We start from the raw sequence: 62,584 nt of genomic DNA, 5'->3' as shown, positions 1-62,584 counted from the left end.
TGTGGTAGAAGTGATTTACATTATCTTAAAATTTAAATGAAAATGATAAGAATCAATTAAAGTGAAAACTATTAAAATGAAGCGCTTGGGTCTCTGGATCTGCACTCAACATGCACCATAGACTTAATATTCTTTATTAGTGCTAATTAAATCATAAGGGGGGGCTCTACTTCTCATGAATGACACTCTAATCAATATGATGCTAAGAGCTTATCGTGTCAAATAGTAATAACCTTGCACTAGGGAGACGGTTACCCAGTGCGATACCTAGGCAAGATTATTACTATCTATGAATGAAAAGTTAAAACATCCACATAAATCAGAGGGAAAGAGAAATAAATTTACCAAATTAAGTCCATAGAATATGTTGAGACTTTACCTTCAACTCAAGATTCAAAGAAAATTAGCTACTCATAATTGAAATAAGGATAAAATGAAAATTTATTAAAATATATAGAAAATACAAGATGGAGAAGGAATTGTAAAAAATAGATCTCAAAAATGAATTCAGGGGTGCCAAATTAGGAGAGGGAGCCCCCTATTTATAGATACAATGAGTAAATCATGACTATCGAATTAAAATAGTTTGGACGCTCAGGATTGCGCCACGTGGCAAGTTATGATTGGATAACACATCATCAGGGTTATCATTATGTGTAATGCATATATCGTACGCACGTTTTTCAGTCCACTAACATATTGTCACGTCACCGGTCAACTCAACATAATCATTTTAGTCGAATAGGATCGTGACACATCATCGGTCAACGCAACATAAGCAGTCAATGCCACATCATTCGTCTAATCGAATGCTGCCACATTGTTGTGCAAATTTTAATGTACTCGCAAGCGCACGAATCTATTGTAGTATAGACTAATGGTGACGAGTGTCGATCCCACGAGGAGGTGGATTTTAATTATATATAGAATTAATTTTGTAAATGGGTAGTTGGATTTATGGTGGAAATGATTTGAAATATGCTAATACTTAAATTAAAATGGCGAGAATAAATTTTAAAATTGGAATTGCAATGGAGAGAATAAATTGAAGAGAAAATCTATTAAATTGACGTACTTGGGTATTCGGATCCGTATCAACATGCATCATGGGCTAAATAGTCCGTATTAATGCCAATTAAATCATGAGGGGGGAATCCACACCTCATGAACCACGCTCTAATCAATATGGTGCTAAGGGCTTATCGTGCCAAATAATAATAACCTTATACTAGAGAGCCGGTGTAACCAAGGCGGTATCTAGACAAGACTATTATTATTTGTCGACGAGAAGTCAAAACATCCACAAAAATTAGAGGGGAAGAGAAAATAAATTTACCAAATTAAGCCCATGACACATGTTGAGACTTCACCTTCAATCCAAGCTTGAAAGAAAATTAGCCACTCATAGTTGAACTAGGGGCAAAATGAGAATTTATTAAAATACGAAGAAAATACAAGATGGAGAGGGAATTACAGAAAATGGATCCCAAAAATGGATTCAGAGATATCAAATTAGGGGGGAGAGGCCCCCTTTTTATAGATACATGGAGTAAATCATGGCCATCGGATTAAAAACAGTTTGGACGCTCAGGATTGCGCCACGTCATCAGTCAACAGTCCACGGTTTGACCACGTGGATGAACAGTAACACGGTTTGACCCGACTTTGAACAGTAACGCGGTTTGACCCGGATGAACAGTAACGCGGTTTGGTTGAAAATAATCCTGTGTGATGCATGCACCGTACGCGAGATTTTTCGTCCACTGATATGATGTGATTAGTGTCATTTTTCCTTTTATGCTCCTCCTAAGGTTTTTGACCGTCCTGAGTTCAAAAGTGATGTCCATTTTGCCGTCTGATTTCTCCTTTATTGTGAAATGACTATAATGCCCCTAAAATACATAAAATACTTAATTAAAATAAAACACATGTAATTAAATCACAAGAAGGTTAAATACATAAAAGTAAGGGTTGTTAGTAAGACTTGAAATGTAAAATGACGATTTTCTCCTTTATAAATATGTATTTTCTAACACTCAACACACATCATCGGTCATTGTCACGCCATCGGTCCGTATATGTAAATAGTGTCGTGAACAGTGTCGTGAACAGTATCCTATATGTGAACAGTGTCGTACACGTGAACAATGCCATACACGTGAACAATGTCGTTTACCTTTTTATTCTACTCCTAAGGTTTTCAACTATCATGAGTTCAAAATTGTTGTTCGTTTTGCTTTCAAAGTGAGGATGAATAAAAAGCTTGATATTTGAGTTGTTAATCAGTTTATTCGTAAACATTTGCATGAGTTGGCAAAGGATTATGAGGTTAAATTCCTTCAATCTCATCGATCAATTAAAGATTGTGACATGACTTAAGCTATTTCAATGAAAGCTATTGGTATTAAGACTAGTCAAATTATGGACCTTTTAGTCAACCAAGCTGCAATCATGATAATATGAGCTTCATACTAAAGGATTTGTATTAGATGTTGAAGTTGATCTATGATTCTTGAAATAGATTCAAAATTTGCACTTGCATACTTAAAAGTAAAGGCTCACATAAATATGAATTTCTTTTATGAATATATTACAGACGAGGTGAATATAATTACAAATTTGTTTTTGGCTAATTCTATTGCTCATTTAGATTATTGCCACTTCGGGGACGTATTAGCTTTTGATAATATGTACAGGACAAGTGAGTATAGTGTTGAGTATTAGAGAATGCATATTTTATAAAGGGTAAAAGTGTTATTTTGTGCTTCGAGTCTTACTAACATTTCTACTTTTGTGTTTAAATCTTCTAAACTTCATTTTGAGTGTTTTGTATAATTTTAGTATTTCAGGGGTATTTTGGTCATTTCACGATTAATTAGAAGTCGAATGGCAAAACAAATGACATTTTTTACTCGAAATGGATTAAAACCTTAGAAAGAACATGAAGGGGTATGCGATACTATTTACATATACGATACTATTCACATATACGGTATGATGATGTGGCATTGACAAATGATGTGACATTGACCGATGACATGACAATATCCGATTAGACCAATGATGTGATATTGATTTATTCTATGCCATTGACTAATCATGTGGCAGGAGTTTATTGGACAAAATGCTGATGAGGCGTTGATCGATGACATGACAACATATTTTTGGACTAAAATGCTGATGTGACATTAATTGATGATATTTTCCATCCAATCAAAGCTTACCAACTGGCGCAATCTTGAGCATTTGAATTATTTTCATCCAATAGTCATGATTTACATATTGTATCTATAAATAGGGGCTCCCCTTAATTTAGCACTTTTAAATCTATTTTTAAGCTCTATTTTTTTTTGTAATTTTCTCTCCAACTTATATTTTTTAAGAATTGAGAAAAAATAAAATTCCAATTTTAACCTTAATTAGAAAATGAGTAGCTAATTTAGTTTCAAACTTGAGTTGAAGGTGAAGCCTCAACATGATCCATGGGCTTAGTTGGTAAGTTTATTTTCTTTTTCTCATTGATTTATGTGGTTGTTTTAACTCATTATCAATAGACAATGTATTTTGTCTAGATTTTGTATGATATACTGCCACCCAAGTGAAAGATCGTTATTGTTTGGCACAATGAGTGATTTACACCCTATTTATAATAGAGAAGTTCTCCTCTAATATTTTGTAAGTCGTCTTGACTCAGTGTTAACAGAGAGTGCATCTAAGGTATTTAATGGATGGTATTGCTATGTTGTTGACAGAAAGATAATTATCATCTGGCACAACATGTTCTTGACACAAAACTTAGCAGAAGATCATTATCCTCTAGCACATTAAGCACTTGATACCATATTTATTAGAGTGAGAATTATGAAGAGTGGTGAAGAGTGGAAATACCTCCTCATAAATTAATTGAACTAAAAAAGAAATATTAAGCTCATAATGAAATATTAAGTGTGAATCTAGAGACTCAAGCACCTCATTTATATTGTTTCATTTATAATTCATTCTCGCAATTTTATTTTAAATTTTAAGATAAAAAAATTTGCTTTCAACCAACCCATATACACACTTAGAAAATTAACCATATACATAATTAAATCTATCTCCTCGTGGGATCGACAATTGTTGCGATAAATCTATTCTACAATAGAGTCTTGTGTAGTAAGTGTAATAAAATTTGCACAACATATGATAAGCCATTAGTCATGTTAGTGGAAAATAATTGATACATGCATGTTTTTTTGGATGTGGCTTACATGTGGATGAGACAATTGATACATCCATGTGGGTATTAGAAACATTTTTGTATGTTATGAATAATAAAAAGCTTATTTTTGTGATGACTGATCGAGATCGAGTAATGAGAAAATCGATTAAAAAAGTGATTCATAAAGCTCGACATCATTTGTGTGTTTAACATCTACAAAAGAATGCACAATCTAATGTACGTAATAAACTTAATTTCACAAAAGTATTGACAAAGTGTATTTTTGAATATGTTACACCTTAGAGTTTGATAAATTGTGGTAGAATATGATGGTGGCAGAAGTTTTCAAAATAATGATTAGGTCAACAAAATTTATAGACAATGAGATAAATGGGCAGAAACATTCTTAAAAGGTCATTTCTTTGTTGACATGCGTACTCCACAATGGTATGAAAGAATGAATGCGTAAATGAATAGATTTCTTCAACAGAAGTTAAAGCTGCAAGAATTTGTTTGACAACTTGATCGATCCTTGTCGCATAGAAGATACAAAGAATTACAACAGGTATTTAAAACAAAACATTCTAGTTCTTTGGTCAATACTTATCTTGAAAGCTTGGAAAAGCATGCTAAAAGCATTTACACTCAAAATTTATTTTCCATGGTTCGTGATCAGATTTGCAAGGAAGCTCAGTTCATGGTGTCAACTTGTGTGACTTTATGGAGGGGCAAGTGTACTTATTGACTAGGTTCCAACAAGCAGATAAGAGGTGGATTGTGGTGTACCATCTAAAGGGTCAAAATTGTAAATGTAAATGCATAGAGTTTCAATCATCTGACATTTCATGTTCTCATTTATTTTGTGACAAAGTCTTTACATTTTTCTAAAATACGTCATTTGTTGTTTAACAGAAGATGGAGACAAGATGCAAAAGTAGTTGAATGTCCGCTGAAGTCATTGAATGATCAATCTAGGGATATTATTAAAATGATGAGGTATGGGTCACTAAGTATCGAAATCAATGAGATTTGTTACAATGCCCTGATCATAGATGCTGGATGCGTGAAATTAAAGGGTCATATCACTCAAGTTAAGTTTGAGATGATAAATTTGAGTGAAAATTTTGAAGAGAAAAGAGGTAGATGGTCCACTGAGAAGAGAAATGCTACTATCATAAAAGTTCCATTAACTGTAACGATGAAATGTGCTGATAGTGTAAGAGTTAATAAAGGTGTGAACTTGAAAAAATGTGGGTGTTGTAAATTACCTGAATACAATAGACATAAATGTCTTAACACTTAATGAGATATTCTTTATATTAGCATAATTCTTACAAATGTTGAATATTTTAGTTGTTATCGGAATAATATTAAGAAGCGAATAACAATATGTCACTTTGTCATTACAACTTTTTCTCGATATCAATTATACAGTGACATTAACAGTAAATTAAAACAAATAAGAACATCAAAATACAAACATATCAAATATGATCATATTTAAATACTTCCATGCCTTATATCTACTTGTTCATGAAAAATCTATTGTAAAATATACCATTCTTCTTTTGAAAAAGAAGCTCCATGTTTGGATGAACCAAACTCTTTATTACGGAGGCCTTTTTTTTCTTTGGTAAAATTTTCATAAGGAGATTTTTTGCAGTGGGCTTTTAAGGATGATATTTTTACTCTCAATTATATTTAGTTTCACTGATGATACCAAATCCAAAAAATCAACCGATCAATGGTTTTATCCTACATACATAAGAAGATGGATTTTATTATTATTATTTTTAATGAAAGTACTAGTACAAATAATTTTTGAAAAAAATGAACAGTAGTAGTTTATTATTATACATTTTTAACAACATCATGGAAGATTTGGTTTTGTTTCATTTCTTACATGTGAATAAGTTTTCCAATGACAAGTTTTCACCACATGCATCTTCAATCTTCTCGATAACTTCTGCTTTCTTCACCCCCCAAAACTTATCTCATTTTCCCACGAAAATTTGACTACTTGATTCATTCTTGCTAATTTGAACATCTTTACCATAAGTGGTCATCTTGTCCTTCTATAGATGTAATTATGTATTAGATATGTTGTGTTTGAGTATTTTAACTACACTATACAAGGAAAAGAAAAGAATTGACTACAAAAGTGATAAGTAGGAAAATTGGGAAAATTAGCTCAAGAAAGTATCATCGTGTAGCTTAACACAATTACAAGGTGCTAAGAAGAGAAAATGAAGGCCAAAGGTTACAACTTGTTAAGTTTATGGAAAATGAAAAAAATGGACATTCATTAAAAAATTACATTTTAAAAGACACTTAAATGAAAGCAAATAAAATTACCACCAGACAATTGAGGTAGAATTTTACCATGTTTAGACAAATATTGTTTACATGTTGGTGAGATTTTCATAGATGGGATTTTGATTTCATGTAGATTATTCATAATTTTCTTCATTACTGATAATTACTATTTAACCTGAACATCAAGGAGAGAGCATTTCAATTAAAAGATACAAAAAATCCACAACTTAGTGCATAAAAGTGGAACATCAAATTACAAAACAATGATGTAAAGCAGCTTATGATAACATAGATAAGAATCAAGTTTAACTAGTGATAATGTACAAAAAGCTACAATATCATTAAGATTCTCATTTTCTATAAATTAGAACTTAAGAGTGGATAAGTAAATTGTGTAGGTTAAATGTTCAAAAGGACATGGGGAGGATATATACACATATCTATGGCACTTAATGGTATAACAATAAGAGCTTTAGTAGTAAGAAACGTAAATTTATATAGACCTAGACATATCAATTGAAGCATTCAAAAAAATGTAGTGGATTAATATATTTTAACAGAAATCTAACAACTCATATATCACCTTTCAACTTAGAATCTTCAAATTCTTAAATAAGAAAAACGAACTTGAAAATAAATATAGATAACAATCGGATTCATACCTCTAAACTAGGCATTCGTGTTGGAATCCCTTCTCCTTTACTAACTCCTTTGAGAAAGAAATAAAATCAATCTAAACAAACTTAAAAGTAACCAAACTATACATTTAACCAACAATAACATAAATAAGAAAAAAAATTCAAGCTCAAAAAATAAAGTTTACCAACATATTCTACTTCAATAATTGTTTACAACTTTCACCAGTGCCATAATCCACAAGAACCACATCAATGCCAAAATTGACTGGCTCCTCACCTTCTTTGACTGTTTCAATATGCAAAGCAAGGGGGTTCCCAATATCCAACTTCCTGTTGATCAAATTCACTGCAAAAGTCTTTTTTTTTCCTATTGCATAGCAAGTCTTTTTTTACTGGAACTTTTGTAACCACAAAAAACTAGTTCAATTAATAAATTAACATCACCATGAAATCAATAGAACATCCCACTAGCTATATTCATATTGGTATTAGTTCAAAAATAAAAATTAACAAAGTGACCCATATATGATTAAAAATAAATCAATAACAAATAATGCAAGAGTACAAACACACAATTTTATGTCATTCTAAGAAAATAAAGAGATAAAGATTTAGGGGGAATTATAGGTGGGCTTAGAAGATTGACTTTCGATGACTCTTCATCTGTCATTACAAAATATTTGCAACCGAATTATGTTTTTCACTTCAATTATTATTATTACAACTAATAATTAGGATTTCTTCATCAACATCGATCATTCACTCAAATTCAATAGCCGAAGTTGCAGGTGGGTTGTGCTTGGCTGATCAAAAGTAAGCAATATAAGTAGGGTTTAGCCTTAGATATAAGTTTAAGTATATGGAAAGTAATCATTGATAACGCCTTGCACACTCACCTTCTCCATTACGTTTTCTTTCACTTTTTAAAAAGTAATCCAATTTGACAATTGGACTCAAATTTACAAGGATTCACTATTAGATCGATTAAAATGACAACAATAATTTAGATTAGCAAAGAAGTATTATAGAAAAAAAACAATACTTGTGAAGAACCCAATTTCAAATACAAGAATTTTAGATATTGTATTTATCATATTTGATTTTACTTTTTTTTTTAAATTTAAAATTTAAAATATTTAAAATAACCCTTTTAACTGGTTTGTTAACTAGTTATATTATTTTAAAAATAATTATTTTTTTATTATAAATATAATGTGTGTCTTTGATTAAATCTAGTGGTTCATATTTCTTACAATATTGATACTGTAAAAAAATTACAGCATCATAAAGGGGACCCTTCAACTAAATATGATATTATTATTTTTAAGTAAATGTAAAATTATTTTATTTTAATAAATACAATTATATGATATTTAATATTTTATTTTAATAAATATAATTATGTTATTTTTAAAGGGAAAGATAAAAAAAGAATAAGTGGGAGTAGGTCTTATAGGAGTGGGAATTCCACTCCTCACTCCAAAAGTGGGTGGAATTCACAGAATTGATTCCCATTTCCATCCTAAAATAAGCATATAAATACTGAAATAGAAGAACTCTACACTTCCCATTCCCGCTCTAGTAAGTAAACACATCTTAAATCCTTTTCCAATTCTAAAGTCAATTTTCCTAATTTATGCCACCATTACTTGTCAACACCATAAACGTTTAACCCTCATGACTTTCTCGCCACTTCTAATTGCTTAGTATGGGCTCTCCTCAAAACTTTATGGAATTGACTTCCAATTTCAGTCTTCACATGCTTGCTGGCTATGGGTTATTCTAATTCTTGGCTTTATTTTCTTTTGTCTTCTAATTTATTTCCAATTTACTCTTCATTGCTTCCCAAATTGAACTTCGTCCTGCATTTTTTATCCATAAACTCCAATTGAATTGCTATTAAACAAAATAGATAAATTAATTTAAAATAACAAATAATAATTATATAATCAACGATAAAATAAGTATATATTATATACTTATCAGTGATTCAAATGTTGATGATGATGACAATGATGATGTTCATGTTGAAGTTGATGATAGGGGTGTTCGATTGTTCAAATCAAATGGATTTTGTTAAATCCAAGTCCAATCCATCATATATTAAATTTTATATTTTGCATCCAATCTGATCCAATTGTTAATTAAAATCGAATATAATCCAAACCAATAAAAAATTAAATCCAATTCAATCTAATCCAATTAATCCGGTCAATCCTATGAAAATAAAAATCATCATTTGGTCTCCAATGTTCCACTAACAATTGAGAAAAAAAAAACCAACTCCTTTAATACTTCATTATTTATGGAGTTTGTTATCATATGTATGCATCAATTCTCTATAAAAGAAAAAGAAAGTGGCTACTTTAAATTTTGAATATTGAAAGAAAATATTGGTAATGGCTTGCAATTTGCTATGTATTATTATCATATACTTATAATTATACAAAATTAAGTTTTTTAAGGAAAATTAGGTTTTATATTTTAGAAAGTTAAAAATAAAAGTGACTTACTAACATGAGCTTTCATAAAAAAAATTAATTAGTTGGATTTGTTTATATTGAATTTGAACACATAGATCCATAAATCAATCCAATAATATTAAATTTTCCATATTGCAAAACAATCCAATCTAATCAAAAGGTCGATCTAATAAAAATTGGATTGATTGGATTGGATCGATTTTTGAATACCCGTAGTTGGTGATAATGATGACAATGACAACGAAGATTAAAATTTAGGAATGCTTTTAGTGTTATAGTTTAGTGGGTATATTAACTTGGTTGGGATGTCACTAATTTATTTTAATGATGCAAATTACGCCAAATTTTATTTTATTCGTAATTTGCAGTTTTTCATTTCATGAAAATAAATTTTATTTTATTTATCTCTCAAGGCTAGAAAAGGAGAGCTCCAGTGGCTGTATTCAACGAAGTAATATTCTCGTTCCCTCTCCTATTTACTCATCAAAATAACAAATACATGAATTTATTTCTATGTTTTACAAGTTGTTCTTCAGCAGTAGTATCTTCGAGTACGCTGTTACAAATAAAACGACATTAAATCCTAGAATATTAGGCTGATTTCAATTCTCTTTCTGTACCTGGATATTATCTGAGAAGAGGTGGAATTTGTTCTTTAAGGACCACTATTAGAAAAATTGACTATCATGACAAAGAATATCTGTCATCCGAACTCATTTATGATAGAGATTCTATTTGTTATTGTAGCTGTTGTGTAAATTTTATTGAACTCGCAAGTACACGAATCTATTGTAGAATAGATCAATGGTGACGAGTGTCGATCCCACGAGGAGGTGGATTTTAATTGTGAGTAAAATTAAATTTTCTAAATGGATGTTTGGATTTGTAGTGAAAGTGACTTTAGATTATCTTAAAATTGGATTTTAAATGGCGAGAATAAATTGAATAGAAATTTATTGAAATGACGTACTTGGGTATCTAGATCCGTATCAACATGCACCATGGGCTAAATATTCCTTATTAATACCAATTAAATCATGAGGGGGGAATCCACACCTCATGAACCACACTCTAATCAATATGGTGCTAAAGGCTTATCGTGCCAAATAATAATAACCTTGTCCTAGGGAGCCGGTGAAACCAGGGCGGTATCTAGACAAGCTTATTATTATTTGTCGACGAGAAGTCAAAAAATCAACAAAAATTAGAGGGGAAGAGAAAATAAATTTACCAAATAAAGCCCATGACATATGTTGAGACTTCACCTTCAACCCAAGCTTGAAAGAAAATTAGCTATTTATAATTGAACTAGGGATAAAATGGAAATTTATTAAAATATGTGGAAATTAGAAGATGGAGAAGGAATTACAGAAAATGGAGTCCAAAAATGGATTCAGAGATATCAAATTAGGGGGGGAGAGCCCCTTTTTTATAGATACATTGAGTAAATCATGGCCATCGGATTAAAAACATTTCGGACGCTCAGGATTGCGCCACCTCATCAGTCAACAATATGTGGTTTGACCACACGGTTTGAACATTAACACGGTTTGACCCGGCTTGAACAGTGACGCGGTTTGGTTGAAAATAATCCTGTGTAATGCATGTACCGTACGCGAAATTTTTGGTCCACTGATATGCTGCCACGTCATCGATCAACAGTGCATAAAAATTTTAGTCCAACAGGATTGTGACACCTCATCAATCAATGCCACATCATCGATCCGTCTATGTGAACAGTGTCGTGAACAGTAACATAGACAGTACCGTACATGTGAATAGTACCGTACATGTGAACAGTGCCATTTTTCCTTTTATGCTCCTCCTAAGGTTTTCGACCGTCCTGAGTTCAAAAGTGATGTTCGTTTTGCCATCTGATCTCTCGTTCATTGTGAAATGACTATGATGCCCCTAAAATACATAAAATACTTAATTATAATACAACACACATAATTAAATGACAAGAAGTTTAAATACATAAAAGTAAGAGTGTTAGTAAAACTTGAAGTGTAAAATGACGATTTTCTCTTTTATAAATATATATTTTCTAACACTCAACAGTAGCCCTTGTAATAAATCCGTGACAATGTTTTATCTATCACATGATCCTATGACAACTTATATATATCACACATGTGTCACGAATCAAGCATCATTTTAGGTTAGTGTTAGGGCGGTTATTATTATTATTTTTAAATTAGTGGGTATTATGAATTCGGTTTTAAATTATGACAAGTCATATATATATATATATATATATATATTATTTTTAAATTAGAAATTATTTTAATATTTTATAAGTTCCATTGAAATTTGAAAGTTAAAATATGTATCAAATCAACACATCTTAAACAACAATATCATCAAAACATCATCTGAAATAACTATAATATTATCAAAGTATCATCTATGACCAATTATCACAACAACATCATCACCATATTATCATATGGATCACTATTAGTTAGTCTGATCATCATCTTAGTTTTGCAACAAAACAATATCATTTTCTAGCAACAAGAAATTTGAAATTCCATAAAAACTTTATTAAATTAAAATTATATTTTTATTTATTAAAATAATTTAAAATCAAAATTTTTAGTTACTATCTATAAAGGGTGTTATAGTTAAAAAAGAATTTTGATTTCTTTTATTATAAACTTAGAGATTCATTTAATTATTTTTTAAAACTTTGGAGTGTAAGTATTTTTTTTCCTTGTATCTTATTAAAGAGGGATGAAGATAAAACATTTTTTCTTGGATCAATGTAATAGCTTCTCCGAAAAAAAACAAAAATTTTATAGCTATTGACCTGGACTTTCACTACTATAAAACTATGGAAACTTCAATCATTATCTGGTTGATTATTGAATTTATAGCTTAATAGCAATGATGAAACATTGAAACTAACAGGACACCCACGAACAATAATATAATGGGCCACTATAAAAAGCAACAATCATAATAAACATGCGCATTTAATCATATTCGACCCTGAATCTGTGTATGGATAGATTTGTAAGAGCAACTTCAGGGGCGGACTCAGGAATTTGTATTATCCCGGGTTAAATTAAACAATTTATATTTTAAAGTAAGCATAAAAATTTATAAGTAGAAAAAATTGCATCAAATAAGGGGGGCACGAAAAATCTTATCGCTATAAGTTATAAACAAAAATAGTTATATAAAAAGAGTAGAAAACAAAAGTAATTAAAAAAATAAAACACTATTTTACAATTATGAAATCTGACTCTAATAAAATGTAATTATACAAGAATTATATCAGGATTAATATATTAATTAAGGATTTTAAGCTGAAATAAATGAATACATGTAATTACAATCAATTAAAAATTGAAGTAAAACTTTAATGTTTGAAGTCAAGTACTTAATTACCAGGTTTCAATAAATTAAACAATTCAAATTTATTCCTCTTTTTAAATTATAAAAATATTATTAGTCAAAAGTTTCAATTATAAACTAAATTCAACCTAACAAAAATGTATTTTGGTGTTATTGTTTCTTTGCCAAACGCTCTGACTCTCTTTAAAGAACCAGTTGTTGATGATTTTTCTATCAAATTAAAGCTCCTCAAAATATTCAAATTTTATCTTAGTTAATATAACTAATAAATAAAATCTCAAAATTTACATAAAAAGTTTATGAAAATGTTGATAATTGTTACTACATGTTTTTTTTAAGTAGTTTAATACTAGTGACAATTTTATATTAGATTGACATACTTTTTTTCAATTAGAATTTTTTTTAAATAAATTAAAGTAATAACATTTTACCCCCTAATGTTTTTTTATCTATATAGTAAATATATAATTTACTCATTTTATAAAATAAGTCACTAATTTCAATTGGAAAAAAATATAATTGAATTAAGGACATATTTAAAAATAAAATAAAACTCTATTATAGTATAAAATTAATGAAAATATTAGGATGATTATATTAGGGACATGTATGAAAACAAAATAAAATCTCTATTATTGTCTATAATTGATAGTAAAATAAGGGGTATAAATGATTTTTTACTAAGTTTGACCGGGCTACAGCCCGGTCTAGCCTTGCTGCAGGTCCGCCACTGAGCAACTTCATCCACCATCTTAGTTGTCTAGAAATAAAATTTTTGATTGACCACTTGTTGACTTAAAATATAGTCCCTCGGCAATGCTATTATTATTGTTCCTGTTTAGGCTCCAGCACTGATTTTCTTGTATGAATTCAAACTCTCAAAAGATAGTTATGCCATAATCATATCTATCTAAGACTTCGGAAGTTGCTATTATTGTTAATTATCAAAATATTAATGCTAAATTGAGATGTAAAGTTTGTATCTGTTACTAAGAGCTTGATTAAATAATTTTCAATTAGTTTTTTCTTTGGTTGTTTACCTTGTCTGGATCTTGAGGGAGGAGCTAAAAAATTTAATTTGCGTTTGGGCCATTGACTTTTTTTAATAAATAAAATATACAGGAATATACTAAGTTTGTATCTCAAATGATGAGTTATTAAATAATGACAACTGCTCACTATTGAGAAGTTCTTGGGTACTTATGGAGCATTGCTTCTCTATTATTCACTTCTTGTCATCTATACACTTCAACTAATCATGATAATATGTATGATCATGTGCTAAATAGTGAATGGATAAGAAGCATTATTCTAAGAGCACTCAAGGCTTTCTCCATATTTATTAATTAACCTTTTATTTTCTTATTAATGTGATATTATAGTTATAACATCGAACACATTGAGTGACACATCATTTATGATACAGATTTTATGCCGTAACTTTATAACACTGGACATATACCCTGAAAATGAGCCCTGCTTAAATGCCACGAAGGCCAACAAAAAATGTAAAAATAATGAAAAATAAAAAAAATAAATTACAGTTTGGTCAGGTTCAGTCGTAAAATACCTTAGCATCTTTATGAGTTGATCCAATAAATCATTATTTATTTATTTATCTAGCCAAACAGCAATCTAAATTCTTCCCCACCCAAACAAGCAGTTTCAAAGGAAAGTAAGAATAATGAGCTCTTTCTTCTATAAAAAAAAAAAGGAATAATGAGCTCTTATAAATGATTTAGTACCTATCACAAAAAGACAATATGCTTCGATTGGGTCTTGCAGGCAGACAGGCTAACAGATGAGTGGGTTGAAAAAAAGAAAAGAAAAGAAAAGATGCCAAGAAATTTACCGTTAATACTCTCAAAAGAAAGATAAGTAATAAAACTAATAGAAGGTCAGAACAGAAACTCACCTTCTTCCCCCTACAAATATCAGGAACAATGAGCACCACCAAGCCCTTAGTATTCATCAAAACTCCAAGTGCTAAGGCTGTGTTGGGTAGTACGAAAGGAGGGAAAGAGAGAGGAGAGGGAAAGAGAAAGAAAAAGAGAAAAATGGAGAGTTCAAATTTTTCTTTTTTTACTGCAATAATAAACAGTAATGCATGTAAGAATACGTGGGAAACGCATGTAAGAATATACACATACACGTACACATACATACATGTACACACACACACATATATATGTGTGTATTATTCTCAAAATTAATCAAATCCTTGACTTAGTTCTAACTTCCAAATATAGTCTTAAAAAAATTAAGAATTGCATACGGATGAAAATGTTCGTCCAAGTTTGTGGTGAATTATATACAGAGTCAGGCGGAGTTGTGAGGAATCAGTGGGACCAAGGCCTTCGTAAAATTTTTAACTTTTCACAGTAATTTTGTCCTCCAGGTTATGCATGAGTGATCGGAGGATGGATTAATAAAGGCTTGATGCTATTAAAACGGCCAATGAAGGAGTAAAATGGTAGATAAGGCACTAATTAATGGTCGTAATAATTAATAATTAAAAAGTAGTGACAGCCTCTCTATTAATTAATATTTTTTTCTTTTATACGTACGCTCTGCGTATCAATTTGATACTGACTTTTGCATGCTTTGCCCTTAGGCTTTTCTTCCTTGAGGGACACTTTGGACGCTCAATTGCTTATTGTGTACGTCTTTTGGGTAAACTTTATTTTCCTTCTACTTACAAAGACAACTTGTAATTTACTCCTCAACAGCATAAAAGATGGATTATCAGTAACATTAAGTCTTATTATGTGAATTCTAACTGCGTTAGAGCAGTTTCGCCTTCCAATTATAATGTTAGCGGGGGAAGAATACTAAAGCATTTGCACCGGGCATCGGTTCCACACTTCTTCAATACAAATTGTTCACAACTTCTCAGCAGGAGATGTTTTCAGGCTTGTAAATGCTTCTTTGATAATCAACTTTAATAATGCAAAGGATCATCATCTTAAACTCACATGTGCGACAATATTCTACGGTAACACCAAATCCGACTCTAAAAAATTGGATAGATTCTATCCCGTTCTTACTAACACATGCTTGATAAAAATGCAAGAAGCATTTATTCCAAGTCCAAATCATTGATGAGAGCGACAACAAGCATTTTACCGTGACAATGAATGCATATTGAAAAGCAACAAGTGTCTTAAAACTGTTGAAATATTAGTTTTTAAATATTCAATTATTCGTTTCTAAAATGTCCATTTGTGAACATATGGATGTGTAAGAGAGATTGTAACATCTTTCAAGTTTGTTTGGTTTGATATTCTGGACGAAAACGGGTTGCCGTTTATTGAGAAAACGGCTAACCGTTTAAGTCCAGAGAGCATGTTTTTTGTTCTGGAATAAACGGCTCACCGTTTATGGTGAAAACGGCTTACCGTTTAAGTCCAGAGAGCATGTTTTATGTCCTAGAATAAACGGCTCACCGTTTATTGAGAAAATGGCTAACCGTTTATTTCCAGAAAGTTGTCAATTGGAAAACGGTTAGCAAGATTGAAAAGATTTCAATTGTAAATCGATGCATTTTCAAACCAAAAGAGTTTTTTCGAAGAAGTACCATTTCTAATGGTTGTATTCTTTCAAATAAACATCTTATTCATAAAAAGAAAGACATACAATAAGATTAGAAATCAGATTTTGAAGATTTCATGCTTGTTCTGGAAATACAATCTTATTTGCTAAAGATTGTATTCAGGATTTGATATATCTTGGGGGTAATTTACCATTAAAACTCTATAGCAAACCAAGATTGGTGAGGGCAAATAAAACCTTAAAGGAAAGTGTGTAAACACGTCTCAAATCCTAAGAAATTTCATTGTTCTTTGCCTCCATATTCTCATAATTCACCAACAATCTTTAAGGTTTTATTTTGTGCAAATGGAGGTTGAGAAGAGTTTGACATCATTTCTGAATCCTAGTGTCCATCTCGATCGTTTTGATGGAACTGATTTAACTCGTTGGAAGGGAAAATTGTTCTTTCTCCTTACTGTTCTTAAAGTGGCATATGTTCTTGATCCGAAATTGGAACCATTTCCAGAACCAAGAGAAGATGATACCGAAGTTGTTAAGGCTGCAAGGAAACGTCGTGAAGATGATGAATTGATATGCCGGGGTCACATACTCAATACGCTTTCTGACAGATTATATGATCTCTACAATTCTATGACTTCTCCGGTGGAAATTTGGAATGCTCTTGAATACAAATACAAAACGGAGAAAGAAGGTACTGACAAATTCCTTGTATCTAAATATTTTGAATTTATTATGGTAGACACAAAATCCATTCTTGATCAAATACATGAGTTACAAATTATTGTTGCTAAACTTCGAGAGTTAAAAGTTGAAATTTCTGAATCATTTCAAGTTGGGGCTATTATTGCTAAATTGCCTCAAAGTTGGAATGATTATAGAAAGAAACTCCTTCATAGTAAAGAGAACATAACTTTAGAAGAATTGCAAAAAACACTTGGTAATTGAAGAAGAGACTAGGTCTCGTGAATCCAAGGATAAGCATGATTATACTAAAGTTAATGTTGTTGAAGCTAGTAAATTCTCAAAGAATTTTAAAGTCAAGAATGACAAGAAATTCAAGAAGTCCAGCACACAAAAGTTTTCTGGAAATTGTTTCTTTTGTGGTAAGAAAGGCCATCGCCAAAGTGATTGCAGATTCAAGAAGAAAAAGGAAGAAGTGAATTCCCATAAAGCTAATGTTATTGAAAACAAATCTGAAGAGATTTGTGCTATGGTTTCTGAAATGCAAATTGGCATGATTACTGAAACCAATATGGCTGAAACTAAGTCCTATGATTGGTGGCTCGATTCGGGTGCAACAATTCATGTTTGTAATGATAAGAAATTTTTCTTATCATACAAAGAAGAAACGGAAGGACAAATGGTTCTCATAGGGAACAATAATGCAGCCATAGTAGCAGGGAAAGGAGTAGTTGAGATCAACTTCACTTCTGGAAAGAAAGTCACATTGTATAATGTCTTTCATGTACCTTCCGTTAGGAAGAATCTTATTTCTGCTAGTTGTATGTGTAAGCACGGGCTTAAGATTGTGCTTGAGGGTAATACTTGTATTGTGTCAAAGAATGGATTATTTGTTGGGAAAGGGTATTCTTGTGATGGAATGTACAAACTCAGCATTAATAATAATAATATCAACTTAGCTTATATTGTTGAGTCTTGTGATGTTTGGCATGCTAGATTAGCACATTTGAACTTTAGATCTTTGAAATACATGTCTAAGCATGGTTTGATTAATTGCAATGATGTTAAAAGTCATAAGTGTGAAATCTGCATCCAAGCTAAAATAACTAAGAAACATTTTCCTAAAGCTGAACGAAATACTCAAATATTGGATTTGATACATACTGATATTTGTGAGTATAATGGCATTTTAACAAGAGGAGGTAAGAGATACTTCATCACTTTTATTGATGATTGTTCTAGATACACTTATGTGTATTTACTTAGAACAAAAAGTGAAGCTTTTGATAAATTTAAATTTTTCAAAGCTGAAGTTGAGAACCAAAAAGATAAGAAAATCAAAATGGTTCATAGTGATAGAGGTGGTGAATATTTCTCAATTGAATTTAATAATTATTGTGAGGAAGTTGGAATTATTCACCAAAGATCAGCTCCATTTACTCCTCAACAAAATGGTTTGGCTGAAAGGAAGAATAGGATCTTCACGGATATGATAAATTCCATGATCCTTAATGCAAAACTACCAAATAATTTGTGGGGGGAAGCATTACTCACTGCATGTCATATTCATAACAGAATTACATCTTTGAAAACACATATATCTCCTTATGAAATTTGGAAAGGAAGAAAACCAAACTTGATGTATTTAAGGGTCTGGGGTTGTTTAGCCTTTTATAAAATACATGACCCTAAGTCATCAAAGTTGAGTGCTAGAGGTATAAAAAGTGTTTTCGTAGGATATGCTGAAAATTCCAAGGCTTATAGGTTGTTAGATTTAGATTCTAATGTGATTGTGGAATCTAGAGATGTTGAATTTATTGAGAATAAATTTCAACATGATTCTAATATTGAATCAGAATCAATTATTGATCAACCATGTGTTAATACTCCTGTTACCTCCACTAACAATAATAAAAGGAAAGAGTCTACGACATCTTTCGAACTAAGGAGGAGTCAACGTGAAAAGAAAGAAAAAAGTTTAGCTCCGGATTTTATTTCATCACAAGCACTACTCTTCTTGGTTGAAGGGGATAGAAAGAATGTACTTAACAAAGTACCATTGTTGTTAAATATTGAAAAGATCCAAAGACATTTAGCGAGGCTATGTCTTCTAGAGACGCTTCTTTTTGGACAGAGGCGGTAAATGATGAAATGGATTCGATAATGTCGAATCAAACATGGGTCTTGGTTGATCTTCCTCCAGGATCTCAACCAATTAGCAGCAAATGGGTATTTAGAAGAAAGTACAATAATGATGGTTCTTTGCAAACTTTTAAGGCTAGATTAGTAGCCAAAGGGTTTAAGCAAAGAAATGGTATTGACTATTTCGATACATATGCTCCGGTAGCTAGGTTAACTTCTATAAGAGTGCTATTTGCAATTGCTTCATTGAACAATTTATATGTGCATCAAATGGATTTTAAAACAGCTTTTCTTAATGGTGATCTTGATGAAGAAATCTATATGGAACAACCTGAGGGATTTGTTTTGCCTGGAAATGAGAAAAAGGTATGCAAGTTAATCAAATCTCTTTATGGCTTAAAGCAAGCACCAAAACAATGGCATGAGAAGTTTGATTCGGTAATTTTATCACATGGTTTTAAGCATAATAATGCTGATAAATGTGTATATTTTAAATATACGAATGATTTTGGTGTGATTATATGCTTGTATGTTGATGACTTGCTTATCTTTGGAACAAATATGCAAGGAGTAGATGATACAAAGAAGTATTTAACTTCATAATTTAAGATGAAAGATCTTGGTGAAGTAGATACTATCTTAGGTATCAAAGTGAATAAACATAGTGGGGGTTACTCGTTGTGTCAATCTCATTATATAGAGAAAGTGCTTCTTAAATTCAATTATTTGAAATTTAAAGAAGCTAATACCCCATATGATTCTAGTATTAAATTACTAGAGAATTCAGGCCGAATAGTAGCTCAACTAGAATATGCTAGTGCAATTGGTAGCTTGATGTATGCTATGCATTGTACGAGGCCTGATATAGCATTTGCAGTTTGCAAAATGTCAAGATACACGAGTAACCCTAGTGTTGAACACTGGAAAGCAATTGGTAGGATACTTGGTTATCTTAAAAGGACCGTTAATTTGGGTTTGTTTTATGATGATTATCCTGAAGTACTGGAAGGATATTCAGATGCTAGTTGGGTAACCAATACAAGAGACAATAAATCCACTTCTGGTTGGATTTTTACAATTGCTGGAGGAGCGGTTTCTTGGGCTTCAAAGAAACAAACGTGCATAACTCATTCAACAATGGAAAGTGAGTTTATAGCACTTGCATCTGCAGGCAAAGAAGCAGAATGGCTGAGAAATTTGTTGTTTGATATAATGTTGTGGCCACAACCGATGCCATCTATTTCTTTGTACTGCGACAGTGAAGCTACATTGTCTAGAGCTTATAATAAAGTGTATAATGGAAAGTCTAGACATATTAGCTTAAGACATGAATATGTGAAACAATTAATAGCAGATGGTGTTATTAATATTGTTTATGTTAGGACTAATAAGAACCTAGCAGATCCTTTAACAAAAGGTCTTTCAAGAGACTTAGTTAAGGATACATCTTATGGAATGGGATTGAAACCTTTATATAATAAAGTCACCAACGACGGTAACCCAACTATGTAGTAGTTATACCGCTACTCCATAGTTAAATGGGTAATAACAAGTTGTTGTTATGTGACTGGTTTGACACCGAGTAATAAATAATCTCATTCGAGATATTCGGTGCAAATAGCTACGAGGTTGAGGTTGAGTATTTACTCTTAATGAAGTTCAAGTTTTTTAGTAGCTAAAGACATGATTTGAAACTTCACCTAAGTGAACATAAGAAATGGTGCCGTTTCTAACAAGGTCATGGTTTAATCTTGTAAATGTTCATGAATCCAAGATAGAGCACAAGGCCGGAATAGTGCTAACTATTGGAACACAACTTTGAAATCTGGGATAGCTTATATGTGATGTATCTCCGGTATTTACTTAAGAGACAAAGTTTAATACTTAGCACACTATTGTCTTGTAAATGCTTTGAAATACACTCACTAATTAAAGGTTAAAATCGAAAGATACCTTTTGTATGTATGAGTTTATCATTAATAAATCTGAAAAATATTACAATCTAGTGGGGATTGTAAGAGAGATTGTAACATCTTTCAAGTTTGTTTGGTTTGATATTCTGGACGAAAACGGGTTGCCGTTTATTGAGAAAACGGCTAACCGTTTAAGTCCAGAGAGCATGTTTTTTGTTCTGGAATAAACGGCTCACCGTTTATGGTGAAAACGGCTTACTGTTTAAGTCCAGAGAGCATGTTTTATGTCCTAGAATAAACGGCTCACCGTTTATTGAGAAAACAGCTAACCGTTTATTGAGAAAACAGCTAACCGTTTATTTCCAGAAAGTTGTCAATTGGAAAACGGTTAGCAAGATTGAAAAGATTTCAATTGTAAATCGATGCATTTTCAAACCAAAAGAGTTTTTTTCGAAGAAGTACCATTTCTAATGGTTGTATTCTTTCAAATAAACATCTTATTCATAAAAAGAAAGACATACAATAAGATTAGAAATCAGATTTTGAAGATTTCATGCTTGTTCTGGAAATACAATCTTATTTGCTAAAGATTGTATTCAGGATTTGATATATCTTGGGGGTAATTTGACATTAAAACTCTATAGCAAACCAAGATTGGTGAGGGCAAATAAAACCTTAAAGGAAAGTGTGTAAACACGTCTCAAATCCTAAGAAATTTCATTGTTCTTTGCCTCCATATTCTCATAATTCACCAACAGGATGCTAGAAAATTAAGTATTTAGAAAATGTGTTCGATAACATCTCTAACTAAGGGCACATTTGAGATTGTTTTTTAAAGATTCAAATGTGATTTTGAAAAGATAAAAGATAATTTTCGTGTTTGATAAATTTTTTAAAAATCATTTTGGTAAAATTAAACATATTCTACAGTAGATTTCAAAAAGTAAAGAAGGAGTCATTTTTCAAAATTTGATTTTGAAAATTAATTTTATACTTAAAACAATTCTAAATATTTCATCACATATATTATAAAGATCTAAAATCATACTTATTAGTTAGGAAATAAAATCATTAAATATAAAGAGATTATTATTATTACTAATTATATTGAGATAATAAAATAAAAAATAAAATTAAGAATATAAAATAATTTAATTTAGTTATCAATTATTATATATATATGTACATACACACACAATATATATATATATATATATATATATATATATATATATATATATATATATATATATATATATATATATATATATATATATATATATATATATATATATATTTATAAATGTGTAAATAAATTTTATTCGACATTATGTCTAATTTAGTTATTTATATTCCTACAGTAGTTTAAACAGTAAGATTTACTAAAAACACACGACTGTTTTTAAAATTCACAGTACTTTTAAAAATATATTTTATTAATTATTTAATTAATTCTCTTGACCGTAGGTCATTTTTTCAGCACAACTACTAATAATTATTTTAAAAGTTATAACATTACCAAATGGACTTTAAGTGTTAAATATCTTCAGAGGTAGTTGTGGTTAAAAATTAGCAATATTGAAAAACCTAAGTGTTAGTTAGAATGTGTGGTGAAAAGTAAGTTTAATTGAGTGGTTAAAAAGGTGGTTAGATATAATATTTGGCTTGCATGCATTGCATTGCCGGTGGCATGCTTTGTAATTCTAAGCATTTGCTCAATTGTAAAAAAGTGAAAAGTAACATCAACAAATAAATGTTGCTTAATAATAAATTGAGAGGAATATACACCCCCCCCCCCCACCCCAAGAGTAACCATAAATTCATAAAGGCATATATGAAGCACTGTCTTTACAATCAATTTCTATATGTCAATCAAAGATTTTTTAATAAAAAAAGGACTAGTAAGGTAGTTTGATCTCTATGATTTAATGATGATTACTGCGAGAGGTGCACGCCAAACACAATATTCTGAATAAAAAAAAATCAATGAAGAAAAATATGAGATAGAAGTAGAGAGAATTAATTAGAACAATGGAATCGTTCTTTTTTTTTTTTTTTTGGGTCCATAAATATTTTGTATATCTTCCTTATGTAAAAATCTCCTTATATGCCTCTTTCTAGTTCAATTTGAATCAATTATTTACTTTCCTTATTTAATTTGAATTATTCATTCATGTGCCTTACAATTTAATTCAACTTCAATAATCCAAATAAAATATCAGATTTGACTTATTCAACTCTAATTCATAATTAAATCAAACATATGACTAATTTTAAATTAAACATAAAATAACTACTCTAACTTCCCTCCAATGTGAGATATTAATATTTTGAAATATTCTTATAATTCACCAACAAAAGAAATTGGCTTAATTATAAATAAGATGAAAAAAAATGACTTAATTGTCAATATTAAAATCTAAATTCAATCTTAACTACTTTCACTAGAAGAGATTAGAAGAGAAAAACATTAGGGGAAGAGCCGTGTACAATAAAAACCAAAGTGTCCTCTCTCTTGTACCAATTACTTCAACTTCAACCAAATAGTTTCAACCAAAATACTTTCTGCTTTAATACTACAGCCCACTAGGTTCCCCTGCTCCAACAAAAACAGCAACTCAACTTCTTAGTTATCTCATAAATCTTATGGAAAGTCTCCTTAGCTTTCTTCCGATTAATTCAAAATAGTTTCTTAGATGGAGCTGTTCATCAAGTTTGTGAGTAAGATAGTCTCATTGATCCGTGGGGTATGTTGTCCTGAGACTCGACGATTAGCAGCTGCAGCGATGGTGGATGGAGCTCCCTCTGCCTTAGCCATTAGGGTACAGGTCACTTTTAGTGTGGCATATCAAGATGAGTGTCAACCGCAGGCGCAGACCCAGCACATGACCAATGGGAACTAAAGACCTCGGTGGAGAAAACAAATTCTAAAAATCAAAGAAAAAATTACCTGAGTTTCTAATTAGCCCCCTTAAATCTCCCCTTAAACTTATAAATTATTAAATAGAAACTTTAATTTTAAGAATTATAAAATGTCATGCTTTAATTGAAAACATAAAAATCCATAGTATTGTGATTCTGCAATTATTTAATATAGCCCATTCAATTTACTAAAATAATATTCATAAACTCATAAATCCATAAAATTTCAATTTTTGTATTTTATTGATATATAATTTAGTCTCCAATAAATTATTTTTTTAAAATTTGTCATTGTTGTCAACCCACTTGATGCATGCCATTTCATATGGTACAATATTAGTAGACCAGATTTTTATCATTATAATTTCCAATTAACATATCCTCGATTAACATGTTTCATATTATATTGATTGCTAAGTTAGGTATCTAATGTATTTGATGTGCAAATCCATTTGTCACACCCAATGGTGGCTATTGTTGCTTTCCATGATTAGGCTATGCGATAATCATAACTTACAGAAAATACTAGGTGTTTTAGCAAGTTGAATTATGAGTCAGATTCAATCCAATTAAAAAGTGACAGCTCTTTTAATCCACTAATTAGATTAAGGAAATGAGTGTGCGTGCTTTATCTATCATTTGTCGAAATTATTAAAGACAAGGGATATGTAGTCTTTCTATAATGTACATTAGTCTTCGTATCCAATGTCAGCCTCATATGAGAGATATTATTTAAATCGGAAAGTTAAATAGAAGGAAGATACAATTTATGGTGTAAGCGGAAAAAGATAAAGTAATCAATTAATATTATAACATTGTGTTTTGTCATCTTTCTGTCATCCGTTTCTTTAGCATTTTTCGTCTCAAATATGCAATTAGCAAAATTGCTTTTACCCAAAACCAATCACTTTGCCTTTTCATTTTGTGCTTTGTTCTTGGCTTTAATTGCACATTACGAGTATATGTATTCATTCACGAAGACAGAAATTAAATCCAGCGGGGCAAATTTAATTTATATAAAGAATTAAATTTTCTTTAAGTGTTATTATTTAGTTTTCAATTTAATATGCTCATTTAAAGTGAATTTGGTGATAAAATTATAATTTCAAACCTATTTTTTGTACATTGTTTAAAGCCAATGGGGGAAATTAAAATTTTTATTAGGGAAAATAAAATTTTTACTTAAAATTACAAAATAATTTTTAAAAAAATTTAGGACGTAAGGCCATATTTGGTATTAATGTTGGATAGTTGTGGCATGCTATATGCTAAATTACTAAAGTTTTTAGTAAAGATTTACTGCTTTGACTTAGAATCTACTTATATAATGAAAAGCTATAATATTTTCTCAGTTTTTTTTTTCAAAAGTATAATTAAAAATTTATATTTACTACAAATTATCAACTTAGTTACATTTTTTTTATTGAATTCTTAAAAGTTACAACATAAACTCAATATTAAATAAGACCTTAATAATTTAGGCAGATAAGTGCAGAACACGTAAGAAGCGTCAATAACAGTTCATATGCCACTAAATTTGTCGTTTTAGGGTAAAATGGCTGTAATTTTGCATTAAAAGCATTTAAATTAGTGCCGTTTATGTCAACCAGAGACTACCAAGATGGTATATTCATATTGCAATGCCGTATCATGGTGCACGAGTTCATTTCTATTATTCCAGAAAAGACAGCACTTTAACATACAAGCATTATACTCCCATTCGCTTTTTCTTGTGTAAGAAAAGGAGTAATCTTCTTGGTAGATGTTCTTTGAAATCCATTAAAAAGAATACAAATTAGCAATTTACATGCACACATAAATTAAAATGTGGTTCATCAAGGCCTCGAGAGGTTAACATGCACCGGCCATTACCTAATTAGTCGTCCCCACTTTTAAGCCACCATTTAAGGGGGAAAAAAAAAGAATAGGAACTTTTTAGTGCATTAAAACAGTACTACAGTATTTCATATTTTATTATGAGCTGCAATATAAGTATATTGTTATGCATATAGTTCCAATTTAGTGTGCAATTGCACGTGTGGTTGGTGTTCATTGGCGGAACTATAAGTCAACGTTGTTAAAATTACATTTGAAAAGTCAAAAGAAAACCATGCCACTATATGCGGCACTAATCCTGCAATAAGCTCCATAAATATTAGTATGTATATGCCGTGTCATCTAAACTTTTTGCTGATGATTGTTATTAAATGTACACGTGACAAAATTTTATCAAATTCTATCACAAGATTCAAATTCCAGCAGAAGTGTTTGAATCAATCAAGATGATGGTGCTCAGTGTGAAACCTGTAGTTAAAGATTTAAAGAATTTCCCAACGCGGAATAAATTTGCTGCTTAATTATATAATTTCCAAGATCTCAGCACCGAAAGCAACTTATTCATCGATCAGTATCTCACATAACGAATCTACAAACAGGATAGGATTGATCAATAAAACAAATTTAGAATCCCAAAACTCTTTGACTACTATAATATTTGTTTGAAATTGATTTCATGACCTGAAAGGCAAATTTCTTTCATTATATTTCTCTTCTTTAGTAATAAAGGCTACTCATATATAACCACAAATATATAATCTTATAACTTAATTTCAAAAAGTCTTTAAACAAAATTCCCCAATACCATATTCATTGAACTGTTGCATATATATATATATGGGGATTGGTTTGAGTTCAAGAAAGCTATTAAGCCATATGGTTTAATAGTTTTTTTAGATTTTAATAAAGTTTAGGATTCTAGACTCGATTAGTACTCATATATATAAATGTGTGTGCGCGCACCTGCGCTTGCAATATTATATGTAAAAATGAATATCTATAGCCCATGTTATGACCTCAGAAAAGTACACTACTCATCATGTGCAACCATCCTACATCAGTCTTCCCACTTGGAAAAGAACTCACCCTTGAGTTAGGCTGATATAACTTCTCATCATCCAGATGATACTAAAACAGATTAACCATTTTGAAACTGTGAGAGATGTTCTAGTTGTCTGATAGTAGTAGCATATAGGCATTATTGTTAATTATTCTTCCTTGCCACACAAAATAGACCATATTTCTGCTTCTCCAACTTAGTGTGAATCCCAGCAAAACAATTATGCTGCAAATATGTCATCACTAAGTTGCCCTCCTAAAGCACTTTCCTGTATCAGTGCTTGTTCGTATCAATTTTATACTTAGCATTAATAACTTCTAAGTAAACTTGCACCTCGGCATGAATCTACATAGCTTTGTCTGTTATATTATTCGCTACTTTGCTTTCTCTAGTTACTATTGGTATGATAGCTAGATCATGGACGTGGAGTGGGGAAAAAGTATAAATAATCTTAAAATGATCATTGCTTGTAGATCGGTTTACCATGCTATTGTAACTAATCTTGACCTAAGGCAAAGCAATTTCCAAGTTTGTGGCTTGTCACTATAAACACAGCACAACATATTGCCCAAAGTTTAGTCGACCACTTCCATTTGCATATCCGTTTGAAGATTAAAAGCACTACTAAACCGCAATTATGTATCGAACATGTCCCATAAATGACGCCAAAATTTGCTAATGAGCTTCACATCTCCATCAGAAGTAATAGTCTTTAGAACACCATACAAATGCACCACTTCTCAAAATAACAAATGCGCCAATGATGAAGCATCTTTAGTCTTCTTGCAGGAAATAAAATGCGTTATCTTAGAAAACTGTTGATAACCACGAGTCTCGACCAGTCCTTGTATGAGGTAATCCTAACATAAAATTCATGGACAAATCTAACCAGATGTACTCTAAAACATGTAATGATGTGTATAATCTTGTGTTCTACGATTTTTCCTTGCCTTCTTGACAAATTCAGCACCTTTATATAATCTTAGCACATCTCTATTTAGTTATGGCCAATAATATCGCTCCTCAACAAGCATCTTGATTTAATCTCAACTATCATGACCATTTAAACCACGTCCATGCAATTCACAAGTAGTCTGCTCTTTTAAAGAACTATGAGGCACACATACTTGATTGACATTAAATAGAGGTCCATCTTAAATAAGGAAGTCTTTTGTATTTTGTTGATTGATACACAGATCTCAAATGTGTGTAAAGTCTGTATCTTTAGCATTTAAAACCAATAACTTTATTCACTAGAGTCACTAGCAATGTTGCTTACCTACTTAGTGTATATGCCACCTTATTCTACTACCCAAACTTGTGTTTCAGAAAAAAAGTAAATTTTTGTATATAACTCATCCATCTCACATGTGTTTTACTCAGATTTTACTGTTGATGAAAGTACTTAGATACTTGATGGTCACTGCATAACATGAATCCTTTCTGAATCAAGTAATGCTCCCATGACTTCAATACTCTAAGGATCGTATAGAATTATTGGTCGTAGGTACACTACTTTTGTCGTGCTTCATTCAATTTCTCACTCATGTACCTAATTGGTTGGTCCTCTTAATAAAGAACAACCCTTATACCATTACTAGAGGCATCACACTCAACCTCAACCAACTTATCAAAATTTGGTAAGGCTAACATAAAAGTAGTAGATAACTTCTCTTTTAATAAAGAAAAACTCATCTCTTGTTCTTCTACCCCGTTGAACTTCTTTTTCTTTAAGCATTTAGTAATTGATGTAACTACAGTGCTAAAGCTCTGAACAAATCTCATATAAAATATCAACAGTTCATAAAAACTTTTAACTTCACCCATATTCTCGGGCATAAGTGATTCTCTAATGGCTTGTATTTTCGACTCAACAATTCTTTTCCCATCTACAACTAATTATAAAACCCAAGGAATCCACATTACTCCGCAGAATGATATACTATTACTTTGTAGAATTCTATACTTTTTTTAGATTGATGTAAAGTTATTTTTTTGCAATACCTACATAATTATCCTTAAATGCCTTAGATTAGTCCCTATATCAACAGAATCAGTCAAAATATCTTTAAAATACACTACAACAAATATGCAAGAGAAAGGATTAAAGACTTGATTTATCAAACCCATAATGCTATTTGGCGCGTTTGGTAACCTGAATGGCAACATAGCCATTCATACAACCCTTCTATTGTCTTGAATGTTGTCTTTCACCCATCTCCAGGCCAAATTCTAATCTAATGATACCCACTTCATATGTCTATCTTTGAGAAAATCGAAGCACCGTATAATTAATGTAACAAATCTAGAAACTTTAAAATTAGAAATTGATACTTTTTGATTATTTGATTAATCCGCTTGTTGTTGATACACTTACATTAGCTTTTATCTTTTTTGGGCACCATAAAGCTGGTATATCACATGGGCTCATACTCTCACGAATAAATCCTTTCCATAATAGCCCATCAAATTGTTTTTATAAAATTACATACTCTTGAGGACTCATAGGCAATTTAGGTAAACTCGCACCAGAACTAGGTCTATATAATGTTATATATGTCGTATAAGTGGTAAGCAATTTGGCATCTCAGAGGGTGTAATATCAGTAAACTCGACTAATGGTTGCTTTACCGTATTAGGAATAGTCTTTACCTCGAATTCCCTTTTTTTTTTCTAGCTTCTTACGACTATCGTAATCTTCCTCTAAATGACTCTTGACAATAGTCAAAAGTTTCTTTCCTTCATTTTTTAAATTATTCTTTTAGTTTGTTAAAAGCATTAAATAAACTTTCTTACTATTCGACCAAAATTTGTATATGGTGTCCTTTCTTCTATGAATTTTATTAATATTAAACTGTTAAGGTTTACCTACCAAAAGATGACAAGCATCTATATCCACCATATCACTTTTATAAATTTTTTCAATAGAAAGAAACATGACAAACCTCTCATAGTCGCATTTTTGCCCTTTTCTTTATCCACTCTGTCCTGTAAGGCGCTGATTTTTTTTTTTTTTGGGTTCAAAATCCTATAAAACTATAAAAGGAGCACACATCATAAGGAATGGAGAGAGCTGTCACCCAAGGAGAAAAACACAAAGAAACAAAAGAAAAACAAGATTCAAGAGAGAGATTAAGGGCTGCACAAGAGGAGAATTTGCGGAAATCAATTAGGAGCTCCATCATTCTTATTCTTCTCTTGTTTTCTCGTTTTCTATTTATTTATGGGGATGTGTTTCATGGCTGAAACTTTGTTCTTTATTTTTCTTTTACAAACCATGAACTAAATTTATTTGTGGTTGAGTGATAAACAATCTTGATGGTTTATTGACTGAATATATGTGTTCCTGCATGTTTGTTGTAGCAGTTTGTTTTGATAGTATTTATTTTATTCATTATTTCGGTTGATCACCCATTTAATGATACAAGTTAGGAGAGAGCCGCAAAAGGGTCTATCTTAGTGGAACATATCAGAGCAATACTTGGTTTCAGATTAAGTTTCATGGATTGAGTTTAACTTATCCAAAAGGGTCATGCTTAATCTAAAATTAGTGATGAACTAGACATAGGGATTCACTTTGTAGGGTAAATAAAACTTAATCGTGTAATGCTATATCTTATGTTGGCATAACAACTGATCACTGTTAGGTTGCATATAGATATAAGATATTCAACATGCGACGGCTGAGGATACATAAGAATTCTGCCCAGTGCTGTAGCAAATACTGCAGCAACCGAGCCAACCATTAAAAAATAGTCAAGATCATTAGGAGAGTTTATTCACTCAACTACTTTATATTCTCATTGATTTTATCCTTGAGATTGACGTGATAATTTACTTTGTTGCATTTTATTTATTACGTTTTTATTTTAATTAGTATATTAGTTTCATTAATTGTTTATTTTAATTTAGAACAAAATTTGCACTGTTAAGATTGTTGTAGCAAATATGATAACATCAATCCCTGTGGAGACGATCTTGAATACTCATCACTTTATTACTTGTTGTGTACACTTGCACATTGACACCAATAGCATTAGTATTTATACCCAACAATATTCATTGATGCTATGATTTCCTCGCCTATAGTTCTAATATTGCAAATAAAATTGTTGCTTGTAATTTGACAAAAGGAAATATTCTTTCACTATTCTCTGCATTTTAACCCATGATCTGACAGTTTGGCTTTCTTGTAATTTTTCTTCAATTCTGTATCAATTGCCACTATGCGATGCTGCGCCCTTCAATTTAAACACCAGTAGCTTAACCCACTTCTCTTGAGGAATCTCCATATACCTGAAGAAATTCTCTACTTGTGATATTACATCCATAAATCCTTCAATATGGCTCCCACCATAGAAGTTTGGAAGATCCACGTTAATCTTGTACTCTAAATTTCTTCCATACTTTCATAATCCACCAATTTGTCCTCCACTGAATCGCTTACTAAGACCTAATGCATGCGCATAGGCATTCATCTCGCAGGCTTAGGATAATGAGGTATTCCATCATGATTGGTGCCCTGAGGAACTACTTCACGATTAACTCCCTAGGTACTTCCTCACGGTCCATTCTTTGAAGTACTTTCTTGTGATGAACTCCTTGCCCTTGATCAATCTCCCAATTCATATTGTCGAGATTAAGCCTAATACTATTGAGTGATTGCTCTATTGCCTTTATTCTTAGGTTACTAGCTTCCTCATTGACTTGCTAAGTTGTTTCTCTGGCTATCTATATGACAACATCCATAATCAATGCGTGCAACCCTTGATCATTGCCATTGAGATGGTTGCTCCTTTAATTGTTTAGTCTTACCATGGTGACAGTTGAAGTTGTTCTGATACCAATTGATGATGAGAAAGCGTCAAAGATTGATAAATAAGAGAAACAAGGTTTTTAAATTATGAAAATATTATTGAGAAATTTGAATGAACAAAACTAGGAGTTTGATGCATTTTTACACTAACCTTAATCACTAGGAATTTACCAAAATAGTCAATCAAAAATATTATTCTATAGTAAAATTCTCCTAATCTAAATAAGGAAAACAAAACAAATAACACCCACATCTGATATCTAAAAAAAAAAAATCCCGAAAGCAATAGGAAAAATAGAAAAATAACTTAAAACTACAAATGACCAAGAAAGAAATAAATTTTTTTGACTTGACCACAAGGCAACATGGTAATAAGTTTTAGTTCATCTCATCGCACGTTTCGAAACAATATATTACACACAAAAAATAAACATTTATAGCCCAAATTACCACCTCTAGAAAATGCATTGCCCATCCTACTCAACCATCCTACATTAAATAAAGATATTCACTAAAAATCATTTAATGGATCTTTAAATAAAGATATCCACTAAAAGTGGACTCCATTAAGAAAAGGAAAAATCACCAAACTTATGGCAACCTACCACCAAACCTTTTCCTCTATAAAGCCTTAGACATCTTCAGCTTTTAACTTCAAAAGGAAAATCCAGGTTTTAAGCAATCATGTTGCCTCCCAACATAACTAGCATCAAAACCTCGTCAGACGGTGTATGGCAAGGCGATAATCCTCTCAATTTCGCCTTCCCATTACTGATCATACAAACCACTTTAGTTCTACTCACCAGCCACTGTCTTGCCGTTCTCATCAAACCCCTTAGACAACCCAAAGTCATTGCTGAAATTCTTGTACGTTTCCATCTCCGTTCATCACAATAGTCATTATATAGAGTATTTCCGTTTGCAGACATCTGGTCAATAACTCTTTCTACAAAGAAATACTGGAAAACTTAAAATTTGATAAATTGTCAAAGAATTGCATAACAATACAATAAAGTTATTTTTTTCTTTTTTGGGTCTTCTAACCATATTAGAAGTTTAAGAAAATCTTATGTGCTTCATTAAAAATACTGCATCAACTTGTACTACTACCCAATAACATTATATTATGTGTAATTTATGTTACAAAGCTAACAGATATATAAGTTAGTAGTCATATTATTATAGGTTGGTTGTATGTATATCCAATGTACAAAAGATCTTTTCTATTTTAGAGAGTTCTCGCTAAAATTTGGACTTGAATTTTCTATCATATACTATTTTCGTGTTCTTGATTTGTGATTTTTTTTTTCAGGGTGGAATTTTGCTTGGCCCATCAGCTCTAGGAAGAAACAAAGAGTATTTGCACCTAGTGTTTCCTTCATGGAGCACTCCCATACTTGAATCATTAGCAAGCGTTGGCCTACTCTTCTTTCTTTTCCTTGTAGGCCTTGAGCTCGACTTGAGCTCAATCCGCCAGAACGGCAAAAGCGCTTTTAAAATAGCACTTGCAGGAATCACACTCCCCTTCCTCTTCGGAGCTGGAGTCTCTTTATTTCTCCAAAAAGCCGTCCACGGAGAGAACAAAGTAGGCTACGGTCAATTCATCATCTTCATGGGCGTATCCCTTTCCATCACAGCTTTCCCTGTACTTGCCCGCATTTTAGCAGATCTCAAACTCCTAACCACCCAAGTGGGTCAAACCGCCATGGCCTCAGCAGCCTTCAACGACGTTGCTGCATGGATTCTTTTAGCCCTAGCGGTTGCCCTGGCCGGCAAAGGCTCTGGCGCAGAATCCCATCATCAGAGCTCATTAATATCCATCTGGGTTCTCATTTCCGGAGTCGCCTTTGTAGCTTTCATGCTAATTGTTGTACGTCCTATTATGGACTGGGTTGCTCGCCAATGCTCATCTGATAATGTTTTAGTTGATGATGTGTACATTTGTTTAACTCTAGTTGGTGTTATGGTGTCAGGGTTTTTAACTGACCTTATAGGGATCCATGCAATATTTGGTGCTTTTGTTTTCGGGCTGACGATTCCGAAAGGTAGCGAATTTGCTGTGAGACTGATGAAGAAGATTCAGGATTTTGTGTCAGGTTTGCTCTTGCCGCTTTACTTTGCATCAAGCGGGCTAAAAACTGACGTGGCGAAGATCCGGGGCATCGAGGCGTGGGGACTATTGGTTTTGGTTATATCAATGGCGTGTGCTGGGAAGATTTTGGGAACTTTTGTAATGGCTCTGCTGTGTATGATTCCAGTGAGAGAGTCTTTAGCGCTTGGAGTTTTAATGAATACTAAGGGCTTGGTGGAGCTTATTGTTCTTAACATTGGCAGGGAGAAGAAGGTGAGATTCTCTTCTAATCTCGTGATAGTTTTATCACTTATTTTCTCAATTTATTAACCACTAATCACATAAATAAAATTTATTTAAAAGAAAATCATATTATGAGAGGATCCAGATATAAGTTTATTGGCATATGTCTCGCTACTTTCTTTAAAGAAAATAGCGACTGCACCTTTTTTGCGCACTATTTTTTGAATTTTAATAAATAGTAATGTTATAAAGTTAGAACATAAAATTCATATCATAAATGATGTGGCACTTAATGTGTTTGATGCTATAACTATCACATTAATAATAACATAAATAGTTAACTAATAACATCCAGCCGTAATTAATTAATAACTCATTATTCAACATACAAACTTTATATTTTTTTATATTTTATTAATTATCTAAAAGGAAGAGGAGTGGGCAAAACCACAAATTAACTTTTTTCGCTTCACTCTCAAGATCCGAACAAGAGTACATAGCCAAAGAGAAAAGAATTGAAAACTTTTTAGTCAAACACTTGAGGTTAGATTCTTCTTTTATACCTCAATTTTGTAATGTTAGTATTATTGTTTTGATAAAAACAATAGTAGCATATCCTATACAATTATAGTATAATTGTCTTTTGAGAGTTTAAATAAATACAATAATATCAGAGCTAGAGCCTAAATACGTACAATAACAATAGCACTGCTGAGTGTCTATATGTTAAGTCAACAAGAGGTCAATTAAGAGCCACGTTGGATAACAAAACTATTTCTAGACACTTAAGATGGTGATGAAGTTTGCTCTGACGATTCTATCCGTGCACATATTCAGAACTGAATATGATTGTATGCGCATATTTGTTATGAGGGCACGGCTGTTATGATTGCTGAGATTTGTGTTTTATAGTGGCTCATTAAAATATTGTTCTTTCGTGTCCTGTCAGTTTCATCATCACTGTTAGGCTATAAACTCAATAATCAGCCATAAAATGATTGAAGTCTCCATTATTTTATAGTGGTGAAAGTCGAGGTCAAAATAGCTATAATTAAAAGTTTTGGGTTTTTTCAGACAAGCTAAAACATTTTTCAAAGCAATGTTGTTTTATCTTCATCCCTATTTAGTAAAAAAAATAATAATAATAATTAAAAAAGTAAAACTTGCATATGGAGTCTGTGGAGAAAAAATAAATAGATTTATGGATTGACATAAAGCTTAGGTAAAATGCTATATGCGTACTTAATGGTTACACGGGAATCATATTCGAAGTTTTGGATAATACAAATGATAAACTGCTAACGAAGGTGATGAACATAAAGAATCAACAATAAATTGAAAGTTGGAAAAGTTAATTAAGGCGACTGCTTTTGCTTTACTGCAGGTTTTAAACGATGAGATGTTTGCTATTTTGGTCCTGATGGCGCTCTTCACAACTTTCATGACAACTCCAATGGTAATGGCCATCTACAAAACCTTTCGTCCACTCACTCCTCAAAATCAACGAGGATTAGAGCGACAATTGCCTGCTGCCAAGGACTCAAAAGATGAATTTCGAATCCAAGCATGCGTACATGGTCCTGAAAATGTGCCTTCACTCATCAAGCTCACAGAATTAATGAGGACTACCGAGAAATCGACACTCAAACTTTATGTCATGCGACTTGTTGAACTCACTGATCGCTCGTCTTCCATCCTTATGGTTCAAAAAACTCGAAAGAATGGCGTTCCATTCATTAATCGGTTCCGCCAAGGCATGTCACATGATCAAATTGTCACCTCATTTGAAGCATACAAACAGCTGCGAAGAGTGACTATTCGTCATTCAACAGCAATCTCGGCACTGTCCACCATGCATGAGGATATCTTTCATGTCGCGGAGGCGAAGAGGGTGGCAATGATTGTCTTACCCTTCCATAAACAATGGAGAAGGGAGGGTGAAGAGGAGATAGCTAGGGTTTGCCACGGCTGGAGAGAGGTCAATCGGACGGTGCTACAGAATGCACCATGCTCGGTGGCTGTGCTTGTGGACCGTGGATTCGGCTTTGGATCTGATCAGACGGTGGCAGAACCAGCTGCTACCGCGCTGAAAAGGGTATGCATTATATTCTTCGGGGGACCAGATGATCGCAGAGCTCTGGATTTAGGTGGAAGGATGGCAGAAAACCCAGGAGGTAAGGTGACTCTCGTAAGGTTCATCGGTCAAGCTAGTAGGGCGGCAACCAGCAGCATTGCTGAGAGGCCAACATCAGACATAAGTACAGAGAATGGCAATAGCTTCTCAAGAGAGAGGGAGCTGGATGAGGCTGCGGTGGACGACTTCATGAGGAAGTGGGGTGGATCGGTGGAGTATGAAGAGAAGGTGATGGCCAACGTGAAAGACGAAGTGCTAAAGATAGGGCAAATTAGGGATTATGAGCTTGTTGTAGTTGGGAAAGGAAGGTTCCCATCAACTATCGAGGCAGAGCTTGCAGACCATCAGCCTGAAAATGTGGGTTTGGGACTGATCGGAAACATTTTGGCTTCATCAGATCATGGCATTTTTGCATCTGTGCTTGTGATCCAACAACATAATGCAGCTGACATAAATGAGGCTATTGTGTAAAATACGTTTCCCGACAAGAATTATAGTACACTAAAATCTCCATAATATCTCTCTATTATGATACTTTATATCAGGATAACTTATACATATATATATATATACACTGATGCACACACACATTTATATATACATGTATGTATATATATGTTAGACCGAAGAGATATCTAATATACTTAAACAAGTTTATAAATCATCATTTTGGGCCACTTAATGCTTGAATTGCATATATCAATGTCAAACTCAAATCTTTCTCTGTGCATACGAATAAAAATTGATCCACAGAAATGCAAGATAGTTGCTGTTAAGTTTGAGGATGAAGCTGAACTTGGATCAGCTCACTTGGGAGTGCCAACTGGAGCTTACTTGATTACCAAGAATGATGCTCACACAAGTAAGGTGATGCAACACACACGTGAAGAAGAAAGATATCCAAGTTGGCAGAACAATTACACAGAGATTCCTCAACCATTATGTGTGTAACAATCTAGTTATAGATGAGCGGCTGAGATTTAAATAGATAACACACGCATTACTTGTTTTTAGTAATTGTAAATCTGAGTTGTTGAGCTGTATGATAAATCTGATCAGCTATATAAGTCAACAGCATTGTACATTGCAAAATAATAAAACAGTTACAAATTCATTACTCAAAATTCTCACATGGTATCAGAGCTCTGAGAAGCAACAATGGCGAGTAATGAAAATCAGATCAACAGTAATGGAGCTTCGAGCTCAACCATAAACACTAATCATCTTTCAAATGTTAGCACCTCTGTTCTTAACTCACTTGTCTTCAACACGCCAATAAAGCTTACCAATAACAATTACTTGTTGTGGCGATCTCAAGTGATAGCTACGATCAATGCAAATGATCTGGAGGATCTGATCGATAGCTCAAAGAGTCCACCTAGTCGAGTTGCGATCAACATTGACAGTGATCAAACTGTGATCACAACTCCAAATCCACAGTTCCAGATCTGGAGAAGAAATGATCAGCAGCTGATGAGCTGGTTACTCTCAACTTTAAGTGAAGAAGTTCTTAGTGCTGTAGTTGGAGCAAGGTCTTCTCTGGAGGTATGGCAAATTCTTGTAGCTCAGTTTGGAGCTAGATCCAGAGCCAGAGTTCTGCATTTGAGAACTCAAATTCAGACCACAAGGAAATGATCTACCTCTATTCATGAGTACTACACAAAGATGAAAACAAATCTTGATGCTCTGAGAGCTGCTGGAAATAATATGACTGATGAAGATTTTGTGCTGTGCTTGCTTGCTGGCCTTGGATCTGAATATGATTCAATTGTTACAACTATTAATGCACAACCTGAAGGCACATCTCCCTCTGATGTGTATGGCATGCTGCTGAGTCATGAACATAGAATCGAATATCAACACTCTGTTAGTCATATGGATTATCAAGCTAACTTAGCTTATCACAGAGGAAATCAAAGGAGGAGCTGGCAGCCGAACAACAACTATGGTGGAAGGCCAGCTGGAAGCTCAAATGGAAAACAACCTGGTGGATACAATTTCAATCAGAATATGAATTCACCAGACAAGTTCAAAGGCAAGAATCCTGCTGATGAAGAAGAACCTAAGGGACCATGCCAGATCTGTTTCAGGAAAAATCACACTGCTACCAACTGCTGGTACAGGTTTAAGAAGAATTATGTACCTAATCAAGCACTTAACAGGAGGAGTGCATATATTGCTGAAAATGGAGGTCACAGGGATGGAGCCTAGTATCTTGACAGTGGTGCAACCAACCACATCTCAAATGACTTTAACAATCTCAACATCAGCTCTGAGTACAAGGGAAGTGATCAGCTGGTAGTAGGTAATGGTACTAAACTCAAAATAGTTTCTGTTGGTCACTCACTGCTCAGCACACTTGATTCACACACATAAACTCATATCAAACTTAACCACATTCTTTATGTTCCAGAAATAACCAAAAACTTGATTAGTATTTCACAATTATTGCATGATAATGATGTCTCTATTGAATTTCATAAAACTTGCTGTGTTGTCAAGGACAAGAGAAGGGGGAGTGTTCTTTTGAAAGGAATAGCTAAAGGTGGATTGTACAAACTGCTGAGTTTGCCTCATGATTCCAGTCAATTCAAATCCATTCTATTGTCTTCAATTACTACTCCTAGTCTACTTACAGTAAATAAAACATCTTGTCCTGAGTCTATGTTGTCTGTCGGTTGTAATGACAATTATACAAGCAATAAATTGCTTGATCTTTGGCATATGAGATTAGGCCATCCTAGTGTCAGTGCTCTTGTGAAAACTTTATCTGCTTGTAATATTCAATTTGGAAATAAAACATCTGGTTTATCATTCTGCAAAGCCTGTCAGTATGGAAAACAACACAGATTATCTTTCAAACATAGTGAAACAAAAACCTCAAAAGCCCTTGAGATCATCCATAGTGATCTTTGGGGTCCTGCACCCACTGAATCCCATCAAAGTTTCAGATATTATATATCCTTCATTGATGATAAAACCAGATACACATGGATTTATGGATTAACTCACAAGTCTCAAGCACTCACAACATTCATATCTTTCAAAAATCACGTTGAGAAAAGTCTTGAATTGAAAATTAAAACCTTACAGTGTGACATGGGGGGGGGGGGGAATACAAAATCTTTGAACCATACCTGAAACATGAAGGTATTTCTTTGAGATACTCATGCCCATACACTCATCACCAAAATGGGAAAGCTGAAAGGAAACACAGACACTTGGTAGAAACTGGATTGACTCTTCTTGCTCAATCTGGATTACCCTTGAAATTCTGGTGGGAAGCCTTCTCAAATGCCACATTTCTCATAAACAGAACTAGCACACCTACCTTAAATGACAAGACTCCTTTTGAATTCCTTTACTCAAAGAAACCAGATTACTCTCTCATCAAAACATTTGGTTGTGAGTGCTATCCTTTCATGAGACCTTACAATAAACATAAACTTGATTTTCATACCTCCACTTGTGTAAATCTAGGATTCAGCCAATATCACAAAGGTTATATGTGTCTAAGTTCAACTGGAAAAATATACATAGCAGCACATGTAAACTTCAATGAGAATTCTTTTCCTCTCAAAACAGATCCAAAATTCATAAAGTCAAACCAGAACAAACCATCTGAGTCTTTAAATTCCTTTAGCAAATTCGTCACAGTGACTTTTCCTTCTGACAGTCACAATCATGAGGCACCAGCAGTAAGTACAAGTTCATCTGAAAAAGAAATTCATGATCTCACTCTCCCTAATGATCAAAATTCTAACAACAATCACAACCAAATTCTTCCAGAGCAAAATATTTCTTCAAACCTACACACAGAAATTCAAGATACCCCAGAGTGTTCTTGTGCCCCTAAACACAATGAAGCTCAAAACCAAAACACTGAAATAACTCAAACCACTTCTAAAATTAACCCTTCACATCCCATGATTACTAGAGCCAAAGCTGGCATCTTTAAGCCTAAAGCTTACAACACTGAAAAAGCTTTGTCCTTGGAAACACCATCAAGTGTTGCTGAAGCTTTAAGTGATAACAACTGGAAACTAGCTATGCAGGATGAGTTCAGTGCCTTGGTTAGAAATTAGACCTGGTGTTTGGTTCCACCAGAACAACATATGAAACTTGTGGGAAACAAGTGGATATTTAGAGTAAAACAAAACTCAGATGGAACAATAAACAGATACAAAGCCAGATTAGTTGCAAAAGGTTTCCTACAAACTGAAGGTGTAGATTATCAGAAGACTTTCAGCCCTGTGGTGAAAGCAGCCACAATAAGAATTGTTCTAAGCATGGCTGTGATCAATAACTGGAAGTTGAGACAAGTTGACATTAATAATGCCTTTCTAAATATGGAGTTAACTGAAATTGTTTATATGCCTCAGCCTGAAGGCTTTGTGGATACAGATCACCCAAGATATGTTTGTAAGCTAAAGAAGGCCCTCTATGGTTTGAAACAGGCACCAAGAGCCTGGTTTGATAAGTTAAGATCAGTACTTGAATCATGGAATTTCTGTCGAGCAAAATCAAACACTTCACTGTTCTTCAAACAAAATGAAAATGAGCTGATCATCCTACTAGTTTATGTGGATGATATCATAATCACTGGAAGCAATAATGTTGAAATAGAGCAACTTATTTGTAATCTGGGAAATGCTTTTGCTCTAAAAGATTTGGGTCAGCTTAACTTCTTTCTAGGCATTGAAGTCACAAGGAATGAAGATACTCTGTTTTTGTCACAATCAAAATATTTGAAGGAACTACTTACTAAGTTTGATTTAAAGAACTGTAATGGCTCAGACACTCCACTAGCAACTACAGAGAAGTTGAGCAAAAATATGGGGGAAATACATGCTGACTCAACTCAATACAGGAGAGCCATTGGAGGACTGCAGTATGCTGTATTAACCAGGCCTGAAATTGCTTATGCAGTCAACAAGTTAAGTCAATTTATGTCCAATCCTCTGCAGCCACATTGGTCAGCTTGCAAACGGGTACTCAGGTATCTAAAGGAAACAATTGACTAAGGCTTGACATTCAAGAAGTCTGACTCCTTTGATCTTATAGCATATTCAGATGCTGATTGGGGAAGTGACCCTGATGATAGAAGGTCCACTAGTGGGTATTGTGTTTTCTTAAGTGACAATTTGATTAGCTGGAGTTCTAAGAAGCAAAGTGTGGTATCTAAGTCCTCAGCTGAATCTGAATACAGAGCCATGGCATTAGCTAGTGCAGAAGTAACTTGGATATGTTCATTACTGCAAGAATTGGGATTAAAACTCAACTGTACTCCTCTGTTGTTAAGTGACAGTACAAGTGCAGCTGCAATTGCTACAAATCCAGTTCTCCATTCTAAGACTAAACACATAGAGATAGATGTTCATTTTATCAGAGACAAAGTTGAGAAGAAAGAGATCGAAATTGCTTTTGTGTCCAGCAATGATCAAACTGCAGATGTGTTAACTAAACCACTCACTTATTCCAAGTTCAGCTTCTTCAGAAACAAACTTAAAGTCTCTCCTAGAGACTTAAGTTTGAGAAGGGATGTTAAGTTTGAGGATGAAGCTGAACTTGGATCAGCTCACTTGGGAGTGCCAGCTGGAGCTTACTTGATTACCAAGGATGATGCTCACACAAGTAAGGTGATGCAACACACACGTGAAGAAGAAAGATATCCAAGTTGGCAGAACAATTACACAGAGATTCCTCAACCATTATGTGTGTAACAATCTAGTTATAGATGAGCGGCTGAGATTTAAATAGATAACACACGCATTACTTGTTTTTAGTAATTGTAAATCTGAGTTGCTGAGCTGTATGATAAATCTGATCAGCTATATAAGTCAGCAGCATTGTACATTGCAAAATAATAAAATAGTTACAAATTCATTACTCAAAATTCTCACAATTGCTTCTTCCACAATGGACTCGTAAAATCTTCAGTATTTAATTTGATCATAAACAGTTTATTTGAATTATTTTAAGACAAAAAAAATACAAGGATGAGATTGCAGGCGAGGTCTCAAATTTAATTTGGTTGCGGTCAAGGGAGTAAAAATTACTCAAGGTATTAATATTAACGCTCTAATATTAGGGTATGAAGAATGATGCAACAGTTCAATAAATGTGGCATTGGAGAGTTTTGCTTAAGTACTTTTTGAAATGAAGTTATATATAATTAGTCATTATTACAACCGATAAACAGATATATAATGAAAGCAATTTAAGGGCTTGAGATCAATTTGATACGACAATTATACTAGTCAAAGAATTTTCGAAATATAAGTCCCATCCTGTTTGCTAGATCCGTCACGTGATCAGATACTGATCGATGAATAAATTGCTTTTGAGTACTGAGACCTTGGAAATTATATAATTTTTTTTTATTCTCTTAAAATCATCAATAATTCTTTTGCATGTCGATCATGATAGAATATGTAACTTTATATGATTAATTCCTCTCTTTATACATACGCCCCTTTAGCATCTATTCTCCTTTGGGCGTGCATTTAAATCTTAATGGGATTTTGTTTCACTTTTGAATGTACGAATCGCTTTGTTAATGTCGTGCACCTGCTTGTGCATTAAGAAGCCACACGTGGCTTATTAAATTGAAAACAGTCAGCGACCTTGTTGCGCTAAGGTCTTATGTATGCTTCACTTATCTTAAGGCAAGTGCTAAGTTACATTCAATGTAACTTACACAATTCATCTCAACCACATAAAATTATGGGACCCGCAATTTATGTGGTTGAGATGAGTTGTGTATGTTACATTAAATGTAACTTAGAGGCTTATCTTAATGGGATTTTGTTTCACTTTTGAATGTGCGAATCGCTTTGTTAATGTCATGCACCTGCTTGTGCATTAAGAAGCCACACGTGGCTTATTAAATTGAAAACAGTCAGCAACCTTGTTTCACTAAGGTCTCATGTATGCTTCACTTATATGCTTCTCCTGCTTCGCTTGCCAACTCATGCTTGCCGCCTCCTACTTGGTTCATTCGGTGTGGCATGTAAAGTTGAAATAAATTGCAAGCTGCTTCATATTTCTTAATTTGGAGAATCCAAAATCGATAGCAAACAAAAGAAAAATACAAGAGAAATAGAAAAGCGAATAAGCAAACCGAGAGAGAAAGAAAGAAAGAAATTAAAGAAAATAAGAAAAGTGTGAAGCCAAAGTTGAAAAGTCATAGGAAATGGAATTGGACAATTAGATTTATAAATGGTAAATCAGTTGGAGAAGTCTAATTACCTAGGAATTTATAGGAGCCTAAACGAACCCGCCAATGAGCAAGGATATGTTTTTGCAGGATTTTCACTTAGTTCAGTTTTTAATTAGTTGAGACTAGGCCCGCGACACATATTGCTTCATGGTTTGCATTTTGAGCATATTTATGTTTATATATGTATATATTTAAGATGCATGCATTTATAGTGAGATTTGAAGTGTGCAACTTTCGAATATGTTTGCAAATGAGACACATATGTGATTATATGTTTATACTCTATAGTAGAGACTTAAGGCCAATTTTATATACTTATGGATTTAATTTTTGTTACGAGCTTTAAATATGAGCATGAAATAAGTAGTATGGTGAGTTTTTACGTGGTCCGTTACTGATCCGACAAATGGGTTAGGTCGGTCAGGTCATGTCAATTTGGTATTAGAGCCTGGTTATAGATTCTGTACACTATAACATGACACATGCAGGTTTCATATATCATTAATGATATCATGATGACACAACATGTGAATACATGGCCAACCTCGCAGGAAATCTATAACAGAACTGGGTTCAGTTTTGCAAAAGAGGATAAAAAGAAACCTTAATAAATGAGATGTGCGAGTCCATTCCATATGTATTCTTATACATGTGATCACACAGATTCAGCTCCCGATAAAATTATATGTTAATCAGAAGCCAATAGTCAGATCTACTCTAGATCGATTTTTAGAAAGATTAACAGTATATTACTCTTATTGCTCATATTAAAGTTGAAATTCATACAGTCACAGAAATTATGATCGAATGTATAGTAATTTATAGATTAAAACCATTTAGAGCATTAAAGATTTAGCGAGTTCAGAGTTTTAATTAATCCAACTGAGGAGGGTCTTCGATGTGATGAAATATAACAATGAGAAGAAGTTATCCTCCATTGGATTTTTACACTAGGGATCAATGCGTATCACTGGTAGATGTCTGTGTTACATTGATGTGACAGACATGGAACTATTACCGGGATAGATTTTCAAAAAGAATTCACTGATAAATTCCTTCATATTATTTATTAGGAGGACAAGATGAATGAGCTTGTGATAGTTGTACAAGGATCTATGACAATAGAGAAGCACGAGTATAAATTTTCTAAGTTATTGATATTTTTGTCTTATTTACTGTACCAAGTGAGAGAGAGAAATGTATAAGACTTGAATGAGGATCTTCGAAAGGACATACAAACTATAGTAATCAAATTAGAATGTACAGATTTTGACACACTGGTTAGAACTATTACGAGAATCTAGAGGCATGTAGGGTTGAGTCATAACAGCACAAATGAGGCCTTATCTGGCCAATTTGTGAACCCAATAGTAAAACTCAAAGGAAAGAGATGAAGCATGGAGATTTCTTAGCTAACCAGTAGTACAATTGATGACTAAAGTTTTCTCGGGGGAAGAGACCCTTTAGTAGCAGTGACAAAGTCCATTAGAGCCATAGTGCTAATAGAAGTAATTGCTGTCAATGTAATATTTATGGCAGATATCATAGGGGACAATGCATAAGTGGTTCGTCGTGTTACTTTTATTGTGGACAGCTGGAACACTTAAAAAAGAATTGTTCGATCTTAACATTGAGCAGTAGTTTTATGCCAGATCAGGACTCTTGTCACTTTCAGAGTAGTAGTAGTCAGTTTCAAGAGCAAAGAGGTTGCTAGAGAGGAGCATCCATACTTACCAGTAGGCCTGAGTCTAGTACAAGAGAGACTAGTGACAGTCAACAGAGGAGTCAGCAAGGCAGACCATATACATAGGCACTTGTATTTACTTTGAATTAACAGGAGGCCTATGCCATTTTGAATTTTGTGATAGAGAAATGAGGCCACTAGATTATACTTTATTAATAGCTATATTGGTTAGTGATTCTTTGTTGACTGAAAGTATACTTCGAGATTATATAGTAAGAGTGGGTCATAATGACATGGTATTAGGCTTGATTCCCTTAGACATTTATGATTTTAACGAAAGAATAAGAATATAAAGGCTTGCAAACCATCATACTACAGTGGTCTGTTTTAAAAAAAAAGTGGCTTTCAGGTAATTTGGAGAATCTAATATCATTTTCTGTAAAAAGCAACAGACCATTCTTCTTATTTAATATATGTTATTTCTTCTAAACGATTACTCATAAAAAGTTGTTTCACTTAGTTAGCTCATGTTATTGATACTCGAGTCAGTGATGTGAAATTAAAAAATATTCCTTTAGTTAAAGAGTATTTAAATGTCTTTCGTAAAACCCTTCTTGGTTTGCCACTGACAGAGATGTAGAGTAGAGTTTACTATCGATTTGATTTCAAGTATGACCCCTCACTACAAAAAAAGTGATCTATTGTGATGGAAAAAAAATATCTGTATATATATAAAATCTGTCACAAAATAAATTTAGTGACAGACTATATGTCGTTGTTTATGTGTAGCATTTGCCACAGTCACTAAAACATATAGTGGCAATTAGTAAATAGTCGCAAGTATTATGTGTCACTAATACACATCTTATAGTGACAAATATAAGTTTATGACAAGTAAGGACAGAAGCAAAAATCTGTCACTAAAATCATATTTTTAGACATATAAATCTGTCACTATTTCTATGGCCTCATATAGGATGACTTTATTAGAGCTATGAAATTTAAAGTTACAGTTATAAGAATTAAATAATAAGGGCTTCATCAAACATAATATATCTCTGTGGGAACCAGCATTATTTATGAAGAAAAAGGAAAAGACTATGAGATTGTTTATAGATTACAGACAATTGAATAAATTCAATATTTATAACAAATATCCAATTTCTCATATTGATGATCTATTCAATTAGTTACAGGGTGCAACAATTTTCTCAAAGATAGATTTATGCTCAGGTTTATCATCAATTAAATATTAGAGATGCCGATGTACTTAAAACCATATTCAGGAATCCTTATGGGCATTATGAGTTTCTAATGATGCAATTTGGGGTAGCTAATACCCCATCATTATTTATAGATTTTGTGAATCATCAGTTGTTTTATTCCTATTTAGATTGGTTTATTATTGTATTTATTGATTACATCTTGACATTTTCAAGTAATAAAGAGGAACAAGTAGAGCACTTGAGGATTTTTTTACAAATCTTGAGACATTGGTAGCTTTATGCTAAATTTAGTAAATGTCAATTCTGGCTAAATAGAGTTGTACTCTTAGGCCATTTGATTTTGGTTGAGGGTATTTATGTGATCCTTAAAAATAGAAGTTGTAGTGAATTAGGATTGCTCGACTAATATTGTAGAGATCAAGAGTTTTCTTGATTTGGCAGGGTATTACCGAAGATTTGTTAAATGCTTTTCTAAGATAGCTTTACCTTTAACGAAGCTGACAATAACGAAAGTGAAATTTGAGCAAACTTATGAACAGTGTTTCCAAGAACTCAAAATAAGATTGACTTGAGCTCTAATTCTTACACTTCCATTACGTATTAAGGGATTCATTAATTTACAGTGATGCGTCCAGATAGGAATTAGGTTGTGTATTAATTTAGCTTAGAAATGAAACTATCTAAACTTTTTGATTGTTTAGACATTAGAACTGAATTGTTTGACACACGATCTAGAGCTCACAATAGTGGTGTTTGTATTAAAGACATATAAGCATACTTATATGGAGTTACTTATGAGATTTACATATATCACAAGAGCTTGAAGTACTTATATTCACAAAAGGTATTCGATCTGAGATAACAAATGTGGGTTGAGCTGATTGCATATTATAATTGTATTGTTGATTACTATCCAGGTAAGGCAAATCAGATAGTTGATGCTCTCAGTAGGAAGTTTTCGAGTTTAATATCCCATTTAAAAGTGTTGTATCTTTCGTTTCATTAATTTGAGAATCTTTAGGAGCAGACTTAGTAGTGGTTTATTCTGGAGCACTTTTACCTCATTTATAAGTTTTGGCCTTGTTTACGATAAGCTATGGGTATTACATTAAATTTTACTAAAGCTTTTCATCCACAGACTAATAGACAATCAGAGAGGGTTATTCAGATTTTAGAAGATCCACTTCAGCATGTAAAAGTAATTTGGATACATACTTGCCCTTGATATAGTTTACTTATAATAATAGTTATCAAACTAGTAATCAAATGCAGGATTCCAATCTGTTTGGATGATTCCAAGAAAGGCAGTTGTTAGATCCACAAATTGTTTAGAATACTAATAACAAGATTATATTCATTAGAAAAAAAAATTAAATATAGCACAAGACATATAAAAGAATTATGCAGAATAGTGTCAGAAACCACTTGAGTTTTATAGAGGGTAATAGGATTTTCTTACAAATTTCTCCCTGAAAAGGTGTGCATCTATTTGCAAAACTTAGGAAGTTGAGCCCGATATATAGGCACATATGAAATTATTCAGGATGTTGGTCGAGTTGCTTACTAAACTCTAGAGTTATCACGAGTTTATAATGATTTTCATATTTTGATGCTATAGAAGTATATTTATGATCATTTTTATGTTTTAGATATAGAATCAGCCCAGATGGCAGTGGATTTTAATTATGAAATGGAGCCAATTCATATCCTTGATTGGAAACAACATGTGTTGAGCAGTAAGACAATTTCATTGGTTAAGTGATGTGGAAGAGTCATACTACAAAGGAGGCCATTTGGGAGCATGAGGAATAAATGCAGTTACAATACCCATATTTATTTCAGTTACATAAATTTTCAAGGATACAATTTTTATAAGTTGGGAGAAATTGTCATGCACCTACTTCTGCCTTAATAAGCCACATGTGGATTATTAGATTGAAAGCAGCCAGCTGCCTACTACATTAAAGTCTCATGCATGCTTCACTTTTATATTTCCCCTACTTCACTTACCACCTCATGCTTGTTGCCTCTATTTGTTTCATTTATGTGGTATATAAAGTTTAAATAAATTGGAAGTTGCCTTATTTTTCTTAATTTGGAGAATCTAAAACTGAGAGCGAATAAAAGAAAAATAGAAAAGAAATAGAAAAGCAGATAAGGAAACCAAAAAAGAGAAAAAAAAAAGAAAGAAGTTAAAGAAAATAAGGAAAGTAAGAAGCCAAAGTGGAAAAATTATGAGAAATGGAATTAAGAAGTTAGTTTGAATCCAATGAATCAATGGGAAAAGCATAAGTAAGAAGGAATTCAGAAGAGCCTTAACGAACCTACTAGTAAACCATGATCGGTTTCCGTGAGATTTTCATGCAATTCAGTTTCTAATCAATTGAGGTGAGCTCATGATACGTATTACTGCATGACTTACATTTTGAGCACATTCATGTATATATATTTAAGTTGTTTGTATGTATAGAGATATTTGAACTGTGCAAGATTCTAATTTGTTTTCGAATAAGGCACAAATGCTATTATATGTCTATAATACAAGCTCGAGGCCAGTTTTATATATTCATGGGTTAAATTTATGTTATGAGCTTTAGATATGAGCATGAGATAAATAAGAGAGTGAGTTTTCACGCGATCTGCCTCTTACCTGACAAACGAATTTGGTTGAGATGTGTCAATTAATTTGATAGTTACACGTTAAAAGGGTAAGAGAGGAAACAATGACTTCACTATTACTTGAACAAGCTATTGAAACAATTAGATATTAAGCTCTAATACTAAATTGAGATTTATAAGATAATTTGTAATCTTTAAAAATTTTGTGTAAGAAATAGATATAATTTTATCAAATTAACTTTAAGCTCTAATTAACAACTTGTTGAGTTATCAAAAAAAAAAGAAGAAGAAAAAACTGAGATCACAATGAACATATATCGTGGAGACGTGGCCAATGGTTTAAGCGAGAGTGTGGCCAAAGTTTATTCTTGGCATTTATCATTTAAGTGCAAAAGTTATTCGTTAATTGTAAAGATGCTTAAGTGATTAGTTTACTAGTTAATTTTATTGTTGCAGCTACTAAGAAATAAGTAAATTATACGTTAAGCTAATATCACTATGAACATATATATTTGTGTGGATTTTGGAAAGATTAGCAATGGAAAAACACAAAGTAATCTGTCCAACCAAATGAGCTCATCATCTCAATGTAAACTTTAAATAGGAAAGCCATTTTGCTTCTTTAGATAAAGTGCTGCGAATTACATTATGCATAGATTATAAAGAAAATTGAATGATAAGATGAACATATTTTTATTCATTGAGATGTGAATATTTATATACAGTCAATCTTGGAGATATAATTGTTGTGCAAATTTTAATGTACTCGCAAGCGCACGAATCTATTGTAGTATAGATCTATGGTGACGAGTGTCGATCCCACGAGGAGGTGGATTTTGATTGTGTATAGAATTAATTTTGTAAATGGGTTGTTGGATTTATGGTGGAAATGATTTGGTATATGCTAAAACTTAAATTAAAATGGCGAGAATAAATTCTAAAATTGGAATTGCAATGGCGAGAATAAATTGAAGAGAAAATCTATTAAATTGACGTACTTGGGTATCTGGATCCGTATCAACATGCATCATGGGCTAAATAATCCGTATTAATGCCAATTAAATCATGAGGGGGGAATCCACACCTCATGAACCACGCTCTAATCAATATGGTGCTAAGGGCTTATCGTGCCAAATAATAATAACCTTATACTAGAGAGCCGGTGTAACCAAGGCGGTATCTAGACAAGACTATTATTATTTGTCGACGAGAAGTCAAAACATCCACAAAAATTAGAGGGGAAGAGAAAATAAATTTACCAAATTAAGCCCATGACACATGTTGAGACTTCACCTTCAACCCAAGCTTGAAAGAAAATTAGCCACTCATAGTTGAACTAGGGGCAAAATGGGAATTTATTAAAATACGAAGAAAATACAAGATGGAGAGGGAATTACAGAAAATGGATCCCAAAAATGGATTCAGAGATATCAAATTAGGGGGGGGAGGCCCCCTTTTTATAGATACATGGAGTAAATCATGGCCATCGGATTAAAAACAGTTTGGACGCTCAGGATTGCGCCACGTCATCAGTCAACAGTCCACGTTTGACCACGCGGATGAACAGTAACACGGTTTGACCCGACTTTGAACAGTAACGCGGTTTGACCCGGATGAACAGTAACGCGGTTTGGTTGAAAATAATCCTGTGTGATGCATGCACCGTACGCGAGATTTTTCGTCCACTGATATGCTGCCACGTCACCATCAACAGTACATAAGAATTTTAGTCCAACAGGATCGTGACACCTCATCAGTCAATGCCACATCATCGGTCAATGCCACGTCATCATCCGTCTATGTGAACAGTGTCGTGAACAGTAACGTATACAGTACCATACACGTGAATAGTGCTATTTTTCCTTTTATGCTCCTCCTAAGGTTTTCGACCGTCCTGAGTTCAAAAGTGATGTCCATTTTGCCGTCTGATCTCTCCTTTATTGTGAAATGACTATAATGCCCCTAAAATACATAAAATACTTAATTAAAATAAAACACATGTAATTAAATCACAAGAAGGTTAAATATATAAAAGTAAGGGTTGTTAGTAAGACTTAAAATGTAAAATGACGGTTTTCTCCTTTATAAATATGCATTTTCTAATACTCAACACACCCCCCAACCAGCTTATTGCTAGTCCCTAGCAAATAAAGCGAAAACAAAATTCAAATTCAAAATAATTTTTTTTTTTTTGTTTTAATAGAAACACTCGTATTTATTCCATCAGATTAATGATAACACTCAAATAAAAGTATAAGCATTATCTCCAGTCTAAAGCAACATCACACCCACATCAACCATCCACATGAATTAGCCCAGTAGACTTTGTTTTAGCTACTCTCAAGAATGACATGTCAAACCCCAAAATCTCACTGGAAGTAGTGACACTCTCACAAATAAATTAATCCCAATAAAAATAGTCACTCCAATGAATGGTAATTGAGAGAGAAAATAATAAAGAAGTGATATCACATGCTCTCACCAAGATGAAATAAATATGCCCTCAGCTTAGAAATAATACGATCTCAAGTCAAATAAAATGTTAGTCAACCCACTTTATTTATCTTTTTTTTTTTTTTTAATTATGCATCACTACATCTTTTTAGCCCATATAACTAGCTTCTACTTCAAACTATAGTTCCCTAAAATCAAGAAGGACTTTTATTAGGATGAAACGTAGGCTAGGGACATGGCTAACAAAAAGGAAAATAAGGAAAACAAAGTGTATGTTTGAGAAAAATGCAGAGAAATTTTTTTTTTTTTTTTTTGGAAGTTGCAAGGTGGATTTCACCTATTTTTATTCTTTTGAAACAACAACTTTTGTTTTTATTTTTGTTTTTGTTTTTTTTTTGTTTTTTTTTGTTTTTTTTTTTTTGGCATAACTTCACTGAACAACATAATTATTTACATTTTCTCAAACATAAATAGGTGATGGAACTTATAAGACATCGGGTAATACTCCAAATCGGAGTGGGTCAAGATGATAAGTTGACAAAGAAAATGTTTTTTTTTTTTTTTTTTTAAAGGCTCAAAAGGGTTAACTATGGATATTTAATAAAAGGGATGGTTAGAAAGGCTCAAACGGATCAAAGATGGCCTTTCCATCGTCTTTTAGGGCTCTGAATAACCTTCCATATCTACTAGTTAGATGGGCCTCCAAATGTAGCAACACACTCTTTTTTCTTTTTCTTTTTTCTTTTTTTTTTATTTTACAATTTTTTTTTTAGGGTTAACTCAAAAGTAATTTAGAGATCGTGTATAAAATAATAAACTGCTAAGCTGTATAAAGAGTGGGCAAAAGGGTTATTCTCCAAGAAAAATAATAGGCTCAAAAACTCACTTGGTACTTATTATGACATGTTCATTCCTTCAAGCAACTCATATATATCTCCGACATCAACATGTAGAGTAGCAAACATAATGTAACATCACTTAAGACCAAAGATAATACAAATACTAAAATTTAAAATTAATCATGTCACCCAATGTTAAAACAAATCACACAAATTTTTTTTTTTTTTTTTTAAACAACATTCTACCCCCCAACCTATTCTAAACATGAAAGGAAAATATGCATGCAGAAATGTGAAAATGATGCATAAAAACTAATTAGAAAAGTTACACGTAAAATGATAGAAAACGAAAATGATTTTTTTTTTTTAAAGAAGATGCGTTTCTAGAGGAACTACACTCCATATTCAGCCATCTTCGACTCAAAAGTTGGAAAATGTATATTTATAGAGGAGAAATTAAAAAGAAGAAAAATAAACATAAACACATAATAAAGAAAAAGAAAATGTCTGATTTTTTTTTTTTTATAAACGATGAAGATGCGTTTCTAGAGTCACTACACTCCATATTCAGCCATCTTCAACACAAAAAGTTAGCAACAGTTAGTTTCTACAACAAAAATTAGTAAAAACTTAACCAAAATTCTACAATTGTCGACTATTCCCTCCCCCCAACCAGAACGAAACATTGTCCTCAATGTTTGAAAGGAAAGAAGTAGAGTTTAGAAGACATCACCTGGGTGGTGCAACACAGAAGAAAATATTTATAGGCGGAGAGTTAAATCTAATTTGTACTTCTTACTGCTGCTACTGTTACCATCATTATTTGGACGCTCCAACACGAAGGTCCAGGGGTCTGGCTCCGGTCTATAAGCTTGTAACAGATCAAGTAGCTCATTAGCAGTGTGAGCACAAATAAAAAGTTTTTTCACATTAGCGGGAATGAAATAGTTTTTTATTGCATGGTTAAGAAATGCGATAAAGCCATCATAAAAGTTATTGACATTTAATAAACCGATGGGTTTTTTGTGGATGTGCAGATGGGCCCAAGATGCTAGCGTGATAAGTGCCTCTAGTGTTGCAAGATCTCCTGGAAGGAAAATAAATGCATCAGCATAATTAAGCATTTCAGTTATTCTTTCTTGCATACCTGAGACGACTAACTCTTCTCCAGTTGATGAGTCAGACGAACTGCCCAATGGTTTTAGGACTCTTGGGATGATGCCTAACACTTGACTTCCTCTGATAAAAGCTGCTTCTGAGACCATTTTTGATAACCCTCGATTACCTCCTCCATACACCAAGTGTAATTTTCTCGCTGCTATGCTTCGACCAAGATCTATGGCTGCCTCAACGAACTCTTTATGTTTGCCATAGGTAAATCCAGAAAGCACACAAATGTTCTTGAATTGTCTATTGGGAGTAGCTGCCATTGGAATATTTCTCAAAAACAATTTGTGAGTGTTTGACAAAAGAAATCACATTTAAGAGTCTTGGTGATAGTGGGTCACAGCTGTGAATGAGGTAACATGTTAGTGTCAAATAACGCATGAAGCACATGGCTCGCGAGTCAAAAAGAAAACAGTAAAAAGGAAAAAGCAAACAGTAATAAAATTATTAAAGACAATAATGCAAACAATAAAACAACAGTGAAATGAAATAAAATAACAGTAAAGTAAAAGGATATTTACACGTAGTTGCGACTGTGGCTCACATCTTCCTCTGGTTTTACGTCCAGAAACGGCTTGAACGCCCTCTATGGGTCGAGGATAGGCTTCCTATCCAGTTTTCTTATAAACTGGCAAACAGGGTCGTTTATAGTCAGATTCCCGAGACTATATCGTGCATGCTCTTTCTGGAATAATGGCCATAACTGGAGAATCGCTCCTTGCACATATCCACTGGGATGCGTTTCAAGAGACAAAAGGATATCATCCAATGACTCCTTATTCAAGCCATCCCTAATGAATTGAATCTTATCTTCCCTGTTATCAGACACCATTCCTAAAGAACATGGGTTTTTATTGCAACTCATTCTGGCACACTTATGACAAGCAACAGAAATTCTTCGAGCTCGTCGTTTTCTTGCATAATTTCCTCTACCACAACCAGGCATGTATGCAATAAATTTTGGAGGTAACTCACCTGCCGATCGTACTTTAGCCTCGATTAACCAACGGATGTCAGCAGGTATGTTATTCCTCATGAGTAATCGCATGCGTTCGGACCGAGCTTTATAGATCGTAAGGAGGGCATTCTGAGGAAGTGAAGGGAATCGCTTGTGAAGCTTCGCTAGAATCTCGTTTCTGTCCATACCTTCGCCTCAGAATATCAGTTATTATGGGAAACTGAAGTAACCGACTTGATTGTCACGGAGTACCGTTATCCGCCATTTCACCGGGGTAACAAACTAAAGCACACAAATAGAAAAACAAATTAAAACACACAAAGAAAATTAAAATCGTCCTCTTATTGAATTTACCTCAAGCTCCAACTGGATGTCGTAAACACTTCTCTCAATGTCTCTGAGTTGGTGTTCTAAACCCTCAACATAGGCTACTAACTCTGGTGGTTGTAGAGCCCAAATGCGATGTGTTTTACAAAATTGAATCTGTCTTTTGAGATGAGTTTTGACACGTTGAAGTGGTTTAAGAATGTTCAGGAGGAACGGTCTAAGTATGAGACTCATGATTAAAAATTATAAGAGAAAACTTAATGGTAAAATAAACACACTTATGCAAAAACAATTTCAATTAGCAAAAGAATAATAATAAAAAGAAAGAAAGAAAAATCAAATCAACGAAAAGAAAAAAAAATCAATTCAAATTTGGTGGGTCACTCAAATTTATTTCGGTGTCTTCTTCATGTGGTTGGTACTCTAGATATGGCTTTAATCTTTGACCATTAACTTTAAACGTGACACCGTTCTTTGGGTCTTTAATTTCAATTGCCCCATGTGGAGAAACAGTATGAACAATAAATGGGCCAGACCAACGAGAGCGTAACTTACCTGGGAATAGGTGCAAGCGAGAATTGAATAAAAGCACTTTCTGACCTGGAGTGAACGATTTTCTCATAATTTGCTTATCATGGAAGACTTTCATTCGTTGCTTGTAAATCTTGGCATTTTCGTACGCGTCATTGCGAATTTCTTCAAGTTCTGCCAGCTGTAATCTTCTTTCTGAGCTGGCTTGCTGCATGTCAAAATTGAATTTCTTGATGGCCTAATATGCACGATGCTCGAGTTCCACAGGTAGGTGGCAAGCTTTTCCATACACTAGCCTGTAGGGTGACATCCCAATCGGGGTCTTGAAAGCCGTTCTATATGCCCATAAGGCATCATCAAGTCTTAATGACCAATCTTTTCTGTCCGGCCTCACCGTTTTTTCTAATATGTGCTTTATTTCTCGATTGGAGATCTCAACTTGGCCACTGGTTTGCGGATGATACGGGGTCGCCACTTTGTGTGTGATTGAATACTTTGTCAAAAGAGCTTTGAATGCTTTGTTACAAAAGTGGGCACCACCATCACTGATTATCGCTCGTGGGAATCCAAAGCGTGAAACAATGTTGCTTTTCAAAAATGCTATCACCACCTTGTGATCATTGGTCCTACATGGAATTGCTTCTACCCATTTCGATACGTAGTCAACAGCAACCAATATGTATTGATGGCCAAAAGACGGGGGAAAGGGTCCCATGAAGTCGATACCCCATACGTCAAAAATCTCAACCACTAAAATTGGATTTAGTGGCATCATGTTCCTTCGTGTAATGCTCCCCATTCGTTGACACCTATCACATGAAGAACAGAAAGTGTAAGCGTCTCGAAATATAGATGGCCAATAGAAACCACATTGTAAAACTTTAGTCGCTGTTTTCTTAGCGCTGAAATGGCCTCCACAAGCTTGTTCATGGCAGAATGAAAGGATATTCTGAATTTCACTTTCTGGGACACATCGTCTAACAATTTGGTCTGCACAATACTTGAACAAATATGGGTCATCCCAAAAGAAATTCTTTATCTCTGCAAAGAATTTAGCCTTATCTTGCTTGGTCCAATGCTCTGGAAGTTTACCTGTAACAAGATAATTAACTATATCAGCATACCAAGGTAATACTTCCACACTCATTAATTGTTCATCTGTAAATGACTCATTTAATGGTAATTGTTCTATTATTGTGTCAAAATGGAGACGAGAGAGATGGTCCGCCACAACATTTTCTGACCCTTTCTTATCTTTGAATTCCAAGTCAAATTCCTGCAAAAGTAACACCCAACGAATTAGTCTAGCTTTTGCATCTTTCTTTGTGAGAAGATATTTAAGAGCAGCATGATCTGTGAACACAATTATTTTACAACCAATGAGATAAGATCGAAATTTTTCTAATGCAAACACTACTGCTAGCATTTCTTTTTCAGTAGTTGAATAGTTCAACTGTGCATCATTTAATGTCATACTAGCATAGTAAATAACATGGGGAATTCGATCAACTCTTTGTCCTAATACTGCTCCTACTGCATAATCAGATGCATCACACATGAGCTCAAATGGTAATTTCCAGTTCGGGGCCTGAATGATGGGTGATGATGTCAACAATTGTTTTAATTTTTCAAACGCCATGAGACATGAATCATTAAAGATAAAAGGTACATCCTTAGCAAGTAAATTGCATAAGGGTCTAGAAACTTTGCTAAAATCTTTAATGAAACGTCTATAGAAACCAGCATGCCCAAGGAAAGATCTTACTTCTCTGACTGTTTTGGGTGAAGGAAGATTAGAAATGAGATCCACCTTGGCTTTGTCCACCTCAATACCTTTGCTCGAAATAATGTGACCGAGGACAATACCTTGTTTTACCATAAAATGGCACTTCTCCCAATTTAAGACCAAATTCTTCTCGATACATCTCTGCAGAACTAGCGTTAGATGATGTAAACATTGATCAAATGAGTCACCAAAGACAGAAAAATCATCCATAAAGACTTCAAGAAATCGTTCAACCATATCAGAAAAAATGCTTAGCATGCATCGTTGAAATGTAGCAGGTGCATTACATAATCCAAATGGCATTCTTCTATATGCAAATGTGCCAAAAGGGCAAGTGAAAGTAGTTTTCTCTTGATCTTTTGGTGCTATGGGAATTTGATTATATCCTGAGTAGCCATCTAGAAAGCAATAAAATTCATGGCCTGCTAATCTATCAAGCATTTGATCAATAAATGGTAAAGGAAAATGGTCTTTACGTGTGACAGAATTCAACTTTCTATAATCAATGCATACACGCCATCCTGTAGTTACTCTAGTGGGTATCAATTCATTATCAGAATTCGTAACTACTGTGACTCCTGACTTTTTGGGGACAACTTGTACAGGACTAACCCATGAACTATCAGAAATGGGGTAAATGATACCAGCATCTAATAGCTTAAGGACTTCTGTTCTAACAACTTCTTTCATATTAGGATTTAACCGACGTTGCATTTCCCTAGTAGATTTAGCATTTTCATCAAGGTGAATGTAATGCATGCAGTCTACTGGGTTTATACCTTTGATGTCTGCTATGGTCCATCCTAATGCCCCTTTATGCTCTTTTAAAACATCCAACAACTTACCTTTTTGTTCATCATTGAGGGATGATGAGATGATTACCGGCAGAGTACTTTCTTTTCCCAAAAATGCATATTCCAAAGTGTTGGGCAATGGTTTGAGCTCGAGTTTCGGTGGTGATTCTGATGATGGAATGAGTTGCTTCTCTGATGGTGCTAGTTGCTCAACTCTTGACTTCCATTTATTAGTGTCCATAGACGGTGTTGAGTCAAGCAGGGCGTTGACTTCATCAACCGATCTGTCAATATCAAAATCAAAACCAAAGTGAGTTAAACATGTTTGTAAAGGATCATCACTAAGGTTTGAAACAAAAGTATCATCAACTAATGCTTCAATTAAATCCACATCAACAATTCCATCATCTGCACTGTGAGGTTGTTTGGCAATGTTGAAGATGTTCAGCTCCATAGTCATGTTGCCGAAGGACAATTGCATATTTCCGGTCCTACATTGAATGTGAGCATCCGCAGTTGCCAAGAAAGGTCGGCCTAGAATAATGGGGATGTGCTTCCTTGAATCCTGTATTGGTTGAGTGTCAATTACAATGAAATCAACAGGAAAATAAAACTTGTCTACCTGGATAAGCACGTCCTCCACAATACCACGAGGTATTTTCGTGGACCGATCTGCAAGTTGTAACACCACTGGAGTTGGGTGTAATTCTCCCAGTCCAAGTTTCACAAACACAGAGTAAGGCAATAAATTTACACTAGCTCCTAAATCCAACAAAGCATTCTCAATTGTGTGGTTCCCTATACTACATGAGATAGTGGGGGAGCCTGGGTCTTTGCATTTTAAAGGAATTTTATGTTGGAGTATAGAACTAACGTTTTCTGTTAAAAATGCCTTCTTTTGAACATGCATATTTCTCTTTTTAGTACAAAGGTCTTTAAGAAACTTGGCATAAGATGGAATTTGTTTAATAGCATCAAGCAAAGGGATGTTAACACTTACCTGTTTGAAGATTTCAAGAATCTCACCTGTGGATTTTCCCTTTTTTCCTTTAGCTAACCTCTGAGGAAATGGAGCTTTCGGAACATATTCTCGTGGGTTAGTTTCTTCTTTCTCCTCCGGTGATGAGTCCTCAACATTCACAGGTACAATTTGATTTTCTTTTGTCACCGGCATCTCCACTTTGTTGTCGACTTCCTTTCCTTTTCGCAAGGTCATTATTGCTTTGACTTCTCCATGCTGCTGTGGTGAACTAGTACTTGCTTCATGCACTCCTTTAGGGTTAGGCACTGGTTGACTTGGAAACTTACCTTTCTCAACGGTCATTGCCAAGGTCTGAACTGAAGAAGCAAGTTGTCCCACCATCTTCTCGAGGCTTGAAACTGATTGGGCTTGTGAGTTGAAGCCCGCTCTCAATTCATTTCGTAGTCCATCAATGGTGCGGTTCTGTTGCTCAATCGTAGAGTGAGTAAGATTCTTGAGATTTTGGAATGAATCCTCCCATGGTCTAGGTTGAGAGTAGTTCTGGTTCTGATTGTATGGTCTAAATGGTGGCTGAGAGGCTTGAGGATTTTGTGGAATTGGTGGAGCTGGAGCTGTTGGTCCATTCTGTTGGAATCCTTGAGACCATGAAAAATTGGGGTGGTCTCTCCATCCAGGGTTATATGTGTTGGAGTATGGGTTGTAATTTGATGGCTTTCTCATTACACCTATGGCATTGGCTTGATCTGAGTATGAGTCATGGTCATGTGGCTCTGTTGATTTAGCAGTCGATAACGATGCTATTTGTCGAGAGAGACCTTCAATTATCGCTTTGACTTCTTTAATTTCTGAACTTGATTCGCCAATTTGAACCTCATTCACTCCTTTAATTCTTCTAGTAGTCCTGAGTGATCGACTCCGTTGTTGGGAATTATCTGCTTGTCGCTGGAAGAATTCCCAAATCTCTGATGCACTTTTTGACATTAACTCTCCTCCACTCGTTGCCATTAGCCATTCTTGCACATTCGGCAATAATCCTTCCAAAAAGTATTGGCATTGGTGCCATTTCTCGTACCCATGATGTGGACACTTCAAGAGTAGCCCATTGAATCGCTCCCATGTTTCGAAAAATTGCTCGTCCTCTCTCTGGGTAAACTCCGAGATTTCCCTGCGAATAGCGTTGGTTTTATGCACTGGGAAATATTTATTCAAAAATTTCGTTACCATTTGTTCCCATGATGAAATGCTATTAGCAGGTAAAGTATTTAACCATGAACGAGCTCTATCCTTTAAAGAAAATGGGAATAATCTGAGTTTAACATCATCGTCTGAAAAATTTTCATATTTAAAAGTTTGACAAATGGCATGAAAATCATTCAGATGATTATATGGATCCTCATTTTCTAAGCCATAAAATGTGGGGAGACAATTTAGCACACTAGGTTTTAGTTCAAAACTCCTAGCAGCTACATTTGGGTATCTTATGCATGATGTGCTCAAATTAGCTAAGGGACTAAAATAGTCCTTAAATGGCCTCTCCTGTGGTGCTTGTAAATCCATTTTATTTTTAACGTGTTTGTGTGTGCGAAGTGTTTTTTCTAATTCAAGGTCTATAGGTTCAAGATTAGGTAATAATGACCTACGACCATGCATGCAAAATAAATAAAATAAAAATAAAGATGCAAACAAAACAAAAAATAAAGATGGGAACAAAACAAATAAAAATAAAGAAGAGGGAGAAATTACGATACTAACCTTATTGCGCTATTACAACCTTTCTATAAAAATACACAAAAATAAATACGTGAAAGAAATTAACTAAAAATTAAATTAATTAAAATAAAATAAAATAAATTACAAAGAAAAATAAATGGAAAATTAAATTACAGAATTTTAAAGAAGAGAAAAAGAAAAAAAATACTAACCTTTAAATGTAGATTCACTTTTTTTTCTTTTTTTTCTTTTTTTAATAATTAAAAAAAATACAAGAAAACAAATAAAAGAAGTTATTCACAAAAATTAATTCTATGAATTAAAATTACTTACCTCCCCGGCAACGGCGCCAAAAACTTGTTGTGCAAATTTTAATGTACTCGCAAGCGCACGAATCTATTGTAGTATAGATCTATGGTGACGAGTGTCGATCCCACGAGGAGGTGGATTTTGATTGTGTATAGAATTAATTTTGTAAATGGGTTGTTGGATTTATGGTGGAAATGATTTGGTATATGCTAAAACTTAAATTAAAATGGCGAGAATAAATTCTAAAATTGGAATTGCAATGGCGAGAATAAATTGAAGAGAAAATCTATTAAATTGACGTACTTGGGTATCTGGATCCGTATCAACATGCATCATGGGCTAAATAATCCGTATTAATGCCAATTAAATCATGAGGGGGGAATCCACACCTCATGAACCACGCTCTAATCAATATGGTGCTAAGGGCTTATCGTGCCAAATAATAATAACCTTATACTAGAGAGCCGGTGTAACCAAGGCGGTATCTAGACAAGACTATTATTATTTGTCGACGAGAAGTCAAAACATCCACAAAAATTAGAGGGGAAGAGAAAATAAATTTACCAAATTAAGCCCATGACACATGTTGAGACTTCACCTTCAACCCAAGCTTGAAAGAAAATTAGCCACTCATAGTTGAACTAGGGGCAAAATGGGAATTTATTAAAATACGAAGAAAATACAAGATGGAGAGGGAATTACAGAAAATGGATCCCAAAAATGGATTCAGAGATATCAAATTAGGGGGGGAGGCCCCCTTTTTATAGATACATGGAGTAAATCATGGCCATCGGATTAAAAACAGTTTGGACGCTCAGGATTGCGCCACGTCATCAGTCAACAGTCCACGTTTGACCACGCGGATGAACAGTAACACGGTTTGACCCGACTTTGAACAGTAACGCGGTTTGACCCGGATGAACAGTAACGCGGTTTGGTTGAAAATAATCCTGTGTGATGCATGCACCGTACGCGAGATTTTTCGTCCACTGATATGCTGCCACGTCACCATCAACAGTACATAAGAATTTTAGTCCAACAGGATCGTGACACCTCATCAGTCAATGCCACATCATCGGTCAATGCCACGTCATCATCCGTCTATGTGAACAGTGTCGTGAACAGTAACGTATACAGTACCATACACGTGAATAGTACCGTACATGTGAATAGTGCTATTTTTCCTTTTATGCTCCTCCTAAGGTTTTCGACCGTCCTGAGTTCAAAAGTGATGTCCATTTTGCCGTCTGATCTCTCCTTTATTGTGAAATGACTATAATGCCCCTAAAATACATAAAATACTTAATTAAAATAAAACACATGTAATTAAATCACAAGAAGGTTAAATATATAAAAGTAAGGGTTGTTAGTAAGACTTAAAATGTAAAATGACGGTTTTCTCCTTTATAAATATGCATTTTCTAATACTCAACAATAATTACAAGAATTGATACAATCACAATCCTAAATTGGTGTCATTATATTTGATATGGCTTGATTTGTGGGATGAGAATCTAGAGACTCCCTTGACTTGGTTTGATTTGTGGGATGAGAATCTAGAGACTCCCTTGACTTGGTTTGATTTGTGGGATGAGAATCTAGAGA

At 33.5% G+C, this 62,584-nt stretch overlaps 1 protein-coding gene, 1 long non-coding RNA gene and 1 other non-coding gene across 3 annotated transcripts; all 3 read left to right on the top strand.

Annotated features, from left to right (window-relative positions):
* Positions 1–3,792: 3,792 nt before the first annotated feature.
* On the top strand, positions 3,793–5,463 carry LOC102631255 (uncharacterized). The gene is made up of 3 exons (XR_370952.4): positions 3,793–4,766; positions 4,878–5,006; positions 5,114–5,463. It is a non-coding gene; the product is annotated as an uncharacterized LOC102631255 (long non-coding RNA).
* Positions 5,464–32,567: 27,104 nt separating this feature from the next.
* Positions 32,568–36,908, top strand: LOC102630960 (cation/H(+) antiporter 20-like). Its single transcript, XM_006480719.4, has 3 exons — positions 32,568–32,790; positions 33,236–34,267; positions 35,622–36,908. Exons 1-3 carry the CDS (start codon positions 32,608–32,610, stop codon positions 36,840–36,842), a joined length of 2,436 nt encoding a protein of 811 aa, XP_006480782.1. The 5' UTR covers positions 32,568–32,607; the 3' UTR covers positions 36,843–36,908.
* A 23,121-nt stretch (positions 36,909–60,029) lies between these two features.
* Positions 60,030–60,133, top strand: LOC127903164 (small nucleolar RNA R71). The gene has a single exon (XR_008055883.1). It is a non-coding gene; the product is annotated as a small nucleolar RNA R71 (small nucleolar RNA).
* The last annotated feature ends 2,451 nt before the right edge of the window (positions 60,134–62,584 follow it).

Source organism: Citrus sinensis, chromosome 6 (genome assembly GCF_022201045.2).
Source record: "Citrus sinensis cultivar Valencia sweet orange chromosome 6, DVS_A1.0, whole genome shotgun sequence".
Lineage (NCBI taxonomy): Eukaryota > Viridiplantae > Streptophyta > Magnoliopsida > Sapindales > Rutaceae > Citrus > Citrus sinensis.
Note: the sequence above shows the minus strand (reverse complement) of the source record. Positions and strands in the feature narration are given on the sequence as shown.

Bases quoted from the DNA above. Each gene is read 5' to 3' on its own strand.
- LOC102630960 (XM_006480719.4), top strand. From the start codon at position 32,608: ATGTTGCCTCCCAACATAACTAGCATCAAAACCTCGTCAGACGGTGTA. The intron at 32,791-33,235 runs GTACGTTTCCAT...TTTTTTTTTCAG, and splicing joins AAGTCATTGCTGAAATTCTT to GGTGGAATTTTGCTTGGCCC. The intron at 34,268-35,621 runs GTGAGATTCTCT...GCTTTACTGCAG, and splicing joins ACATTGGCAGGGAGAAGAAG to GTTTTAAACGATGAGATGTT.